Raw genomic sequence first — 70,215 nt, forward strand, 5'->3', positions numbered from 1 at the left:
GTCTGTGGGACGGGTTCCGGGGCCTCAAGGGTGGCGGATGGTGCTGCTGGTGCTGTGGTGAACCTCACAGGCGTCTGCAGGGGAAGTGGGGGACTCGCAGGCTTTGATGATGATGTGTGTGTGTGTGCGCCCTCAAGCAAAGGTCGTGACCTGAGACACACCGGGTTACCCAGGGTAACGGGTGTCCCTCAGGCCTGTGGCCTCTTGTGTGGGACACGCGTGGGGGGATGCAGGATGGAGCTGGCACAACCCTTTAAGTATTGAGGTCAGTGTGTCAGGCGGACATGTGTGTGTGTGTGTGTGTGTGTGTGTGTGTGTGTGTGTGTGTGTGTGTGTGTGTGTGTGTGTGTGTGTGTGTGTGTGTGTGTGTGTGTGTGTGTGTGTGTGTGTGTGTGTGTGTGTGGTTGTGTGTGTGTGTGTGTGTGTGTGTGTGTGTGTGTGTGTGTGTGTCAGGCGGACATGTGTGTGTGTGTGTGTGTGTGTGTGTGTGTGTGTGCGGTTGTATGTGGAATATCTGCTTGAATGAGCAGCCTATACTTTAGAGCAGCTGTAGCTATGGTCCAGTGGCGAGTGTAATAGGCTGGTTGAAGGCTGAAGGCTTCTGTCAGCAGGTGGACTTCTCCTGCGTGGTCTTGGCCCTGCATATGGACACTGGTTAGCTGTGATTGCTACGCTCCGTTAGAAATCAGGTTTATTATGCTAAGTGTGTTTGGTGGTGTCCATGTGATAGACAAAGGCCCTGCTGAAGGAACACTCCCACCCTCTCAGATGACTGTAAATTAGTATGTATTTAGCTGTGGTTCACAGTACTGTAAATTAGTATGTATTTAGCTGTGGTTCACGGTACTGTAAATTAGTATGTATTTAGCTGTGGTTCACAGTACTGTAAATTAGTATGTATTTAGCTGTGGTTCACAGTACTGTAAATTAGTATGTATTTAGCTGTGGTTCACAGTACTGTAAATTAGTATGTATTTAGCTGTGGTTCACAGTACTGGAGTATCCCATGTGTTTCAAACCTCCCTACAGACGCAGAGGCCTGAGCTCTGTGCTATGCTAATATGGCGCTTTATGTCAGGTCCTGAATGGTGACCTTGTGTTGTGTGGGTTGTGCTACTCCCCTCTCCCCTCTCTCAGGCTGTGTTGTGTAGCGAGTGTGATTGATGTGGGCCCACGCTTTTCAGCGGCCCGTCGCCTTCAGTGCGGAGCAGAGTTCATTAGCGGAGCTGGAGCCGTTGGCCCCGGCCGCCCTCCCGCCCGCCCGCCCGGCCGCCCGCCCGCCCGCCAGCCTGACATCAGGAGCGCCCGTCTCCCCCGCTGGTCACTGTAGTAACGGGAGCTTGGCCTTTCAGGCTCCGTACAGTTGCATAATGTTGCTGACAGAGCAGCATGCTGCCTGCACACTTATGCAACCTCCTCGTGTGTGTATGTGTACGATATGTGAGTGTGTATGTGTACGCATGTGTGAGTGTGTATGTGTACGCATGTGTGAGTGTGTATGTATCGGTCATTAAACCTGGAAGAGTACCTGAACCACCCTTGACACCAAACGTTCTACCAGACCTCCAGCCAGTACGGAAAGTGGTGCTGATATAAAGTAGGATCTGTTTGTGTAGGAGAGAAAAACGATGCAATGGAATGCCAAGGCCAAGTTGTGAGGATATTGGCTGGAGGGTTCATGAACTCTCCTAAAGCCAGACGCCAGCAATGAATAGAGCAACTATCAGATAACATACGGAAAAGAGACTTGGAGCAGGTCACTGTCTGTGTGTACATGTGAGTGTCTGACTGGGTGTGTGTGTGTCATTACACTTGTTCAACCTGTTTGCCCTCATTTGTTTGTCTGAAAGCCTTTAAAGCCTTTCCAGTTTCATGATCAAGTACCGTGTTGCTTTTTTTCTTTTGTTTGTTTTGTTATTGACCATCCCCTTTTTGCCCTCTCTCTCTCTCTCTCTCTCTCTCTCTCTCTCTCTCTCTCTCTCTCTCTGTCCCTCCCTTCCAGACGTGCCAAACTGCGGCTGTACCTGGAGCAGCTGAAGCAGCTCGTGCCTTTGGGTCCGGACAGCAGCAGACACACCACACTGAGCCTGCTCAAACGGGCCAAGATGCACATCAAGGTACAGCACCTCACTGACACACCACACACACACCGTCTCTGTTTGTCAGTAGTCTTGACAGCTACACAGTCAGCTGATTGGCTGTGTATTAGCGGATTAGCTTGTCTGTGAGCTAGTCAAGTCGGGGGTGGATCGAATGCTGGGCAGCGGTAGAGCAGTCGGCTTCCATGCAGCAGTTAGGAGCAGGAAGCGGCTCACTCGCTGTCAGGAAGTGCGTGTGTGTTGCACCGCTGTGGTGAGACTTGCAGATGCACGCTCGCAGGCCTGAGCTCATTCAAATCAACCATTTCCATTCCACAAACAGGATGACGACGCACCACAAAAAAAAGAGCAAATCCAATGGAGCTAAAAATGGAAAGAGCTTTGAAGAAGAGCCTGAGAGGGCAGAACCCAAACCAGGCCGTGAAACTGTCACACGGAAGCACGTTAGCACGTTAGCGATCTGTACAGTAAGCGCCTACGCCCTGGCCCAAAAAAGCCTAAAACACCAGATTTGCAGAGGCACCTGTGCGTACCCAGCGAGCGGGTTGCACCAGCTGTGTCTCTGTCTGACGCCACAGCGCACAGAGCAGGCAGAGGTCTGGGCATCCCTGGCACCCTTTTGTCACGCCAGCGGGCGGATGTACGCCCCCGATGAGCGTGGGCAGGGAGAGAAGTGCTGAGTGAGTGTGTGGTCACAGGAGCAGCGTCGCTGTGCCGCCCTGTTAACTCTTTGTTTCCTGTTTACGGCCTCTGCATGGCCAGCTCAGAGCTTAGAGCTCCTGGCTTTGGTTTCACTTGTGTGTCTGTGTGTCTGTGTGTCTGTGTGTCTGTCTGAGGAGGCTTTTTTCCACTGCAAGCCCGCACTAACCGCTGTCTGGTGTAGAAACAGCTAGAGAAAACAGATCTGTTGTTGAGGACAGCAGAAATGGTATGTCACTGTGACATTTGGAGACAGGCAGGCAGGTTAATGAAGTGTGTGTGTGTGTGTGTGTGTGTGTGTGGGTGTGTCTGCAGAAGCTGGAGGAGCAGGACAGGAAGGCCCTGAATGTGAAGGAGCAGCTGCAGAGAGAGCACCGCTACCTCAAACGGCGTCTGGAGCAGCTGTCTGTGCCGGGCGTAGAGCACCGCATCCGCACCGACAGCATGGGCTCCACCATCTCCACTGACTCTGAGCAAGGTGGGGAGATCTCTCTCTCTCTGTCTGTGTCTCTCTCTCTCTCTCTCTCTCTCTCTCTCCGACTCTGTTTCTCTCTCTCTCTCTCTCTCTCTCTCCGACTCTGTTTCTCTCTGTCTCTCTCTCTCTCTCTCTCCGACTCTGTTTCTCTCTGTCTCTCTCTCTCTCTCTCTCTCTCTCTCTCTCTCTCTCTCTCTGTCTGTGTCTCTCTCTCTCTCTCCGACTCTGTTTCTCTGTCTCTCTTTCTCTCTCTCTCTCTCTCTCTCTCTCTCTCTCCGACTCTGTTTCTCTCTGTCTCTGTCTCTCTCTCTCTCTCTCTCTCTCTCTCTCTGTCTCTGTCTCTGTCTGTCTCTCTCTCTCTCTCTGTCTCTGTTTCTCTCTCTCTCTCTCTCTCTCTCTCTCTCTCTGTCTCTGTTTCTCTCACCCACCACCTAACTTATTGCCACAGCCAACTGTGCTGCCAGCCTCTCTGTTCTAGACACATTTTCCAGGAGAGTTCATAGCATTAGCCAGACAAGTAGGATGAATCATGGGTCACAGAGGTTTTCTTACCATCTTTCTCTCTTTCTCTCTTTCTCTCTCTCTCTCTCCTCTTTGCTTCTGTCCGCTGCTCTCCCACTGCTCCTCACACGCAAACACTCCTCTGCTCACTCCTCTGCTCACTCCTCTGCTCACTCCTCTGCTCACTATCCTCTGCTCACTCCTCTGCTCACTCCTCTGCTCACTCCTCTGCTCACTCCTCTGCTCACTCTCCTCTGCTCACTCCTCTGCTCACTCCTCTGCTCACTCCTCTGCTCACTCCTCTGCTCACTCTCTCTGAGGCAGAAGGGGATGGGCAGAAGGGGATGGGCAGAAGGGGATGGGAAACAACAGGTGTTGTACATATCCTGCATTTGGTAGGTGTACATAATATATATACAGACATCTGGTGGTAAATACATGATACAAACAAGACCAGTTTAGTGGGTATACACTATGCTCAAAGGTTTACTGTTACAGGGGTAAGGGGAGTAGGAGCAGAGAAACATGTTGATGGTGGCGATGTTATATATTGTATATAAATGCTAGCATAGGGTATGAGGTAGAGTAAGTGTACGGCAGTGCGGTGGCGGTGGGTGCAATTGGCAGAGGGTTTCTACGGGTAGACCGGGTGGAGAGAGTACAGCAGCGTCCCATAGCGAAGATAGTCTGGATTAGGAGAGAAAGAAAAAGAACAGAGTGAGTGGGTAGAGTTTGGCTGTCCATATGCGTAGTTGAGGAGTAGTGGGGGTGAGGAGCAGTGTTTCCACATCCCTCAACAATTGGAACATGCTACAAGGGAGAGAGAACATTTTTGTTAGTAACAGTTTCAGAAACAGATAAGGAGATACCTTTGGGTAGTAGATTTACAGTAGGCAATATGGCCATTTTATCAGTATTATTATAAGCATTAGCAATGTGATATGAGAGGAGAGGGAGGGAGAGAGAGAGCGAGAGAGAGAGAGAGAGAGCTAGGTGTAAGGGAATATTATTTAATATATTATTTAGATTTTAGTCCAGTTTAGTTGATTAGTTGACCCTTGGCCAATGCCACTCACTCTGGTGCCAAGCTGCACCCAGAAGCAGCTAAAGCCCAGGGTAGAAGTGTGTGTGTGTGTGTGTGTGTGTGTGTGTGTGTGTGTGTGTGTGTGTGCGTGTGAGTTTGTGTGTGTGTTTGTGTGCATGCTCTGTTGTGGTGTGTGTGTGTGTGTGTGTGTGTGTGTGTGTGTGTGTGTGTTTGTGTGAATGCTCTGTTGTGGTGTGTGTGTGTGTGTGTGTGTGTGTGTGTGTGTGTGTGTGTGTGTTTCTGACTGCTGTGGAGGTCAGGTCTATAGGGGTCTCTATACAGCAGAGGCACATATCAGGACTGCTCTCCTCGTTCTCTGTCTGACTGATTGCATGGGGTTTGTTTACTAATCTTTGGCGTGGTAAACATCCCGCGCTGTTTACCACTCCAGAGGATTAGCAGAGGTAGCACAAAGACTGCTCTGTGTGTCCACAGTTAATGGCTGCTTAAGTCCTGGCCTAATCCGCCGACACAGAGGGCCCTCTCCGTGGCCCCAAGTTGGACACAAACAAACTTTTTCCCCGTGCATGTGGGTGTGTATGCGTGTGTGTGTGTGTGTGTGTGTGTGTGTGTGTGTGGGTGCGTGTGTATATGCGTGTGTGTGTGTGTGTGTGTGTGTGTGTTGTGTGTGTGTGTGTGTGGGTGTGTATGCGTGTGTGTGTGTGTGTGTGTGTGTTGTGTGTGTGTGTGTGTGTGTGTGGGTGCGTGTCTGTGTGTGTGTGGGTGTGTGTGTGTGTGTGTGTGTGTATGTGTGTGTGTGTGTGTGTGCGTGTGGGTGTGTGTGTGTGTGTGTGCATGTGGGTGTGTGTATGCGTGTGGGTGTGTGTATGTGTGTGTGTGTGTGTGCATGTGGGTGTGTGTATGCGTGCCCCCTGTGCAAGCGCACTAACCCATGAATCCATGCACTACACAGTGAGTGCACCTCCCCTGCCTGATTGGTCAGGCACGCTAGAATGTGCTACGTGTGTCCTAGGGGGTGCTTGAAGTGCTCAGTAAAGCGTAAGAGTGCACGTGGCCGTTAAAGAGCGGCGGTACGGCTAGCACAGCCAAACGCATGTTCTAAGAAGGTGCTTTCAGCTTATGAGGCCTTGTGGCTGCAACAGTAATGCTCTGTTAACATTGTGAAAGTGAGACAATGGACAGATCATGGCACGCTACAGAACTTAAAGAGAGAACAACAGCAGCAGTCACGTATGACCTGCACCGGTGTTCGAGCTCATTACTGTGCACCCAGCAAGCATTAGGATGTGTGTAGGGGTTTATTTACTTTAATTAGTGCCGATACCACAGAACGAAAAGATAACAAACAACAAAACATCCCCCTAGAGAAAGATAATGGACTCTCCCGCTGTTGCAGTCTGTGCACTGTGTTTGTGATTTGTTTTCTGTGTTTGTGATTTGTTTTCTGTGTGTGTGATTTGTTTTCAATGTCTTCTGTGTTTGCTAACCTCCTCGGTTCTATGTTTGCAGATGTGGACATCGAGGGCATGGAGTTCACCCCTGGCGAGGGCGAGGGCGAGGGCGAGGGGGACAGTGTGGACAGCGTGAGTGACGTGGAGGACCACTACAGCCTGCAGAGCAGCTCTAGCGACGGCAGCTATGTACATTCCCACAGACTCCAGCCTCACATCTGCTAGGGCCCTCCCTCCGCCACCGCCACCGCCACCGCCACCGCCTCCATCCACACGCCCACCAGCGACGGGGGCCCCGGCTCCAGGAAAGCAGCCTTTCTGCCTGCCCCCCCCCCCCCTCTCCCCCCCCCTCAATACACCCTTGATGACTTCCTCTCCCCGTCCACAAACCAGTCCTCCTCACAACCCCCCCCCCCCCCTCCCCATCTCCCTCTTCCTCTTCCTCTTCCTCTTCCTCTCCCTGCCCAGCCTACCTGTTGCTGCCACAGGCGCAGATATAGAGAGCGGAGTGGTTTTCAGTGCGGATGTTGGTGGCTTCGTGGCTGTGTGGCTTTGTACTACTTTGACTTGTCAACAAACGCGCTGAGTCTGTGTGGTGTATGTGTGTGTATGTGTATGTGTGTGTATGTGTATGTGTGTGTATGTGTGTGTGTGTGTGTGTACTGAGAAATGACAAGAGGCCGAGTGAGAATATATTTGAGACGGGCCGGAACCAGAGTGGGCACCGGTTGAACAGGAGTGGTCTAAAACTTGAGCTTAGCATGAGGCACACAGGGGCGTCACACTGGCAGATTCTGGTGAAAGGGGACGTGGGGAAGAGTTTGAAAGGAAAAGCACTTCCTGTTTCTTCAGCGTAATAAAACTAAGCATACGACCTCAATATCTTAAATATGTGTGTACCAGCCCAACATGTTTAAACCCATTCTTCCTCATGGGTTTGCCCACGTCTCTTAAGTCCCTGCGGTGCGGCCCGCTCCCATGGTGCACTACTGCTGCAGGGACGAACCACACTGTCCTCTGAACAGAGGTGACGCCTCGACCCCTCACACATGCCTTGACTGTCCAGCGACTAAGCTGGGTGCAGACCCAGAACTCTTCCATGACGTGTTTTTATTATAATTCTTTGCTCAGTAGCACAGTGATGTAGCAATAAAAACCGAAAGCTCGGCGCTTTCTCCAAACTTTTTGAGTCGATTTCTGGGGATGAGGAGGGGAGACACTAACAGAAGAGAGGCATTCACTAAGTCATCCCTCTCTTCTTCTCCTCCTCCTCTGCCTGTTCTCCTGCCGCTGCCCACGGTTAAACCACAGGGTGCTAAGACTGAAAGCACTGCACTCCCTGTCAGGTCTCCCACCTGTGTGTGTGTGTGTCTGTGTGTGTGTGTGTGTGTCTGTGTGTGTGTGTGCGCGCGCGTATGATTTATATGTGTTTTCTGTCAGCGTGGAGGTGACACGTCAAAGCTGTACTCAAAAGAAAAGAGGAGAAAAAGAACAGGAGGAGAAAAAGCCAGCTCTTACGACAATCACTCTCTGTGGAGGAGTGAAGAATATCCATGAAAATTACACTGTTTTTTTCTTTTGTTTTATTGACTCGACTCCTTTTTCAACCCATCTCTGTTAAATAATGACTCGACTTTCAGGAGCTTTTTTTTGGGCATTGCAAAAGCAGATCAATACATGGAGTGTATGTGCTGTACCTGTAGCAGTGGGTGAGCCGTGAGCAGGGACCAGTGCGCAGGGACCAGTGCGCAGTGTGCCTGCGGGGTGCTGTGCACTCACTTACCTGACCACAGGAGAGCCACTCACGCGTAGGCTTTTCTCTCCCCTCTGTCCGCTGCCAGTTGTAGAGCTTGGAACCCAATACTTCAAAACAGGACCAGTCCGTCACGGCAGGTCTGACCAAAAAAAAAAAAAAGACTAAAAGAAAAAGAAAATACCTGCATTTAAGAAAAGAAAAAAAAAAGCTATTGATCACTAAAAGTGATTTAGCACGTGTAGTCTATATTTCCTGTATTAAATTTTGTATTATATTTTCCTAAATGTTCCTAAAGAAAAGACAAAAAAGAAGAGTATATCTATATATATATATATATAGGAGAGAGAAGAGAGACAGGAGGCCAGGCTTGTCCAGGGGAGGGCTGGGGACCGCTGGGGTCCGCTGGTGTCCGCTGGGGACCGCTGGGGACCGCTGGTGACCGCTGGTGTCCTCTGGTGACCGCTGGTGTCCCTGGCTCTCCCGTTGTCATTCTGTGCCTTTGGTGAGCCTTGGTGACTGTTGTCATTTTGCCCCGTCCCTTCCCCTCCTCTCCCTCCCTCCCTCCCTCCCTCCATCCCTACTCAGGTCTTCACCCTGTCGGCACTCCCACTGCCCCCCCTAAACCAGTCCACCCCCCCACGCCTTCGGGGTACACATGAACAGGCCTGTCGTAATGCCTTGCCAAACAGTGCTGAGTGATGGGGACGTGGGTTCAAGGGTACATGAAGAACCAACAAAGAATTTCCCATCATTCCTGTGCCTCCATGCGACTGTCCCAGGTCCCTCCCGTCCCCCAGCCCATCGCCTGCCATGACGCCTCTCTGCCACCATGAGCACACAGTTGGCAGCTGTCAATATCCCTGGCCTCCATTTGGGATGACGACCCCCCCCCCCCCCTCTCTCCCCTGCGTAGCATTGCAGGCCTGAAACGTACTCTCCCCCCCCCCCCCCCCCCACCTCTCACTCTGTGGTTCTTGTTATTGCAACATTGCTTTGTGTTTGTTGTTCATTTCTTTCTTTTCATATTTGAAAAAAAAAAAAAATGGCTTGGAGGACACTGGGAGAAGAGCAACAAAATCGAATCAATAATGGCAGCTTGAGGTGTTCCCCTGCCTTCTCCTTGTGGCCTTCCCGGCCATAGTGTTAATGTGTGCCCCATGGGATCATGGGTAGAGATCCCCTCAGTTACGAGGCACAAAACAGCAATATGACCATCTTGTGCTTTCTGTAGAGGTAAGACTGGGGTGTGGAATGAAAATTGCTTCAATTCTGTGGTGCATTTTGTGACCAACTCTTTTGACATTTATTTTTCACATTTTTTTTTTAATCTCTCCACTCTCTCATACACTGAGGTAGAGAGCAAAGAGTGTTTTGTTCTTTTTGAAAAAGTTCAATTGTTTTTTTGTTTTTTTTTTTTGTTTCATGAAGAGTTTACATTCATGTTGAGGAAATACATGACTGTTGGTAGCAAAAATGTTTTTTTTTTCTTCAGTTTGTTGTTCAAAGAACAACTGAGTGACATGTTAAAAACGATCGAAAAAATCATAACTCTTGCACAGAACCTCCCGTTTGCGACGTTAAATTGGGACTTAACTGAATGGTATTTGTGGGCCAGATATGAGATTCTGTTTTGCAGCGGGCGTCATTTTTAAAGGTCACATGTGTCACTTTCAGTATTTGTGAGGAGTTAGCAGCTCAAGTGTGATACTACACACTTCTGGAAGACCACTGAATGCTAGATAGTGTCCATGAAAGTCCTTTGGGTGATGTGCCTTCGAAAAAAACTTCATGTAACAAGATTGTAAATTGTGACAGAGCCACAGCTTGTGTTGTCTTGAACTTGGGGGAGCTTCGGAATACTAACGATAGTGAGCTTGCACCCGTCACTGATTGATCACAACTGGAATCGCCTAGGCAGTCCAGGTCTGACACATCATCAATCCAGTCACAATGAAAAGGTGGAGGACAGGACAATGATATCAAGAAGGAAAAAGGATGATTCCTGTGGTGCTGCGTGATCATCAAACCCCTTTCTTCCAACCAACAGTCACCAACTGAGCCAGCCAGTGGGCTGTCAATCAAAACATGTCAGCTCTTGTAAGCGTAGAGAGGGCCGCTCAAAAGCCCTCAGCACTGAAATTCATCACGGTGTGTTACTTGTGTATGCGTGTGTTTGCATGGTTGGAGAGGCACAAAATGAACAACGTGACTGTGATTGAGGTTGTCTGCCTGTCTAGAAGAGCGCTGCCAGGAGACGCAGCCGGAGGAGAGCCAGGAGTGAGAGAGAGAGAGAGAGAGAGAGAGAGGGAGGGAGGGAGGGAGGGAGGGAGGGAGAGGGGTTGATGCAAGATGGCACTCCAGATGTAGAGCTGAGAGGAGAGGGGGCACACAGGGACATTCCTGCTGCTCCTCAGGTACTTTACAGATACTAGAAGAAAACAAAACACTTATTCCTGCCAAATAATTTGTCACTTTGATTCATCTGCACCCACTCTTAGAGTTGTTCGAGAGGGTGTCTCGTGTAATTCCATAATAGCTTTACATATAAATGTAGATTTCTATTTTAGTGGATGTATTCTCTTGTTTACCCCCACCCCACCCCAGTCTGTTCTCCCCACCCGGCAACTGTGCCAGTGTCAGATTAGAAAGGTTTCCTCCATGGTGGAATCTGGAGTGTCTTTCCTGAACTCTTGCTGTTGTCCTGTGTTGAGTAGAGAGAGAGAGAGAGAGAGAGAGAGCGGAGAGCCGTGTGTGAGTGTGAGAGGTCTGCTGCAACCCGTGGGACTCCTCTACGAGGGCAGGGCAGGGCAGGGCAGGGCAGGGCAGGGCAGGGCAGGGATGGAGTTGCTAGAGATTAAAGGGGCAGGGGAAGAAGAGGCAGGGTTCTTGCTGGGGGACTTGGCATTGTGGTCAGGCAAACACTGAGCAGGGAGTGTTCTGTGCCCGAGACCTGTGAATATGTTTCCTTTAGAAGATGTGTAATATGCATACAGAAGATGTGTTATATTATATAAGTTCTTTTTTGTGTACACATTAAGTACCTGGTGCTGGCTACATTTTCTAGCACACACTTGAAGGTATTGTGTATCCTTTCATTGTAATATAAGTAAATAAAAATGTTTTATACATATATGTCATTACTTGTCTCATGGTAACAGAAGTTCAGAATCATATCAAACTCATGCAATCACTGAATATATACATCTTTAATTAATATTAGTAAAATAGGGTAAATGTACAACAAAATGCATAGTGAACATTTCTAAAATGAAACATAATTTTATAATGCGAATTTATTCTACCACAGAATCTGGCAAACATTCCCACAACACATGATATTTTCCCCAAACACAGCCAGTAAACACTAATCCGCTGTGTCGTCTCAGCCCTCTCAACCAACTACACGCCCTCTGCTGTTCAGTAGCTGCAAAGACGTTTTGAAAGAACAACACACACAGGAGATGTACACTTTGATATTTTACTGCCATAAGTGGTTCTGAAAGAAACATTAAGTCAAATCAATTGCAAAGAGAGAACAAATATGCCAGTTCTTGACAAAATTGGCAAGCATTTGATTTAAGCAACACAATATGCCAGCCATAGTCCTTGCATAGTACAGATCACATAGTTAGATCGTGTCTTCATTCCCAATATTGGTAGTCTCCTTGCTCAAGTCCATGAATCCAAAGATGCACATTCCAGCTCTTCCAACACAAATGTCTTCAGGCGGGCACAGCACACTTTTGTGTAAACAGTTCTAGTCCGTTGTTTTCCACAGATTGTAGTGATTGTGACAAGACAATACTGAGAAAACAATGTATCGGATTATTATATCCAGCAGTTACTATAATTAACAACATCCTTCATGGATGGCAAATACATCATAAGGCAAACACAAATCATCATACACTAAAACATAAGACATAATAGTAATCTCTAACATATTATAATGCCTGTGGTGTGGAAGCAAATCTTGATCCACAATTAAATAATTACATACAGATCTAATATCCTAATATTCACAAAATCATTCTATAAAACCCAATGAAATCCATCTACATGGAATGCAGCCGTGTGCTTCAAAACACACTTCACACACCAACACTCATATTGGACTATTGTCCTTGTGTTTAAAAATAAACCCCCCTAAAACCGCATGCATCAAATTATTCTGGTTTTTGAAATGATGGAAAATATTCTAGTATACTACAAAACTAGTATACTATTCTAGTTATTCATAAGCAACTTCATTTTCTTTCTCTGTGCATTCCTCTACATTAAAATGGTTTTTGTGTGCGTCCTTGCGTCCAAAAAGAGTCTCGTGCCCTCCGTCTCTGAGCGTGAGAGAGGTAAGAAGCAGACGTGTGTCTGCACCACAGTGCAGTACCTGAGAGTCAGTGCTACGTCATTTAAAACAAGAGGGAACAAGAAGAGATCAAAAGATTGAGCGAGATAAATATAGACAGAAAGAGAGAGGGGATAGAGAGAAGAGAGAAACAGGCTTGATCCCATTAAGGCTCCGATCAGAGGGAAGGCACACCTGTTTGGTGTGTGTGTGTGTGTGTGTGTGTGTGTGTAGGTGCATGCACGTCTGTCTGTGTGTGTGTGTGTGTGTGTGTGTGTGTGTGTATGTGCGAGTGTGTGTGTGTGTGCGCGAGTGTGTGTGTGTGTGTATAGGTGCATGCACGTCTGTGTGTGTGTGTGTGTGTGTGTGTGTGTATAGGTGCATGCACGTCTGTCTGTGTGTGTGTGTGTGTGTGTGTATGTGCGAGTGTGTGTGTGTGTGCGAGTGTGTGTGTGTGTGTGTGTATAGGTGCATGCACGTCTGTGTGTGTGTGTGTGTGTGTGTGTGTGTGTGTGTGTGTGAGTGTGTGTGTGTAAAAGTGCATCCACGTGTGTCTGTACACTACAGGTCAGGTCCCTGTGAGCGGCGTGTCCCAGTCACACATACTGGCTGGGTTCCTGTGGAGTGGCTGCAGATGCCAGGCTCTTGGCTTTCTCTGTGGCAGCCAGAGCAGCACCCTTTGCCTTCACAGAGTCCCTGAGGAGCCAGTGGGGTGGCGCTCCTGTCCGAGAGGGGGAGAGAGAGAGGAAGAGAGAGAGAGAGGCAAAGGGAGAGGGGGAGAGAGAGAGGAAGAGAGAGAGAGAGGCAAAGGGAGAGGGGGAGAGAGAGAGGAATAGAGAGAGAGAGGCAAAGGGAGGGAGAGAGAGAGAGGGAGAGGGAGACAGAGAGAGAAAGGGAGAGAGAGAGAGGGGTGGGAGAGGGGGTTTGGGAGGGGGACAAAACAAGGCAGCATATGAAGATGGGGAGAATCATTCAGTACATTATTAACCACAATCCTGCCCCACTTGCACTTTAAAAGTCTACATTTTCTGTCATCTTTCTACATCCGTCAGGAAACTTATCCTAAAATAGATAACATGTTGCTTTTGCCATCAAAACAGTGTCTCTGGAGTTACAACAATTCAATTCTAAAAGCAGAACAAGAGTTTCTCCTCAGTATTTCTGTATTTGCATCAGCCATTTTAATACCAGAATGAAATCAATCATTCACTCCATTCTGAAATTTCATACAAATTGTTCCATTGATTGTCACAAGAATACTGAGAAATCACATTTTCATCCTGCCTTGAGAAACTACTAGCATTGCAAGTCTGGAGGCTGGATGACAAAAAGAACCCTACGGCACCTTTAAAAGGCCTGGTCAGACGGCCTGACTACCTTAGTAAATGAGTAAGATGAATTCCATGAGGCGACAGCATTGCATTTGACCTTTGGGTGCACATGCAGGGGTAACTCCAGGCGTCTGGTTTGGCTTTGATTACAGGGGGGGGCGGCTGGCATGCTGGCCTGTCATCATACATAGGCAGCCAGAGACGGCGCTGTCTGGGCAGGCCAGGCTTCTGGAGAGACCACTCCATGAGGAACGCCATGAATATTCATTTCATGAACCTCTGCAGCGTAACTGGGGGGGGGGGGGGGGAGGTGAGCGCTTGGATGCGTTGCACAACATGCAAAACTCATCCACCATCTGACAGATGAGCAGTGGGGCATCAGGAAGGGGCAGCAGCAACATCACAACGGAACAGAACTGATGAACAACTGAATCACACAACCAGGGAAACGTAAAACACTAAATCACATGACTAATGAATTAGTCAAATCAGTGTGGTGTTGCACTTCACGCGTCCACACTTCAACAGAACAAACGGGGGGTAAAGGGAGGGTCTGACACAGGCAACACAGGCAGGGCAGTGGACTCCACACAGAGGCCCAAGTGCCGTACTGGAGGGCAGAGGCATTCGGTGTGGGCTGGGGTCTATTTATGGTAGAGAGGGGGGGGTTTTGGTGCTGGCCGAGGCTGTGGGGTCAACGTGCTCCACTCCAAGCCCTGCACTCAGCAACCAGCACAGACACTTAAGGAGCTCGGGACACAGAGTTCTGGGCAAGGAGACAAGAAGAGAGGGATGCAGGTCACCAACAGTACAGAGTACAGAGTACAGAGTACAGGGGGCGGAGGGCGGAGGGCCAGTGCAAGAGGGGTGGAGGGGCGGGGAGGCTCCATTAAGTGTCCCCAGTTGATCTCTCTGCCAGAGGGACAGTGCAGGAGAGCAGAGTGCTGGGAAGGGGACTGTGAGGGGGGTCTGTTCAGGCTCAACTTCAGAAACATGTCACACCACTGGCGGCGCACATCACTCCAAAAACAAAGCTCTGGAACTTAAAACAGCCAACGCCTGTCGTGCGAGTAGAATTACTCAATGAGTATCTAATGCCTGGTCTTTCCCCCACCCCCCGCCCCAAACTCTCTCAACCTCGACCCTCCTCTCCAACACTGACCAGAGCAGCTGGAGCCGCGGGATCCTCAGGCGATGTTGTGTTAGCGGAGCCTCAGAGCAGGAGCAGGAGGCGCGAGGCGCGAGTGAAAGGGCCCCTCTCTCCTCTCTCCTCTCTCCTCTAAGCAGCGCCCCCACTCAGAGGGGTTTCCCTCCCCACCTCACCTCCCGTGCGTCTGAGGAGCTGCAGGGCATACGAGAGAGAGAGAGAGAGAGAAACCACACCCTCTTCCACTGGATGACAAAAACAGCATTAAGGATGAGCTGGTTGCCACGGACATGCACAGACTGGTGCGATGATCTGGGGAAGCACATCATCTCCGGACCTCAAAGGCCCATGAGAACAGATTAAGCCTTTGCAAAAGGAAAAGAAAAAAAAAAGAAAAAACTCCTTTGAAGATGGACTGAAATGCATAAATGCATACAAATAGTGTTTTTTGGGACATGAAGAGAGAATCCCAGTACTTGGGGAGGATTTCTCTGGTTTGCATCATCCCAGCAGTTCAGCAGAGCAGACACTTGGTGCAGACAGCGGTTATTCCCAGAGGGAGCCGCCTCAGCCTCAGCCTCAGCCTCAGCCCCATGCTCATGTTGCATGATGTGGGCAACAACACCATTAGCTGGGAAGCATGGGAGTCACATGATCAGCATGGGAGTCACATGATCCGCATGGGAGTCACATGATCAGCACGGCAGTCACATGATCAGCATGGCAGTCACATGATCAGCATGCTGAGGCTTACACGCTATAGTGTGTTCATGGCATGCCACTGCATCATAGAGGACTGAATCATATATCAGAATATATGTGATATATATCTGTGATACATTATGAGACATAATAATCAGAATATGTGTGCTATATATCTGTGATACATCATGAGACATCATAATATATTGATATTTATATACTCAGTGGCGGATCTAGGTATGGGCTTCTTTGGAATGGTGACCTCTATGCGACTGGTTTTCAATCGCTCATTTGCACAGTCACGTCAATGATATCATGTCACCGTGTGGATTGACCTTGTCAAAGCCCTGATTCTAGTTTGGGAGCGAAGAATGCTCGCATCAGAATCATGCACGCATCAGAAGTTTTGTGCAAAATCGTTAAGAATAATACAAAACCAGTCTGCACACCACCAAGACTAATTGGTTCAGTCTCGACTCTTGGTTGACGAGTGTTGGGGAATGTACTGATGCTCAAAGTGACAGATCAGTGGAAGTGATAATAATCTGTACTGTAATAATCAGGTTCTTATCTATCTGCTATTCTATTGGCTTATTTGTGTGAAGTGTGATTTGTTTGTGTGTTATTTGTTAGCAAAAGGGTAATAATAATAATTATTTTCTTTATTTGTATTATGTTTATATACTAGAATTTGTTCCTGGGAACTGGGGTCACCCAGGGTCACCACTCAAGCTAGAACTGCCACTGTTTAGACGGATAGGATTACTTGCAGCCATCTAAGCAATAATACACAGAAATGAAGTCATTGTCCCGGTGAAGAAGTGTCAAGCGTTGACCAACACGGCCTCCAGAAACACAGGAGGGTGACAATGGAGAGGTCAATGTGACGGCTCAAGCCATGCATGCAATGGAGGCGGTGTCAGTTCACTTAGATGAGTTTAGTCCATCTGTTCTGCTAAATGTGCTTCCTGCTTATTTCCACTGAGGCACGAACACAGTGTTTCCAAGAACATGGTACAGCTATGAGGAGTGGCATTACAGTTCATCACAAAACATGTTCTGGATGGGAACTAGGCAGTGGAACAAACTAATCGAGGGGTTCTATCTACAGCAACTCAAAAATAGCAGCTATTGTGTACCCACAGTGCACCCACAATAAGGTCTGGGACAATTCTACAACTGCAGCTACTGGAAGAGTTCTAGAACATTCTACCAAGCTACAAAAGGCTCTGGCATGCATTATGACCAGAATAGTGTCATACATGAGTACTTACCACCACTGTGAGCCTAAAGTTGAGTCCTATACTTTACCATATGTATGCAAGAGACCAAATTACACACAGACAGTGATAAGCAACACATCTCTAGACCACTCCTAAGAGCCATGCTAATGCTTAGAGTCCACAAATCTTCAAGGCCTGTCACATGACGGACACTACAGACTACCATTTTATCACTGTCTATGTGGCACACAGGCAAAGAGTCATCAGGCAGAGATTCATGGTCTCCGTGACAATGCAGCATCTTTTTAAAGGAGAGCAGCCGTCTCTGTTCTGAATCTTTCTTTAGAGCAGATGTGTGTAGGGCATATCAATTCAGCTACAAAAAAGGGAAATAGGCACATTGGCTTAAAAACCTCAGAGATATTTTTATTTCGCTGTCTGGTTCTTGTTCAAGCACTTTACAGCACTACACAATCATAGAGACCTGGACTACAGCTCAGAGTTACCAACTGACTGGTCACTGGGGGATGAGCCAATTCAACACTAATGGCTATTATTGTTACCAGTGGATTTCAATGAGTGCGAGATGAGTGAAGATATGATGCATACCCAGCACCTAAACCATCCCACAAGTTTGCCTACACGTTCCTATGGTTCAAAAGTAATGAGGACCGATGCCAGTGTGAGTGTGGTGGACATACCATGCTGGTTGGCCAACACATGTTCCAACCCCTTCATGGCCTTCACCTGGTTGCTCTTGAAGCGGGCCAGCCCAAACTCCTGTGAAATGACAACATTTGGATGCACAGGAAAAGAGGTATGACAAATAACAGCGTGGACAATATGTTTCAAAGACAAACAAACACACACAAACACAAACACACACACACACACACAAAATCAGCCTTAATACAGACAGCTCTTATTTCCCCCTTTTTTCGCTCTGACTTTCCCTCCTCCCTCCATCGCTCCAGGGCATTCAAGGCAGCCACACAGCACTAATCCGGAGTCTGTGTTTCTTCCCCTCTCCTGCTAAAGATGTACATCTCCCACTCTTGGCATCCAGAAACAAGCTCTCTTCCACCTGGCTCTGGCTGAGCTCAAACCTGACCCATAAACTACTCTATTCTCCTCCATAGATCTGGTCAATATTTGAAAAAAAAATTTAAAAAAAAAGATATAAAAATTATAGGAAGAAAAGTGCCTGCAACATCCAAAAGGGAGGAGATATTTGGCCACAGTGATGACATTATCCAGGCAAGTGTCAAAATCTTTGATGATGGAATGCTAATAGGTTTAACAGGAGGATATATCCAGGGCCATGTCATACCTGGCCAAACAGCAGTGAGCACTCACTGGAGCACAGACTGAGCACTCACAAGCAGGCGGGCGGTACACGCAATCACACTGAACTGCCGCGGCCGTGGGTGTGTTGTGCGTGGTGTGCGTGGTGTGGTACCTGAATGGGTCTGGAGAAGCCATAGATGCCAGAGGAGATCCACGCCTCCCGCTTGATCTCGGTGCAGTGCGGCCATTCCTCAGACTGCTGGAACACGCAGCGCTCCCGCACCGTCTGCACACAAGTGGGGCTTTAGAACCAAAGCTTTAGAAGCAGGACTTCAAAACGTGAATGCAACTTGGAGAGAAACTGAGACATGCCACAGAAGCATAATATATCGCCTGTGGTAGAGGCATTCCTAATCCAGTGACCGAACTTGTCGAACAGTGACCTGAGGGAAGGCCCACTTTTCCTGTCCACCGCCATATCTGACAGTCTGAATGAGAGAGGTCCGACAGAACCAGAAGAGCTTCTCTGACTGATGAGTCATAGCCAAGCCACTAATGATGGCTGTCTGGATGCAGTGTGCACTCTTCACTGCTCGGGTAGAACAGGGGCACACATGCTGCTTCTAGACAGCAAATCCTCTGTAACCACACCACTCTTGCACTTCTGGTTTGAAAAAAGATTCAGCTCCACCATGCATGACTGATTTGCAGGGCAGCTGACAGGACTTGTCAGTGGAGATTTCATGAATGTGAAATTGGTGATTCATGACTTATGACCATAGCATCTGGTGTGGTTTGGTATCAGAATGCAATACGCGTTAAATAACCAACAAAAACAAAAGTAAATATATACATTAATAAATAAACAAATAAATTAGAGCATCAGCACCAGAAACCATTTTCCTACTTGGCCCCGATAGTCTAAATCCTTAAGTTGGCCAACATTTTTGCATGCTGAGTAGCATAATTCTGCAGCTGTCTAGAGAGGAAAAAAAAACAACATAGAAACCTTCCAATTTATATACAATGGAAAACTTTGTGGTTTCCAAAATCTCCCAAATCAAGAAGTTTTCCTAAAACAGAGAAGTCTTTGTGGTTTGTGCCTGGATGCTGTTGCTAACCAGCACAAACAGGCCTGCTGGTAAACAGAGCTGGTGTGTGAGAGTGGATGAGGAAAGGCCTGCTGGGGGAAGGTGCCCTCTGACTCGTGATGTGGGTCACCGAGGGACAGCCACTCCACAACAGCCACCAACCCACAAACACATTGACCCCAAGGAAAAAAGACAAACAAAAAAAACGAAATCCAATTTAAAAAGGCTGAAAAAACAAAAGTTCAGTCAGTCATAGGTTGCACGAGTACTTTGTTAGAACACTTAGTTCTGCTTTTGACGTACATGGGGTCGGTATGAAATTGAGAAAGCAGAAATGAACTATCTTAAGAACTAAGAAGTACTCCAGAAACTGTTGTGCAAAAGTTGTTTGCAGGGTCTGTTTATGTGAGTGTATGAGAAATTGTAAACTGGTGGTTCAAATTTAGATGAGAGTGTGCATTAAAACCAGTGTGTGTGTAAACAACCTAGTCAGGCTTTTGAAATCACTTTGTTTCACTGCTAAAACCTAATAGTGCTTATAGTGCTTTTGCAAGTCATAATTCTTTCTTTATGTAGGCTTGTACAGGCCTTTACTGCAGTGTAAAGCCAACTAAGAACTGGCCTATCTAAAAATGTCTGTTGTTGTTTGCATGCAGGGTACAGCTAACAAGTAAAGGGGAGGGGGAGGGAGATGGACTTCTCTGCATGAGTCTACCTCAGTCTGCCCTCCCCTGCTCATCTCATCTCATCTCAGCCCCATGCACAGACTTTAGCACTTACATATTCTGCACTATCACTTTGCTCGTTGCACTTTCCAAACACACACACAAGCACAAGATCACTATCTTGCACTACCCATCCTCACAAGCACAAGAACATTATATTTGTTTTGCACTATCCACACCAGCAGCACAAGATCACTTTCCTCAACACTGTGAAAATCATTGCACTCTGTACAATAGGGTCAGACCCTTTCCTGTATCTGGAAACACTCTGTGTGAATATGTTCTCCCTATGTGTATGTATATGTGATTTATATATGTATGTCGGTGAGGTGTATAAGTGTATACGTGCGACACAAACGCTAGCACCCATGGGTTTTAGCCTCATCGCTCCCATGCCCGAGGTTGCGGGTTCGAATCAGGTGCGGGTCTGTGCTTGTCCACACAAGGCAGGTTACACATATAACAAATCTGCTGATGAAAGTGCAATATCTATGTATCTATGCATTTTATGGATTTGTTTTCTGAAGGTTACTGCAACGTAAACTGTATAACAGAATGTGAACATCAAGTCCCTGACACAAAAGAAAATCCAGCAACACTGCCTAAGTAATTTCTGCCACAACACCCCAAACCTCCCTCCCTCGCTCGTGCTCACTCACTCACTCACTCACTCACTCACTCACTCACTCACTCACTCACTCACTCACTCACTCCTTAAAATGCTGGCTGCCTACCATCAGTGTTGTGTGGTTGAGGTTACAAGTGTACGTGGTGAAGCTCTTGCTGACTGGGTCAACGACAGAGTCCTCCAGGATGTAAACACAGCGTGATAGGTTGGTGGGGAAGATGCTCTCTGCCCACCGCGGGAGCCGATTGGTCTTGGTGAAGAGACGGCGAGTGTGGAGCTGATGATCCGCCGTCACCTCCCGGAACACAACGTCCTCCGTGAGGACATGAGTGCTGAGGGGCAAACATATGCACAGATGTACACTCACAAATATGCACCTCATTGACTTTGATTGTTAAGATATGCTTTTGCTCTTTGCAATTGCCAATGGATGAGCATAACATATGTTTCGATGAATGTGCGAGTATTTACAATGAGTTACGCAATAACTAAGCTTACTAGCAGAAGGACAATTCAATTCAATGAAATTAACAATATTTTGAAAACAATTAGCACATAAGACCAATCATTCCATCACCCTAAGAAAACATAATTCAATTAAAGTAAAGTCTAGATAGACTATATAGTGTTTTAAACAGTAGATCAAACTTGATCTCTCCTCACATTCATACATGAAGGTTTTTTCGATTTCACGTCACACGGTCATCCAATCTCTGTATTTATTATGCATACAGCCCAGTGGTGTGTAATGAACAAGTTCCTGAGAACAACAGAACTACACTGTACTGTGGTAACTTACCTGAATGGATTGGGATACCTCTGCCAAAATGCAGAGGTAACATGGTCCCATGTACTTTTGATGTCTGTCTCATAAAAAAAATATTTCACCATTATCCCAACAGTCAAGGGGTTGTTTTGAATGTCTGTGGTCCACTTGTCCTATTCGTAGGTGAGCTTGTACCATAACGCCTGTGGGAGAGAACACCGTTTGAAGGCCTCAGTTACTATGTTACCACAACAGAATTTAGCTTTATTAATTTAGTTTGTTCGAAGACAAAGAATGAAAGGGGCAATATGCTTCAATTGACTAATTGTTTACATTAGGATACAGTTTGCTAAACATTTAATGACAAACCTGTCTAAACTCCAAAAAAAGAGAGACATCGTTATAGGTCCAATGCGGACTTTTAAAAACAGGAGTACTGGTGTACTGATTCTGCTGTCAATCTCCCCCTGATCCAATGGAACAACTAAATCCTTGTGATGTCGAGCTAGCTAGCTAGGCTTGAACGATTGACAATGAGCAAACTCCATCACAAAACTTCCAATTAAACATTATATCTAGCTAAAACGTTTAGGTACACCCTGGCGCAATTGGCTATAAGAACTTCCCAAAACGAAGTTTCATAGTTTGCCAATTACATAACTGTCTACCTCATCCCTCTGGTGACTTTACGTTAGTCAATCACATACTTTTCACCTTGACATTTGTAGCTAGCTTCATGAACTAGTCATTTTGACGTTACATGTCTGCCGTTGTTTGAATGGTAACTTCTGACAACAGAAGCTCATTGGAAATGTCATATTCTAGTGTTCGTCGGTATTTACAGTACGACATTATATCCTTCAAACATTTACAAAATATTGAATGAATGCTAATAGCTATTACAACTTCTGCTAACTATTCATGCCGCTCATAACGAGCTAGTTTAGATTAGCTAATAAGAAACCTTGAAGCCTGAAGTTAGCTTATAGCTATATGGTGTTCACTGGTTTATCATCATGCATTACATAACAATACACAGTAACGTTACATAATAATGTTACAACTTACCAAATTCATGTGGTCATAACCCATGTTTCCCCGATATTTAATTGTTATCTAGTATTCGTCATTTGTCGTTGGGTAGTTAGCTACATCTGCTGTAGCTGGCTAAACGATACTGGTTTATCGGTGGCCTACCTCATTGGAGAGATTGTTCAATGGTTTACGGTGGGGAGGAGTTCGACGCTAAGTGCTCATTGGCTGCAAAGACTATGTCGGTGGACTGATGGACTAAAATTCACTAAATGCAGACCATAGCATTTCTATACTGAACCTCGTCTACCACCTTGTGGAATTTCACTGGTGTCTGTGAAAACTCGGTGGTGTATGTTATAACTTCTATTCGATAATCATCATGCAGTTCGAAAGCAGGCTACAGGTCTGTTTTCCAATATCTCAACGTTTAGAAGGTCAATTCCCTGCAGGAATCTGACTATACAGTGGTTCCCAAACTTTTAATGGCAGGTCTCCCCTTTGACAATTGGCATTGTTGCCAATTTTGAACTGTTTAACATTTTCAGTTTCATTACAATCAGTCAACCATCAATCAGTTAAACTTTAATATGTTATCATTTGAACTTCTTTTATTATTTTATTTGAAGATTTAAAAAAATGTGTTAACTTCTCTCTAGGCCATCAGTCCATACAATGTTGATGTTAGGCGCATGTCCATTGCATTCATAACTAGACACACTTCATTTTTTTCCTGTAGTTAGTTGTTTAGGTTCAACCAACACCCCCCCTTGCTGTACACTCCACGCCACACCCTGGGGTGGGGGGGCCGCCCCATACTTTGGGAACCACTGATCTCGGCTAACTACAAACTCATCCCCAGTATATATGTAACCAACTGTCAGTGTCATGTGTCAGTGTTCTGTAAGCGGATGTCTGTGCAATGTAAACAAACTCATTTGCAAGAAAGGGACATAAACGGCCTGGAACACATTTGGAAGAGAACGGTATAAGCATAAAGAAATGTATTTCATAATTCATTCATTCTCATGACAGGCAGAGTGCACAAAGTAAATCCACACACTAAAATGTTCATCGGTCAAGTTTTCTACAAGTTTAGTAGCCTATGAACATTTTATAATGGCTCAATGATTAGATTCAACAGGGCCCAAAACATGCAGGGTTTTTATACTGGCCAGCAGTCTGCCCCATTACTATTGGTTCCATCTTTACTGAATTTCCGAACCTAGACTTGAAATAAACTGTGACGCAACACGCAATACAAACTTAGATGACCTCTATTCCACTACACTGGCAACAAGACCCAGATAAGACAACAAAACAAAACAAAAAAGAAAACGGTTTGGTTCTGTACTTATTCCTAGAGCAAGTTAATCAGACCACAGTCTCATAGTCCCATCTGCAGTCTCTGGGTTGTGTGAAAGACCAATAAGGCAGGATTGTAGGATCTCTGTCCTTTTTGTAGCAAGGCTCAGTAGTACTGAAGGGCAGATGTGGCGTACCAGTGTGGACCATATTCTCCATTGGGGAATGCACCTTCTCAAACATGCAGTAAGAAGAGACACACGCAGTGGCAACCAAGGCACTAGAAGAGTGGTATGGTCTTAGGTAGAGGAGCACCTCGTCCTTCTCAGCTTTACATGTTAGCCAGATGGACTCCCCTGTAGTTGTGGAAGATGATGAGTCTTCACCAGCCTGAAACTCTCCACATTTTCTTTCCAGTGTTGGTTCTTTAGGGATTGTGGACTGGTTTTGCCTCATTTGAGGCTTCTTCTTCCTCTTTTTACGGCGCCACTGTGCAGGACATTCCGTACAGCCGTTGGTTTTGTTGGCCAGGAAGATGGCTGCCACACCAGGGACGCAGATGGCAGGTCCGATGGCAATGAGAGGAACATTGCCGAGACTTTCACCCTTCAAGCCTGACACTGTAAACATGAAGCCGAAGAAAAGAAAGATGCTACACAAGGCTATCACTATACCTGTGCGTGGGTTTATGCCCTCCGTCATCGGGGGGATATACTTATAGACCCCCTTCTAAAGAAATTTCTGCATCTGATATTTATCAAAAGCCCCAATAAATTCTCCACAGAACAAAACAGAAGAACCAGAAGTAAGAACGTGAGTAATAATAGTTCACCTAAGAACTGGTATCTGCAATAGCCTACATTTGAATCTAAGATGTGCTTTAGTCTCCATTAATCGTTTGCTACCGCAGGAATGGTTGTGGTAATCCCAGTTTATGTCTAAAGGCGACGGTTGCTTTTATAGTGACAGATCCACATCCTGGAATATCCACACACAGAAACATGAGAAGGCATGCAGAGGCTTTCCTGGGAGTGTGCATGCTGTCACCGACTAAGTGTATGCACTGACTTTCACTTGCCAAAAAATGTGCATCGCAAATATACATCAGATGTATACTTTCAATACAAACTTAAAATTTTAAACTCAAAAGGACATGCCCAAATATCTAACTCAAATGTATAAATGCTCCAGTAACAACAAATAGTTTATTGGCTCTTAAAAATCAATTTCAATACATTTCTGCCTGTGTAAGTTGTACTCTGCCTCAAATAGTTCATTCATGCTTTACTGAAACTGACATTGGACACCCAATCCATCAGACTGGGTGTGGAGTCTTTAAGTCTTTGGCATAATGTAACAGATCTAAAACACTTCCGTCCATGCAGCCGGACAGAAGACACCTCGTGCCGCAAACTGCCGACAAATATAGAGAGGAGCATCTCTTTGGACCGACCATGGCCAAGGCAATGGTGATCCCCTTAAGATCCTAATTAAAGCCTTTGAAGAATTAAATATGGACCCTTGAATTGCAGGATTGGCCAGTGGTACCAGCTATATTCTTTCAGGTATTATTTACAATGAACCTCTGGCTGACCTTGTGTGGCAGAGAGACCATATCCTCAAAACTGCTACTGGCAGAAATGGTGCTCAGTTCTCCTTAGATTATTCTTGCACACACGCATCCATGAACGCAAAGTAATCTCCTATGATACTGGATACCCACATAGTTTCAGAAACAGCCCCTTGCTGTAAATCAGACATAAGTGTCACTGTGTGTTAATTTGCATGAGTTGAATCAGTTTGTTTCTACAAACAGATGAATGTTGGCACATTATTAAATCGTGATTGTCACCTCTTCTGTGGGAAAAGGAAACAAGATTGGATATTGATCTGACCATGTTAATATTTAATTTTAAGATGTTCTATAAAAAATGTCGTTGTATGTTATTTGTGCTCCTAATAGACATGGAGAAAAAATAGCCTAACTTGTTTAGAACTGCGCAAGTAAAGTATAAATAGTTCCCTCCCTATATCTTCACTATGACAGCAAGACATTTTGTACTTTGTCAACAACAACAACAAAAAACAGTTAATCTGGTAATTGACATGTTCTCTAGCTTGGTATTACCTGCCGTCGTCGGCATCTTTACACAACACAAAGCCATCCATTTCGCTGAGGCTATTGCCTTCCAATCCAATAGGCGTCACTCTAGCAAACTCACGAAGTTGTAATGAATTTGTTTACTTCAACAGTACACTCTTCCCTCTGTACGAGGTCGCTCCTTCAGTTTATGTCCTTAGATGTCATTGTGGTAAGGTTGACTGGTTTGATTTTAAATTTTGGTTATTTACTGACTGATCATGGTTGGCTACACGGCGGACGAGAAACTCCGCGTTGAGCAACTGACCAAACTAAGAAGGCAATGGCTGAAGGACCAGGAGCTTAGTCCTAGGGAACCTGTCGTTCAACCCAAACCACCCGGCGCCATCCAGAAATTCTGGACAGGTTTTTTGGAGCCTAAGAACTTGTGGAGACTTTATGTAAGTATAATATGTCTAACACGACAGGTATAAGTGAAACTAAAACTGTTCAATGTTGCTTGTAAACAACAGGACCGTCGTATTTTATGTAAAGGGAAGCTAACTGGTAAATAACGTAGCTAGCTAGCTAGCTAAAGTAACATTAGAGGCAAGTGAGCTAGCTCACGTCAGCGTCAACTTCAGGTTTTATATTGATGGTTAACTTAGACGTATCATTTATATGGCAAAACTGTCATAACACATAACGCCTGTTAGATGATTTACCAAAGATATTCATTGTCTTGGTTAACTAACCTTAATGTCATGATTCATGTTCATTTTTTGTCAGACTTTCAAAGCGTATAACGCTGGTGTTTTTGCCGTCACACGAGTGCTGATCCCTGCTTGGATTGTGCACTACTATGTCAAGTACCACGTTGCTGTAAGTAATTTAAGGATGGGCTATTTGTTTTGATCTCATTGCATCGTAATGGATTTAGCTAATATATAATCGCATAATCAATCTGTGATTGTGCAGCTTGTTGTACACCAAGTGCACTTTGATGAAAATATAAATTGTACCGTTAGCTCGTAGTTGAGATCTGGATATTCATCCATCTAACATACGTTTCATTTGGCTGCATCTTTAGAAACGTATGGTGTCAGAAAATGCATTTTATGCTTAATGTTGTTTTGTTTCATGTCTTTTCAGACACTGCCATATGGTATTGTTGCTTTAAAGCCCAGACTGTTTCCAGTAAGTACTCTGTTTGTGATGTTAAAAAGTTAGCATTACAATAATTAGATAGTGTCAAGATAGCAAGCATTGATTTCTTAATTTTGACATAACCATACAGAGTTAAATGAATGAGCCATAGAAACCTGTGATTGTGTCCTTAGTTATGGCTTTATGATATTTATTCCACCTGTTTCTTGGCGCCACTTCAGCTCCTAGGGCTTTTGAGATATTAACACCGCTCCAACTCTGACACGTCCGTCCTGATCCCGTGTAGTGCCCTTGTAAAATATGGTTGCAGTGCCCCCTTGTTTTTCCACCCCTTTTCCCCCATTGAAATGAGTGGGCCTTGCATAGTATACCTCTGACTATTATTGAGTTTATATTTCAAGTCATTTCTAAGTCCCTCAGTTGGTCAGGTATACAGTTATTGCCCTCCACTGTGCTGGACATCTTCCCCACAATTCATTTGAATTGCCTCTTTTGATGTATAACTATGTCTGTGAGGGTGGCTTAATGCAGAGGTGTTACACATGGTTAACATTCTGTGTGTGTGTATACACAGGGACTAATTCCATAGTGATCATAACCTCACATTTAATCTGTTTGTTTGGTGTTTTTTATTTTGCCCCATTTTAGGGTGACACTATCTTGGAGACTGGAGAAGTTGTTCCTTCTCTTCCTGAAGCTGAGGACCATGGACATCACTGAAAAACAGCTGTTGTGATCAAAACCTTGATTTGTCTTCATTGTGCAAATTTAATGTATATATATATATATATCAGTAAAGATATTCTAGTGAATCTTCCAGCGCATGGTAGTTTCAGTTATTTCCATTATGCAAAATGTTCCATTCCTTGCCAGTTCTCTCTATTGCATGAGCCAGCAGAATAGATCTCTTGATCCACTGTCCATTATTCCTGAAGGGTTTACACCTATTTTTTGTATTAAATAGTGTGTTGCGCTACATGGTACCCATCATTTTCTGTGAGCATCATGGCTTTTTAAAAAGAAAGAAGAGCCCTCCTTTCTAACACTGAAGCTCCTCCAGAAACAGAAAGCTGCTTTTGAGAATCTTTTCTCTTTAACTCTTTAGAAATATTTCCTTGTAAGTACTATTCTGAAGAAGCTCTCATATTGACCTAGGACATCTAGCCCTATATCTTTCCTCACCTTCACATCAAAAACTTTTTAAATGGTGTTAAAGTCTTTAAACTTATTTGTTTGTTCAAATGCAGTAATCTAAGTCAGCAATCAGATATCAGCTTTTAGGAGCACAGACTGCCCTGGTCTGTCATTGGTACTAACAGTGAATGTATCTCAATACTTGTCCTGTTCCTTTGTAAGGTAACAAATATATTTGAAAACATGTATTATGTAGGCATATATGAAGCCATAACGTGTTCAACATATCTGTGATTATCATTTAGTTTAGAATGGGACACTTAGTCAGCGGTATCAGGCATCACTCTTTGTGAGTACACATGACCTCAGAGAGAAATGTGGAGACACATTTGACACCCTTACATGCACCATATCTATCATGAGAAGTAACCTACCAACTCCTTTTCATTTATGTTGGCATCTTTGTTGGCTTCTGCTAACTGCTTTGCAGCTAATTTAAATTCCTTTTAAGAAGTTCACCAGATTGTTTTCACAGTTTTCTCTTAGGGCTCCCATACCATCTGCTTAAAGCAGCAACACTGCAAGAATGTGCTACTTTTGAGGTCGTTTTTTTTATAGGAAACTACTTTTGGTATCTTCAAATTCGTGTCGATGATATATGGTCATGTGGAGGAGAGAAATACGCCTGGCGTTCCCACTAGTAGTCCAAGGCATGTAGTTCTGTGGTCCGGGATAGAAAACCCCACAAAAAGCATTCACATCACAACATCGCTAACAAATCACCAAAAGACGCCAGTTAGAATATTGGCATGCTTTTATCGGTGGCAACTGGGCTGTTGGTGGTACTTGCAAGGTTAGACTAAAACTTCATAATGCTGCTTTAAGTTTAATATGTATGGTTTACCAATGCCACAGTTTTAAATCCATTGGAATATATCTATGACTTTTTTCTGTCAGAAGCTTCATAATAAAAAAAATGTCGTAGACTATAAATGAATATAATATATAATTAATTCCAGTTTGTTTATTACCAAACAGTTATGAGTTCTCCGACGCTATTTGGGACTTTCGCCGAAATTCGCCCTGTCAGGAATACGACCTTTATTATGAAATAATTTCTTGTCGCACCGGAATGATTTCTTACACAAGGCCAGCTTCCGCTTCTGTCTATTTCATCGGTCTCTGATTAAATTGGAAATAATATTGCTCTATGCAATCTAATTTGTTACTTTGCGATTAGTTGAGGGTAGTACGTGCTATGTTTTTTTGTTTTGTGTCTATAGTAGTTGGCACAGTACCGCGGATTAACTTTTACGTTAAACGCGGTATCATATAACGTTAGCTTTGTAGCACTGGCTGCTCAACTGGCAGCTTTAGTCGAAGGCTTGCTAGCTAGCCAAGCTGCATGGTTCCTTAGGTGGGTAACAAGCTAAGTTAGCTCTACTCTGAAATGTGTATCTAACCACGTAGGCATTTTGCGGTCCCCCAACCCTTTGTGTAGTATATATGGTCAGGCTTAAACATGGAGTGCTCACTGTCATGGAATTGATCACTAATGTTGAGCTAACGAAGTCAACATACATCCTCCTCCATTAGACGAGGGGGTCACCAGAAGGATCTCCTTCGAAGAACGGTCAATGTTTTCATGGATATGATTGCGTAAGTACACATATTTGATCTGTTTTGTTTGTTGAACGAGTTAATAGAACCATTATTTTGAATCCATCAGGTAACGTTACAGTGCTGATTATTTTGGTTATATTGCTAACCTACACTGACACCAATTGCTTGTTATTCGTGCGTCGTCACGGTGTTCATTGGTTAACAGTGATAAGATGAGACACTTGTATTATTCATACACTGATCATAATATCGGCACGATACAAGAATTTACAGTAATATAGTGAACAGAATGTATGTAACTTATCTAGATGTCTTAAGACCCAGACTACCGTGTAAGTGAGAGAGGCTAGGATGTGTACACTGGCTAATTATGACACTGCCTCTTCCTAAATGTTTTGATTTAGCCTACATGTTGAGACTGTGAATTCTTAAAAAAATATTAAAATGTAAGTATTAAGGGTTTAATACAAGATCAGTTTGTAAATAAAACTAGTTAATTCAATCCAGTCTCCACCACTCTGTGTCCTATTCATCACTTGTTTCCCTCAGTGACCTATCCATTCTTTCTACATCTCTTTGGCAGATAATGGCAACAACAAAGATGAAATTGCGGGTCCGAAAGAAGCCTGCTGCCAGCAGTATCACACAGACCATGTCTGCTGAGGCTTCACCAGACTCCAAATGTCCCATATGCCTGGACAAGTTCAAAAACATGGCCTATCTTGACCTATGCCCTCACAAGTTCTGTTTCCGTTGCATCCATGAGTGGTCCAAAAACAAGGCTGAGTGTCCCCTATGCAAGCAGCCATTCAACTCCATATTTCATAGCATAAAAGCAGAGAATGACTTTAAGAAATATGACCTTCGACCTGCTGAGAATGGCTCATTTGGTAACCTGGGAGCTCAGAGGTTCAGGTATCGCACTACACTGACTGGTGATCGGAGACGACCTCAGCGAAGGACGTCCCCGCCACCTGATAATGGCGTCATGTTTGAGAATCTGGCAGCACCTGCTTCCCCACGACAGGACCGGAGCCTTCATCGCATGATGATGAGACTGGCAGCCAGGCGAAGGGCTGAGAACGAGGGGAGGTCTATGCGAGCACTGCAGGAACAGGAAATGATCAAGTTCAGGCGTGCCCTCTACCGGAGAGGGGTGCGTGTTCGGACTGTGCGGGATAACGGTCGCACCCGGGACACGACAGCAGAGTTCTTCCAGAGGAACCCAGCTTGCCTTCACCGCCTGTTGCCTTGGCTGAAGCGAGAGCTGACCGTGCTGTATGGCGCTCACGGCTCCCTGGTCAATATTGTTCAACACATCATTATGTCCCAGATAACCAGGTACAACATGGAGGACGACACTATAGTCCAAGAACTTAGGCCTTTTCTTCAGGCACGTACTGAACATTTTGTGCACGAATTCATCAATTTTGCCCGCTCTCCTTACAACATGGAAGCTTATGATCAGCATAGTGTCTATGACTGTCCAGCTCCCTCTTCGGAGGAAAACAGCAGCTCAAACTCCTCTGTAATTGCCATCTCAGAGGATGAGGAGGACTCTGTGGGTTTGAACTCCAACCCTAACTCCATATCTGGCAGCACACTAAGCCAGACTCCATGGGATGATGAGACGCCAGGGCCTTCCTACTCCACAGAGCCCCAGACTGTGGCGGTTTCAGTGAGGGACTCAGACTCTGAGAGCAGCGTGGAGGAGGCCGATGGGACCGTGGCTACACAGGGAAACCCCCCAGTTAAAGCCGACACATCCAAACTGGAGAGGGACCGTGTCTCCTCTGGAGAGGACGACTGCCTTATTGTGGGGTACGTTAAGCCAATGGCTGAACGGACACCAGAGCTGGTCCAGCTTTCGTCTGACTCAGAGGAGTCTGTACAGGATGAAAGCATGTCGGCACCCAAACAGCCACAGCACATCCACTTTGGTACTGAGCCCAGCTCCCCGGCCTCTGTCAGCTCCTCATTGACTAAGCACAAGCCCACACAGAAGGAATCTCCAAGTCAGACTGATGGGAAAGAAAATGACAGGAACACGCCAGAAAAAGTGGGAGATCCTGGTTCGCATGAGGGGTCCCCATCATCAGACCAGCGCACTTTGCCAAGTCTGGTTATCAGCAGACTTAAAAGACCTGAGGATCGGGGTGACCGACGACACCGAGCCCGAGATCACACAAGGTCACAGTCAGGGTCTTGGTCTAGGTCCAGGAGTCGTGACCGGTCATCTCACAGCAGCAAAAGGCGCTCCCGGTCCCACAGTAGAGACCACTTTAGAGAGGGTAGCCACCCAGAAAGGAGACTTGACCGACAGGGGGGTGATCACTCAGGTCGTGGCCGAGAGGCAGCACCACATGCGTACACCTGGCACTCGTACAGCCACTACAGCTGTGAGAAGGACAGAAACCGAAAGCACTACTCAGAGAAGAGGTCGTCCTACACCAGCTATCACGTCAGCCCGGACCACCACTCCCACCCTCAGTTGCGCAGCCGGAGCCACAGTCAGGAGTCACGCCGGCGGGAAAGGAGACGCTCCCGAAGCCGCTCCAGCAGCGACTCGCGGTCCTCCCATAGGAAGTCAAAGCATGATAAGCCCGGGGGAAAGAGGAAATACAAAACACGACACCTGGTAGAACCCCAAGCTCCCAAGAATGGAGCATCCAAGCAACCGGAGTCTCCAGAGGATGGTGCAAAAGAGAAGAAATCAAGCAAAGAAAAGCACCGAAAAAAGTCAAGAGAGAGGTCCGTGAAGAGAAGTCCAAGTGTAGAAATAGTGTATGAGGGCAAGGCTGGAGATCAATCCAGGAGGCATCACAAGAAAAAGAAGAAGCATAAGAAGAAGAGCAAGAAACATCGGAGCAAGGATGGAACCAGTAGGCATTCACCTGTTGTGATCACTATAGACAGTGACAGCGATCATGCCACTAACACTAAAGACCTTATTTGCCCCATTGGCAGCAACAGTGATGGCGATGACCCCATCCCAAACCTTTCTCCTCCTGTGGACACCTCCAACAATCCTGTGGATAGCTGCTTGTTCGACTCCTGTGTGATACTGCAGCAGTGGGAACAGCAGTTTCCCACAGTCAGTCAAAATGTTGGAGCCAGTGTCACGCCTGATCCACCAGACCCTTTGACAGGTGAACCAGATCCACTGATAAATCAATCAGGTTCATTGGCTAATCAAACAGAGTACTTGACTGATCATCTAAATACCTTGACAGATCCACCAAACCTCCAAACTGATCCACCACCTCTGTTGACAAGTGAAGATTTATCTGCCAATAGGCCAGATGGCTTGACCGATAAATTACTTCACTTGATAGATCAGTCAAACCCCTTGTCTGATCCACAACGCCCGTCTAGAGGTGAACCAGGTCCTTTGACACATCAGCTAGAGCCATTGGTTGAACGGTCAAACCACGTCACTAATCAACAAAGTCTTGTCGCTGACCCATCAGATAAACAACAGCCGGTTGGTGGGGTGTGTGATGTGCCACTCAATGACTGTTAAAGTGTAGATGTCGGCCATTATGGTAGAGGACTCTTCAGAAGTAACCACAGACACAACATGTTTTGAGTAGTAATAGAAGCAGAGAGCAAACATCAAGATGGCACTTCACTCTACCCTTCCAGCAGAAAGATATGTTGTTCTGCCAAGTATTGTGTGCTATAGCCACCACTGTGTTCATTGGAGAGGAAAGACATTGTGTGCGGATGTTAAATGATAACAGTTTGTGACTTTCTCTGTTTGTGACTTTCTCCTCTCTTTTTTTTAAATTGTCAAGTATTGAGCTCTTTATGTTTGTATATTTCAAATGAAAAAGATTTTTTACACGCCTTTCATGCAGTTTAAGAATATCTTTGATCCACTCTCAGGGAAAATGGATTTGATGCTGTTAACTTGGCTTTTATAAATCCTCTTGAGACCAAACTCCCTGCTGCTCTTGGATTCTTGGATTTTATTGTGTCCGGTGATGACAGTATTTGACTCCTGCTTTGGAAGCTCGGAAGGTCTCTTTAAATCATTCTGTCAAATGTAAATCGCAATAAAAGGCCCGGGTCCACCCCTAGTGTAAATGTTTCTTTTTTTCAGCGGCATCTGAAGGGGTACTGGTAATTAAGCTATTGCACAATTTTTAAAGTGGTCACTGAAAGCAAGTGTGCATTTCACATGTAATTTTACTTCATCACATAAGCTTGCACCTAGATGAGCAAATGATTAGTGCTTATCTACATTCTTGACCCCAGTGAACAAGGCACGTATCTACACTGCAAGTTGGGTATAGTATGGGTATAAAAATTCTTCCTAATGAAGACTTTAAAAGCAAACTTGGATTGTCAAGATATTTTTTATTTATTTAGAAAACCAAGCTGTTACTCTGCAATGCTCTTGTGAAAACATTATACATGCATGGTCCTCTTGAGGCTGTGTATCTTCTAAATTAATATTTTGAATACAATTATGAAATGTTATCACCCCACCCACACCCAACATTGTTTTGAAGACTATTCCAAAAGCCATGGACCGCAGGCTATGAGGTATATGTGATAAATGTGATTATCAGACCGCTGGACATGTTTGCAGCCCAATAAGAAAGACTTCGAATGTAAAACGGCTCAATAGGTAGCGGCCAACATCATGTATCACTGTCTACTCTTAAATATGATGTCTAGGCAGTAGTGAGAGTTGTAATGATATGATAAAAAACCCATCACAAATGTCCTGACATGCAGAAGGGTCGAACTCTCTCTGAAGTCTCCGCCCTCTTCTGACGTGACAGGAAGGAAGTAGCTCGTACCGATCTGAAGTACAGGGGGGAAATTACCCGAAGAAAATATGGCACCTGGTTTGCAAATTAAGGTAACGTTATGTCCATTGTCATTACTAGTGTGGTTAAGGGAAATTTGCAACTGAATTGAACTTATTGCACAATTAAATGGGGAGCTTGCGACAGCGCAAAACAATGTTATTGTTTAAGTTCGTGGGCATTGCGTGGCTTATCTTAATTACTCTGGAAACTGGGCTGCACTTCTGACATCATGATTGCTGTAAAGTCCTTTTATGAAATGTACACCTGCGGTTCATGTCGACAGATCAACTGTAATACAAAACGATACAGTGTAGCATTAATCTAGTAGCCAAATGTCCTCAGGATTGTACATCGCACGTGTCTGGCACATTGATTCCCAACAGCACTAATGTATGTAGCTAGCTATTACAATCTCACAAGAGCAGCATTGTCTGTTAAGATGCCATAGCACACATGGCATCGCGCCCTATTTAGGATCCATTTTCACCAGTTGTAAGTAAGACAGACGATGATGACTTTTGAAAACCTTAAATCCCCGAAAGCATCAAACATTTTTGTAAACGATGAAACTGCCCATTTGTGATTAGTTAGGGCACCGAGGGCAGGTTAATGGAGTCCACCGATTGTTGCCTGACTAAGTCCATTTAAGTTACTCAGTGGACTCCTGCAGATTCAACTACACTGCTATGCAGTCTTCAACAGAAACACTGTTATGCATCGTTATTCATCACTACTTACACTAAGCACAAAATGAAGGTAATTGTGACTACTAATCATGGCTGCTGACTAGCGGAGCCAGGGCTAATCCTGTATTGAAAAATCCACAAATAGCTTAAAGTATAGCATGGACCAGTAGTTGGAGGAAGAAAACTGAAATGATGGAAAGTAAATAAAAACATTACCATTGCTTTCAAACAATAAGATGGACGTACTGGGGCAAGCTGGACTCTGTAGAGAAGTTAAGAAACATGATGGATTTAAAGATTCCTTGAGGCCAAATGTTTCCATTTCAGTGCTAATGATAATCTAATACCTGTCAGGAAAGGTCTTTTGTGCAGTAATGGAAAATTACTCAAGTAAATGTGTTTTTGAAAGCCATAACAAGAGGTTTATAGGCTGAATGGTTGATTACTGAGAAATATCTGGACACAGGGGACTTGTGACCTGGATCCCCCTGTGGACAGAGCAGCAGTCTTTGGCATTTTCTAATATATTGGCATGGAACAAGGTCTGGTAAGAAGGTACACCATACTCATAAAACTGCAGTAGATGAAATGAACTACATATTAACCTTCCTAGAGTTGTGGTGTTCGAAAGATGGACCTCTCCGGTCGTTTAGTCTTATGTCCTGTTCAGAATATCAGTGATATTTTTTGGTCTTATTGTGCGTTTGAACAATGTCACCCTCCAATGTGTGCTGCCATCATATCAGTGGTTAACTGGATAGGCATAGTTCTGTCATGTGTAATGGCTGTAGGTCTTAGACTGCCATAGTTCCTATGTGCACATATTGTGGACTGACCATAGAGCCTGCTGATTTGCCTGCTGATCTTACCCTTCATCTTTAGATTGGAATCATTGGAGGGTCAGGTCTTGATGACCCAGACATCTTGGAGGAAAGGACAGAGCGCTATGTGGACACACCCTTTGGGAAGGTTGGTTCTAAAAATCTCAGTCTATTTTGCATCTGTTGTGTGCGTAGTGTGCATGCATCTTGTGTACTGAAAGCCTTACATTGTATAAAGCTATTCATAGTCATTGACTGAAACACCTGGCATTTCCCTCTGTTTTCTCATACCAGCCTTCAGATGCACTGATTGTGGGCAAGATCAAAAATGTTGAATGTGTGCTACTTGCAAGGTAATGATGCATAGATGGAGTTATGTTTTCGAAGGACTTCTTGAAGTCCTTTTTTTTAAATCACAAAACTGAGATATTATGTGGGTATTTAGTGCCATCTTCTGGCCAAAGAGAGTTTCGCATGAAATCTTATATTCGCCACATTACTTTACCTCCCACAGGCATGGCAGACAGCACACCATAATGCCCACTAATGTGAACAACCAGGCCAACATCTGGGCTCTGAAGGAGGAGGGCTGCACCCACCTTCTCGTCACCACAGCCTGTGGTTCCTTAAGAGAGGAGATTCAGCCTGGTGACATTGTTCTTCTTGACCAATTCATTGACAGGTAAGACATTTCAAACTCGTATTCAAAATCCCCAGGTTGAGGGCAAAAAAATGTATGGAGAGCCCTAAACAACCAACTACTGGTCAAATGAAGTAATACAATGCTCATAAAGCCTAGTAGCCTAACCTATTTAGTGATGAGTTTATAGTCTAATTTGTACATAATATATATATATAATATGGTCATGGCCTACCATTTAGCCTATATTTTAAATGGGATAGCTAGCCTGATTATTAAAACAACAGATATGTGCCTAATATAAACCCATCCAAAGAATGGAACGATACATAGCCAATCATAAAGCCATATTTTATTCGGCCGGAATAGATCCATTTTGAACAAGCACTCGGATCAAATCAAATAAAAATATGTTTACTGATAAAATATTTGAACTGATTTAAGTTCAGATGTAGAAACAATGTCAAAGAAAAGCTCTGCAACTGCTGATTAGCATCAGTTTTTTTTATTTTATATTATTATTTAAAACAGCAGATTTTTTTTAAACCCATACCAGCATTATATTTACTACTATTTGAAGTAACTGTCACTTCTCTAAGTACCGTGTATCAGGCTCTGGGTCCAATAATATGGACAGGTAGTTCCATTCCAATTCCAAACATGACTAACCACATGCATGCCATCCATGCGTGCCACATATTTCTGTCTTGAACGAGTAGTGAGGCAGTAATGTGCTGATATTCATACTGACTCAAATGAAAACAAACATCACACTATACACTTTGAGGGTCATTAGGAGACGTGCAATATCTCACCTTCCCCATTTCCCTTGTTTCCAAAAATAAAGACAAATGTAAAACAGGGATCCCATAATGTCCAACGTGGAAAGACTGCGTTTCTATATGTACTTGAGTGTCTCAGTTCCAGCTATTGTGACAGACCAAATGCTCTTGGATGAAGTTGTTGTTATTGGATCAACACTTAATCTCTGCCAGGCAGGAAGGCTTTGTGGATGAAAATGTCAGCAATTTGGCTCAGACTTGACCTGTTTTGTAATGAGGATGTATACTTCATCTGATGGCAGATATCTGCGCTATAAATGTTGCTAAGTTGTTTTCAGTCAAAAGCAAACCACTGAACTCTGAGTTTTAAAAACACTTTTTTATGGGTGGACATGTTTAGTTTTCCGTTGACATTTCCATGGAGTGTAACCTGGCCACACAGTGTCTCATTACAAACACAGTCATGGACACCTCTCTCAGGGTACTTCTCGTTTCATTTGGGGAGGTTCTCTACCTGAGAGGCTCTCCCATGTACCAATGGAATCGCGCTTGTTACATTCATCAGAAAAGAGACATGACTAGCTAGCTAAATCTCCATTTCAGGACCAGAGAGGGGTGTGAGTCAAATCTCATTGGTCCAAATGAGAGAATGGAAAGGCATGTGTTCCTTGAAATGTTCAACCACTTCTCTATCTTATTTCTATGAAATCCTGGCTCTCATGTTGGAATTTGCTGATGTATGAAACCATGAATGATGATAATCTCCTGAGATCTCTCATAGACTACACCCTGTGGCTTCGCTATGGAATGCAATTTTAGTCCCTGAAGGAAAGCACTTCAGGTATTCTACAACGAAATGCCAAAAGAATCTAAAATACACCATAATAATTACTTCCAATTCCACATGAGTGAAGTGAAGTCAAAACCAAGAATGATGAAGATGAAATATTTTATCTTCAAATTTTCACAAACCACCACACTGTGATTTTCAATATCCTCCATGGAGATTACATATAGGAACAGATAACTATGGAGGAGCATGGAAAGTTGTTGGTACTACCATGTCTGAGTTCCTTGAGTTTAGGAGTTAATATTTCTGCTACAAAGCTTGAGTTATTGTTTATTTGTGTTTCATTACACTTCACAACAGTTTGCAGTGCAGACTATTTGTAGAATGCTTAAACTCAGAATATGTGCCATCAGTGGTAATTTGAACAGGGAACTGTAGATTTTTTCCAGAGGGTTCATGCCCCAGGCTATTTACATAGCTGCCCTGTGCAATTAGTCACCTCATACCTGTATGTCTTTTCAACCGGATGTAGTAGCATCATCTTAACATCTGAATGCCCTCAAGCCTGCTGTTGCTATTAGTTTCTACACCCCAACACATCCTTGTCATGTGATACCGGTTGTTATTCTGTAGCAATGGGTTCACAAGAGAAGAATCTATGGTATTCTACGAGCAAAGGTCATGCTCCTCTGCTATATTCGTTTGAGGTGTGGTGTGGGAGAATACCTTTTGACTTTTCGTTTCGTTTCTTTCTTTCCTAGTGTCCTTAATCTCAGTGTCACCCTCAAATATTGTCTAGTGTAAAATGACCAATAGTTTAACTAAGGCTAATATTTGGTCATTTGATAGATGGCAGGAGGATTGGGAACAAGGAGGAAGAGACCCTTGGATAGTTTGTTTCCCTTTTTACTGCCTCTCTCTAAATGCAAACCAATATTACTATATCAAGCTGCTTGAGATGCTTCCCTTCGAATGCCGTAGTATTACATACATGAATACAATGATTGTAAACATCTTGTTGGTAAAGACACATGCTTCTTTAGTCAATAATATCAGCTGATCCTACTCCCATTCCATTGCACCCACAATCCACATACCATGCCACAGATGCCTCCAAGGACAGCAGCACTAAATACCTAGGTTGCAATTTAATATAATTCCCGTCAGACTAGTAATGATTGCGCAGTTTCTTTACTTATGCGAGGGGTACAGCTTTCTCTGGGTAAATTGGAATTTGCCTGTCAAGGCATCTCATTGTGCTTGTTCCAGGATTGCCGAGCCCCTTATATGAGGAATGCTGGATTTGTTGTGTTGGTATGTTGTTTGGAATAGTCCAAGCCACTTTGCGGCTCTGGAACAGATGCTCTTGTTATAAGAGGAGTGGAGTTTGGAATGTTTATATGGATGTTGGTAAGACCTGGACATGACAACAACACGTTCATCAATGCAGCCAGCATGTGGCCGGTACTCGCCCAGCTTTGTCCTGCTGGGCCACATGCCGAGTGCAGTCAGGCTCGGATGGAGCAGTGGCCAAGGCCACATTTTCAGGACTTCTTTGGTTTTGTACCCTGGGGTTGGCAGCATAAATGTTCATTTAATTGTTAACTTGTTTTTTTATGTGAGTAAACTTGCAGTCTTTGGGGAAACTGATCATTGAAGGATTATGAGGCATTAAGGGTATGCAGTATCAAGTGCACAATGAATGACCCATTGAAAAGTTTGCACTTTTTCAAGTGTTGGTGTCCAAAGCCTAATATGTGATTACCATAGTTGTTTATATAGTAAGGTTTGGGGGAGGGGGGTCCCCATCCCTAATCTTGCTTAACACAACAATGCTTTGAAGTCCTTTATGTGAGCAGCCGCACCTTAGCACTTTGTGAAGTCCTCACAAAAACACATTATTCACAAATTAACAGACGCCTGAAAGACGCCTGCTTGTTGTCTGTCATTACCTAAGGATCCTTTTCTGTGGTTTAGCCCTTGAATAGCGTGCTAGTTACGTACAACCCAGACTTAGCTAGCTGCTCAGTGATGCTATGGCTTTGGAATTTTCCTGAGTTATAGTTGCCATGGAAATAAAACCATACTTTTTCTTCTCTGGAATGTACCTCCATTCTTTGTCCTCAAGAATTTGCTTCTCATGAGTTTTTTGGCTTGCGTATTGTGATTCTAATATGCTAGGAATTAAGCTCACGACTCTGGTGGCACGCTGGGTAGGTGAATGAAAACTAAGCAAAACTTTCACATATCATTAGTAACTCTTTCTCTCTTTATTTCTTTATTTCTTTTTAACTTTCTGCCTTTGACTACCATAGGACACAAACTTAGCTAAATGTTCTCATAAAAGTAGAAAGTAGTGTCTGAAAAATCCAACATCTGTGGAGCTATGATCTTAAATATTGTCCCTGAATGGTCTGTTTCAAGTGTTTGTGACATTTTTCTTAGGACCACAAAGAGATGTCAAACATTTTATGATGGCAGGCCGGCTAGTCCGCCAGGTGTGTGCCATATCCCCATGGCAGAGCCTTTCTGTCACCGAACCAGGGAGGTGAGTCGCCTCCAGCCTGTGAATGCTCCACAGTATTCCTGACTGTATTCCTGCTCCACAGTATTCCTGACTGTATTCCTGCACCACAGTATTCCTGACTGTAGTCCTGCACCACAGTATTCCTGACTGTAGTCCTGCTCCACAGTATTCCTGACTGCCGTCCTGCTCCACAGTATTCCTGACTGTAGTCCTGCACCACAGTATTCCTGACTGTAGTCCTGCACCACAGTATTCCTGACTGTATTCCTGCTCCACAGTATTCCTGACTGCCGTCCTGCTAACCCTGTGTAGTGTCATCTTTACTCCAGTGTTGCGAGGGAATTTTGTCCTCCTGCCCTCTGTTAGCCTTATTCTCTTATTCTCTCTAGAGTAGATTAAACAGTCATGTCAGTCATGTGAGATGTGTCCTGTTCGAATGAATATTGTGATGCATGAGACACTATGATGGCATGATCTCATGTGTTTTTGTATTCATTCATCCAAGAAAAAAATATTTAAAGAAAACTCCAAATCTTTATTTCAAACATAAGGCCCATCCCCTCGTCTCATTTCTCACAATGTCAGAGATTCACGCAAATGACGACAAAATGAAAGTGTCCCATCCCATACTCTTGGAATTGAACATGACCGCAACATAATTCACACACCCTCCCCATTTCTTTGTGCTGGTATGTGTTTATATTTCCCTCTCATCCGGTCACTCCCTCCTTCTGCCTATGTCTCTTGTGTGTGTGTGTGGGGCAGGTGCTCCTTGAGGTGGCCCGTACCCTCGGGGTGAAGTGCCACCCTCGGGGGACGATGATTACTATCGAGGGGCCGCGCTTCTCTTCACGGGCGGAAAGTCTCATGTTCCGGCAGTGGGGTGCCGATGTCATCAACATGACAACGGTTCCTGAGGTGGTGCTGGCCAAGGAGGCGGGCCTATGCTATGCTAGCATTGCCATGGCAACCGACTACGACTGCTGGAAGGAGCATGAGGAGGCGGTGAGTGGAGAAGAGTGTGTGTGTGTGTGTGTGTGTGTGTGTACCAAATTGGTAGATATTCCACCATGGCTGAGTTTTCTGCTTACTCTTCTTGGCAGGATTGCAGCATGTGAGCAGTCATTTCAGAAATGGGGGGGGGGGGGGGTGTTCTGCTGACTGGTTGATATGCCTGCTATTTTAGTCATTAACACTTGAGTTTGTAATTTACCGGTAATTTGCAATCAATTTGCACTACCAAGAATAGTTATAACCTAGTCATGGGGGTACTGCAACCGGTGTGTTATAGTTACAAGTAACACCAGAGACAGGAGATCCTGTTGAGATGCTTATCTGATGCTTATTTGAGCCACAAAAACCCACTTGGTTTTGCCCACATTTCATTACTTGCGGGGAAAAAAGGAACACATTTCCACTCTATTAAATACTTGTGTAAGTTACATACTCTTCTAGTTACATGTCTTTCAGCACATAGTGTGGTTTTTATGGCTTCCGATTAAGGAGCTGTTAGGCATCTGTGGGAGGTCGAACTTCCTCAGTGTTGGCCAAAACAATAAAAAAAAAAATTCTACCGAGAACTTCTTCCGAGTTCCTGCCGCTGACCTGAGATGCGCTGCCTTCCCACTCACCACATCCTTCCGCCCACCACCTCGCTCTCTGGGCTTGCTCTCGCATCCCCCTCCCCCCTCCCTCCCTCCCTCCCTCCCTCCCTCCCTTTTATTTCTTTATTTTCTCTCCCCCTCTCCCTGTCCTTCTATTTATTTCTCTCGCACTCTCTGGCCGTCTTTGCCTGCCAGCCTCCGGTGAATATCCTGCCAGCGGAGGCTGAGTCAGAAGCAGGTCTGAGTCACTCATTCACAGCTGTGGGGCTGCTTCACTCCACTCCAGTGGCTGACCCCCCCCCCCTCCCTCCCTCCCTCCCCCAGAGGAGGCTTGCTGACTGGCCCTGAAAAGCAAATTCTCCAAAAACTCAGAGGAACTTCACCTCCAAGCCACCTTGGCAATGGCTCCCTGCTTGTTTTTCACCAAGCAATCCGTTATGAGGAATTCAGAATTGCATTCATAAGACATACTTTAACCATATTCAGAAATAAATCTCATTGTGGGCCTATCAAAACTTGAATCCACATGAAGGATTGACCAAATGGAGGTGTGGTAATGAGATAAACTTACCCATTATTGTACTAAAGGCTTTTCCACCCCAACAATGACTAATAGTCAACTAATGCATAGTTTGGTGTCATCAGTGACCTGAGATGATTGTTTATCACACTGTTCTGTTAGTGTATGTGTCTCCAACAATGACTCAGATTAATCAAGACAAGAGCCGTACGGTTTGCCTAACAGTGGCTCAGTTGTCTGTGCTTGTTGATGATGTAAACACACAGACACACACACCCACACACAATGACCATGTTCAAATAGAAAGTGGAAATAAAAACGCAAACATGAAAAACAGGAATGGTAATGTATGTAACACGAGGATCATTCCTGTTTGAGCCTGATATTCACCTTCATCCGCTCTGATCGTGTACAGTTTTATCGTTAAAGTATTTCTGTGTTTTTAGGTCCATTTAGAATCCTAGAAATCAAATGAGTGTCTTGCTTAACTTAATCCAAAACTTGCATTACTTACACATCTTTTGTGTGTTTTTAGGTATGTGTTGACAATGTCTTGAAAACTATGAAAGAAAATGCAAATAAGGCCAGCAGTATCCTGCTCACAGCAATCCCCCAGATCTGCCAGATGGACTGGGACGTGACCCTAAAGGCCATGAGTGTAAGTGTGGTATCTTGACGTGACCCTAAAGGCCATGAGTGTAAGTGTGGTATCTTGAGAGTACCTCTGAGAGTGAAGTCAAGGCTATTCTCCGTGCTGCTGCCGCTGCCGCTGCCGCTGCTGCTGCTTCCGCCTCACACCCACTCTGTGGCGCATTACAGAAGGCCCTAGGCACTCACGACATGATTCATTACGTTGGTTCATGACTTAGTGAAGTCAAAAAAAAAAGGATACTTTCCTGAGCGTGCCTCCCATCGCCCTTCCTCCCTTTTGAGCTTAAAAAAATATTCATCATGTGCAATTATATACAGGAGTCATTGTGCTGAAGTGCTCAAGTACAGTGCTGCTTTTTAGGCATCAAACAGCTTACAGAAGAATAGAACATGTTAATTCAAGACAAAGACACATGGGGGGAAAAAATGTGCAAATACTTATAATGAACGGCTGTAGATGAGTCAAATCATAACATTGAAGACACTCTTACAATGACTGGAGAGACTTGTATTTATTATGGATAAATAATATGAACATATGACCAAATCCAACAACATATATATACATTTGTATCAACTCTTTTGCTTTACATTTTTCATCTGAGCTCTTGTCTCTTGATCATTTTGCAGGCAATGGTGCAGTCCTCTATCATGCTGCCCAAGCACTGAGAGAAGAAAGGCCCCTCCTGCTCCGGCTGTGGAGATCTACAGTACAGACTCGGCAGCCTGTCTTCAGTCTTGCATCATTGTTTTAAAAAGTACAAAGTGCCTGATCTGCATGTTTCTATGCATGTTTCATTCATTCTTTGTACAAAACCACATTCAGATGTTTCAGACAGAAAGTATGTGTTCATTTGTTCAATAATTTCCATTTTCTTTTTACATATTCAAAACTCGATTATGTATGCAATAGGTCAAAGTCTGACAAGAATTGAACATGTTTGTTTCAACCTTATTTCTTTCTTTACAGAATAATCATCAAAACAAACAAAAAACCTTATAAAATAACTTGTGGACCGGCTGCACAGTTGCACATTATGTTAAGAGTACAAGGACAAGGCCTTTCCAGATTGATGATGTACCGTCCATGTGACATAAATAGATGTCAATGATATCGGAGGATAAAAATTAGGTCAGTTCCAGGGTGAAACAGTTGCCGTTGAAACCTAGGGCAGTTCTAGAGTCACGTGTTTGAGACCGCTTCATGTAAAACGGCATCCTTCCTCCATTTTGAAGACTCATTCAGCTTTTTCATTCTTTAATCTTAAAAGAATTTTAAGAAAATTCAGTTGTATATGACTGAAATAATATTTGTAATGAAGTGCACCACCTGAAATATATGATAGATTGTTTGAAGGTGCTGTTTAGTCCAGATATCTCTGAATGTTGCCACATTCAAATTTTGAAAAGGAGGAAGTTGTAAGGCAGAAGTTGAAACCCAAATGGTGTGAATGAGATGCAGTTGTTAGTCGTCATGTTCCAATCCAAAGGTCTGATAGATCTCTGTATGCCTGCCTTTGCTTTACTTCTGAGCCTTACTTTGATGACGTACCACTGAGTTAATAAAACTTCACAATTCCCTGCCTTTATGTCTTCCTTAAACAAATGCATTTTTAGGTATATTGCAGTAAGAGGGTTTAGTATGGAATCCTTAATTAATTGAGAATTCCAAATAGTTTTGCATTAGAAATGCTTTGTATTACCATATATATATATATATATATGTGTGCACTTTGTATTACCATATATATTTTATTACCACTGTAAGGTGCTACAGTGCCTTTTTTGAAGATTGAAGACCTGTACACATTTGCACATAAACAGACAAAATGACTATATTTAAGGGGAAACGACAGTAGGTCTCCTAATTGTATCAGTGTTTGGTAAAATGATCATGGAAAATAATAACACAGGTTTGCTCTCATAAATCCCTTGGTATGGAGAAATATTATAAAAACACTGAAAACAAACACAGACCTCTGGGTGTCGTGTGTATGCAGCATTTTGGACATATGTTCGAGGTATTTGCGGTAGAGCCATGATCTGGTGTGAAATGATAAGAGCAGCCTGCAACATGGGCGGCACACGAGTTGATTTACAAACAGGTCGGAGTCAACCTCCCTTGCGTAAACAACATTATTGTGATCTTAACTCCTAAACTTCGATTAGAACATATTTGATTTTCCAAAATTATTAGCCATTCATCTGAACACGTCATGTGGAACATTCCAATTTCTTGAATTATTTAAATTCGGCTGCACGACATGGTCAAAATTGCAAGGAATATAATGTGTGCGGTTATTAACATCATCTACTAATTAATTCAATCCGCTAAAATAATCCATTTAATTTGATGGTTACGACTCTGTCATCTGTTCAGCGTTTTAACTTATTAGGCCTACGTGTTCAGCAATTAGTATATGGACCAAATCGAATGGCCAAATTCTGAATATCCATAAAGGACTTAATGTGCGTGCGGGTCTGGTGGTGTCTGTTTTTATTTGTACATTTATTTCTCAAAAAAATGTAATAACTTAGGCAAGATTTCAAAAGAAAGAAAATTATTATTATTAAGAAAATAGTACAAAGCTGTAATCCCCCACAAGCAACCCAATGCGCACACACACGCACATGGGCCCTACAAAATGCAGGCTACAATAATTTCTCAGACAAAAGAAACATATTTGTAGCCATTACTCCTCAGCAATGACATTTAGTAGCCTAAGCACTGTGCACCCGCATTTATGGCCCGAGTGGAAGGCAGTTCACATATTTCGATAATATCAATTAAGATTAAATTTGAGTTCTTGAATGTCATTTTTTTCCCTTCAATTTACCATTTTACTTAAATATCACGTTAAAATGAAAAACGTTCAAATTCAATCTATTGTCAAAATAGCACATTAGCCTAAAATAGTCACATAGAAGCACACCTAACCGTTGTCTGATAAACCCATAGTGCAAATGTCAAGGGAAAATAAAAAACGATTGTCTATGCCTATAACAGGCCTTAGTAGTCAATAAATTAGAAACGTAAATAAATAGCCTAAAGAATCCGTCAGATGCTCAGAAGAAAATCAACAACCTCCTGATGTCCATTCAACTGTGCCAAGTCGACAGGTCGGCAATTGTTATTATCGGTCGCTTGGGAATCAGCGTGGAACTCGACAAGGAGCCGGACCGTCTCCAAATAGCCTGTTCTTGCAGCGTCATGTAAGGGTGTAGTCCCGGTGGAACAATCTCGTACATTGGGGACCGCTCCATGCTCGAGCAGTAACCTTGCAACAGGTGTGCTACCCATCATCATCACCTGCAGGAGATCGTCGCATATTGAATAAATAATACCGTTAAGTTAAAGCGTCTATGGGCCAACAAAATGACCAATTCAATAAAGTAAATTATTCTGACATTTAGAAAATATGCTGCCCAATATTTGAAATAAATCATTTTATAAACCAGGCTATATAGGCCTATATGCTCGCCTACATGAACCTGTAGCTATATAGTCCAATATCTTCAGTTAATCTTTATTTATTTAGTCACTTGTATCCTAGTTTAAAATAGGCTATAACAAACAAATCACAATAAAACGTATTGACAATGCTAAACTCGAGGAGAAGATGCCTTTGAATGTGACAACGTCCAGACTCAATACACTAGGCAACACAAGGGGCTGTCGGAGGATCCTAAATACCTTACCCACATCTCCACAAGACACGAAATAAAAAAATAGGCCTTATCAAAAACAGTCTAATTCATAGCATAACCACCAAATAGGCCTAGCATATGGGCTAACACAATTCATAGCCTCCACTACTTAACGAAAACAGCTTTACTGTCTAGACAATAATAAAAGGCTAAACAGAAATAATAAACAGACATAGCCTTAATATAATTTTCAACCTATCACCCAAATGAACAGAATAGCCTATAGTCAGAATAGACAGATGTAACTTGTTAATGATATAGTTAGAAGCAATATTTTTTCCCCAGACTAGGCAAATGTATTAAACTGTTTTAACGCTGAAAATCAATTCCTGTGTTGTTTTCTTTCCCTAGTGTCCTTCAACTCAGTGTTACCCTCCTTATTGTCTAGTGAAAAATGTCCAATAGTTTACCAATAGTCAACTAAGGCTATTAGGTTGCATTTAGGTGACCATGAGAACAGTTGAAGTTATGACAAAAAACGAAACGCTACCTGTAAAGGTGTCCTTTGGAAGCCGTTTACTCCGTTGCCATTTACTCCACTTTGTAACAAATGTTTCACCCGTTCAGTGTTGCCAGTTGCAGCTGCTGATGTTAATTCTTCCTCCGGACGCATCGTAAAAACTAACTGCACACTGAGTTTTTCGGAACCGGCGGCTATATACTCCTTTTGACAGGTATGACCGCAAATGTCAAGGCACGAACATCGTAGGCTAAATTATTTTAAAACTAATGTGCAGACACGAAGTCCAAAATACTTGGGCTCTTCTTTGAGTTGAAGGAAAATAATCTGTCGCGGGTCATTATATCGGCACAAACTGCATATGGCCTTCACACGACATAATGAGATATCTGTTCAGACTTGCCTCTGTTTTGAATTGTGGAACGTCATAGAGCTTGCTGCAGTCGCATGTTCATTGCACATGCGCGTCTCTGTGTTCCAGGAAGTAGAGCAATGCTTGAAAAGAGAGTCCGCTGCTCATACTCCGTTGGACAGTAGCTTATTCGTCTTGGTCATCTTCGAACATACATGCGCCTTCATGTTTTCCTAAAAATCGCTAGATTGCAACTGTCAACTGCTTGTTTCCCCCGAGGATACGAATAATATGAGTCTTTATATATCGTAAAATGTTTTAGCCAGTTACGGTGTGACAGAAGGCCATTTTTTCATCCAGCCAACTAGAGATTCGTGGTATAGCTTTATTAAGCTTAATTGTGGTAGGGTGACAGTGTTGAACAAAAATCAGTAGTTATCGCAATTCAGATAAACTCTCCCTAAATTGTGTAAATATGACCGTTTGGCTCATGGAATGGCGAAGCATATGCTTGCCTGTGCTGAATTGATAATTGTGTTGTTGTCTTTTTGAACAGCTAGACCAGAGGCCATATAGTCAAGGGAGCAAGCAAAGATGTTGCTGTACTTTTGTCGAGTTAATGTCTGATTCCCATTCTCCCCAAAGTTTGTAGCTTGTCAATTGCAGGGCATTACAGAGAGAGACTGAAGACAGGGAAGTTTGGGGAATTCCACTGCCTGCATAGATGCTGTTGAGCAACTCCATAGAGACTGTCAGCACATGTCAACAGTGTATGGCTGGTCAATGTGGCATGTTTCAAGGTCATACAGAGTAGGTTTTTGAAGGTATGCACCAATGATGCTAAAGGATTAGAACCCACCAAACAGGGACTTAAAAGTGTAGTCTGTAGGGTTTTTTTTTTTTTACAAAAAAATGCTTGTTATGATGCAACTCTGAAGGCAATGTTTTCTCTGTTTTAAACCAGCAAAAAGTATCATTATGTACAGAAGCAGAATGAACAAATATCAAATACTATCCTTCTGACATATGTCATTATTGCAGGTAATAGACACGTTTCATTTTTCCACAACAAAATACACTAACACTATGTGCTTGAACTTAATTCTTGGAAACAGACTTGATTTTTTCATTTATTTTGCGTTGTCAGACTATGGGAAGTAAAGTTTTGGTTCTCCAGAGCATCACCATGTTAACTGTTCAGTTTTTGTTTCCTTTTAACTGCAGCATTACTTCCTAAAAAAAATGTAGAACCTCTGATCCTCTGACTTCTTGGTCAGTTGTCTTTCCTCATTCTTAATTTTCAGTAAGATGGTAAAAAGGATTACATCTCTACAGTAGGAATGTCCCACATATTTTTCACCTTTCCCACACAAACCCAGACACAGGCTACCTCTCTAGGGTTTACAATGCTGTCCTCAACATCCGTTACTGTCTTGAGGCAAAGCCTCAGTAAACATATCAAGCGCTTTTAATAGTGTTATCAATTGAAAAATGGTATTTGAATGCTTTTCACTCTAGTCAGATATGTGGTGTAGTTCTGCCTCAAATGAGGTATTCTGCATGTACAGTAACTGGAATGCAGGTTGGACAGAACACACTGCCTGTCTAAAAATATTTAACAGATGACCTTGAATATTCTCATATATAGTGTTTAAAGAGCTTAATTAGGATATTACATTCAAAACCCTTTTCACTATCAACAGAGAAATTATTTAATACCACTTTAAATGGTAGTAAGTGGTTCTGTGACCAGCAGTGTCAGAGGCCTTCATTATGGTAACATAAGTTCAACATGGGTTGGTCATTTTAATTGTCAATGAGAGCATCAGGCTTTTGTTAAATCATTGTATCAATCCTTGAACACCAGTTCACAGTACAGCATCACTTGATGCAGTCATGGGTGAAACATCGAATGGGGTATCAGAGCTTTGCGATGTACAAAAATCCAAACTTGTATCCGTAACTGTAACTACATGTTTAATACCAGGCCTTGTAACACAAACTATAGATGACATAGTGATACACGTCAGATGGGATTCTATTGAACCAATGATATGTGCTGCCTCTCACAACACCTGTACCACCCCCCCCCTAGCCAGTGACCCCTGCTGTCTCTCACAACACCTGTACCGCCCCCCCTGTAGCCAGTGAGCCCTGTTGCCACGGCTCCCGCGGCGCAGCTCACAGCTGTGTGTAATTACATGTCGCCTGACTCATGAATTCTGAGTGGAGTCAAGCAGCTGACACACCCCAGCCTGACTATTTTTAGTCTTCAGATTTCATCAGAGGACACAGCAGACAGGACAGCTCACTCACTGACAAAAGGGCCACCGCTACATACATTTAGCCTCTGTCATTTTTAGCAAAACATCTATTGCCAGTTATGGAATGCACCATCATGGTAATCCTGTTGTATTTGGCGTATTTGCACTTTATGATGAGTCTTAACTACTAACTGGACATCCTTGTTCTGCCACTGCCATGCTTTTACACTGGCTTGACTCTGTTCAGTGAATACATAGATATAGATTGTGGTGGCACATTGCATTGATGTAAAGATTGCGATGGCACAAGAAGACAATCCATGACAGCTCTACCTTGCAACTTCCAGGACTCAAAGAATGTGCTGCTAATGTCTTGGTGCCAGATACCACAAGAGATCCTCAGATGTTTTGTTGTAGAGTCCATGCCTGGGCAGGGTGGAGCATTTAGAGGGCAGCATATGAGTCAGACGGTCGAATGTACACGATGGCTGGTGTACATGTTTCAATAATCTACAGTATCTGATTCATCTATAAATTGAGTGTTTATTATCACTTTGCCAAAGTTGAGTCCTCTACTTTGCTTGTTGAACTGTTGAATTTATGACCTCATAAATTGACAATAAAATTGATATAGATATCCCCTCTGTTGCAAAGAGAGATAGTTTACTCTTTCACCAGTATGCATGTTGAGAGCATTATGTCTGAAGTGTTTCACTGAATAGAATCAATTTGGCCATCAGTCTTCTGTGATATAATGAGATATTTTCTCCTCCTTAAAATTGGAATTTTCCTGGAGCATGAAAATATCTGAACAGGTCGCATAATGGATCGTAACATAAATCCAAAACCGAAATACTTTATAAATAAATTAGATTTTACTGTTAATACTTGATATTTTTAATACTTGATAAATCTGAATAAATAGCCTAATATTACATATTTTAATTGTTTCACACATCAAAGAGACTATGTACTATGAATCATACAAATCTGTTTTGAAGACTGCCCCAGAAGTCTGTTCTAGCTGCACTTACAAAGACCAAGGGAACAGGATTCTTTTTTGTTAATATTGGGAACTGGACCCATTGAATAAAAAAAAAAAGCTCGAAGTTTAGCTAGCTATTTTAAGATTAACCGAAGTGGTGCGCTATGACCTCAGGGTGCCCTTAGTGTCCCTGACCAAATAAGACATTTGGACACCGGGGTAGTGTACTAAGGGGTAGAAATTGACTTCCCCTCATTCCACTGTATCTAAATTCAGCTGAACTTCCTTTGGTGTCTCTAAATAGATATATTGAGGACATTCTCTGATATATAATGAAATCAGGAGATCAAAATCGCTAGGTTTAAATATTTGTTTCTTATAATGTTGACCTTTCACTGATGTGGATTGGCAAAAGTCATTTTCAAATTCCTCTCTCATTCGCTGGTGGAATTGGCCCAAAAACTATTTAAAACTGGATTTAGAATCTCTATGTTGGGTCTGGGAAAGGCTGAATTTCATAATATGTAACTGTTAGACACATGCCTCTATATTTGGTCCAATCAGCAAAAGGAAATAGTTTTCTTAGTAGTCCCCAAACGATTTTTAATCAATGGAAATTGAATTACACATTTTGCAGAGTTTGTGTGTATACAAGTGGGTTTGTGCACTAAAGCATGGGTCACATAGAGGCCATCAAGTGATTCTGGGCTATTATGGCATATTTGGTATACTTCTGTATGCCCTGAATATCAAAGACAATAGGGAAATATGCATTTGTTCCCTGTGTTGCTAAATGAACATGAATGGTCTTTTTCAGGCACATATTAATGTGTGTTAAGTAGAGCATATCATGCTTCATATTTAAACTCCTCTTGACCCTGTTTTTTGTATCATATCCATAACCTTCTAAACACCAGACATACCTCCACACCACTTTGTAGGTCTGTAGCTGTAGCTTCCCATGCCCACCTATATCAATACACTATTTAGCTCAGTATCACAAGCAACAATAATAGTTCAGAACACTTTTTAGAATTTTTTGTAGTCATTTGTAATGTGTGTTTACATGGATATTACAATGGGAAACAGGAACGTGGTATGTATTTCTTAGTAGTGTCTCATCTTTTTGAGAGAGTTCCTTTGGTTATTTTATTAGTTTTATTAGCGTCTTCCAACTCAGGATATCAGGTGACAGTCAGAGCTTAGTTAGTCAGTTTTCAATTAACCAAACTATGACACGTGAGCAGCCACGCCCCCTTTTGGCTCTCAGAATACATTTTATAGTGTGTGTGTGTGTGTGCGTGCGTGCGTGTGTTTGGGGGGGGGGGGGGGATCCATATATGAGCTCTGGATAAGAATAAGCAGAAACACAATCTCACTCTGAAGCAAGGAAGTTCATATAATAACAGCTCAGTCCAATCTGTTGTAATGGATTAAAGCCCCATTACACAACAATTGGTATTTGGTATTTGGTATTGCTACTGAGCTCTCCCTAAAGTTGCACAGTGTAGCTCACTTTTACACCACTGTTGTAAATACATATGCTCTCGTGTTTTGAGATCCCCTAACGGACAGTGTACACGTGTATTTATTGACAAGCTGAAAGATATGGGTGACTCCATGTGCCATCACTTCAGTTCCCCCTTCAGGCAAACACAACTGTACAACACACTGAGATGCATTCCAAAACTTTATAGTGGCCTTTATAGTGCCTCAGCAATTTTGATACCAAAAGCTAGCTGTAGTTTGGACCCACACTAATTCCCCCACGTCATAATGCTGGTGACTCACTCTGATGTGTTTTTGAGCGTCCCAACCACTGATAAGGTATCAGTGAGCCTTGGAACATAGTCAGTAACTGCTGAAAATCTCTCCCTATGGCCTGTGTTCCACATCACATCCACCGGGAGAATGATCTGCCCAAACAGTACCTTACGGTGGCATGGACACTACTTCTATTGGCCATCAGGACATATGATACAACCCAGTTAGACTGGTTATACTCTACAAACGGTGACAACACTGACAGTAAGGTGCGATTAAACCGCTCGACCAGTGCATTACGCTTCGGATGATATGGGAATATTTGTGACTAATGTATACACAATAACTGCTACCCTTCCCTTAACAGGGCAAAATAGAAATGTCTCTCTTGGTGGGAATGAATGCTACGTGGGGCCCCAAACGGAAACACCCACTGAGCCACAGATTTAGCCTCGTCAGTCCACTTTGAAAAATAATAATTTCTTGGGGTCTTGGGTAGTGGTCCCCATATATCCACTGCTACACACTCAAAAGGTTGAGACTTGCCCTAGGAAGAAGCACAAAATTGCTTGACATCCTCAAACCATTCAGGCCAATAAAAGCGATCCCTCACTTAAGCCTGCAATTTCTGGATCCCTATGTGAACCCAAATCACACTCCTGTTACTATGTAACACGTCCTGTACCACCAGAACTATGCTATTAGGAAGCACCACTTAGCTGAGGAGTAGCTGAGGAGTAGGGGAGGAGTAGGGGAGGAGTAGGTGAGGAGTAGGGGAGGAGTAGGGGAGGAGTAGGGGAGGAGTAGCTGAGGAGTAGGGGAGGAGTAGGTGAGGAGTAGCTGAGGAGTAGGGGAGGAGTAGCTGAGGAGTAGCTGAGGAGTAGCTGAGGAGTAGCTGAGGCCGCATCAGAGTAGGCTGGTGGCATCCACACCAGCCGTTGACCCTGCACCTGGAGCTGGCCCCAAATTGCCTGATATTTTCTCAGCTTGGGGTGATCCTGCCAAAACTGATAATCAGGCTGAATTCCGGATCCTTCCTTTGTGCTTTGGTTAGCTCATCTCCCTGACCCAATCCTGGACCCCCTGTCTGCGTTTGAGCCTCTACCCTGGTGGAATACACACACCCATTTCTTTATCGTTATGGAAGACTGAGTGTGAGTGCAAATGTGTTCTATCCCATGTTGTTTGGAATGGGATTCGTATGTACGTTACTAACTTCCAGACGGAAAAAAGGCATTCCCATGTATAGACTGCACCTGAGTATTAACCGCAGGGCTACAGAGATGTTTACAAAATCAATGTATAAACCACGGTTTATAGTCGGCTTGTGCCCCTGTATTTACCAGGACATGAGCTTATTTGGGTAATCTCCAAACTCTTCATAAGGTCTAATGCAACGGCCATTTTAATTGCCTCCTCCAGAGTGTTTGGTTTCTGGCTACGGAGATGGACTCATAAATCGCCACAACCCACATGTTTGACAAAGTGATCTCTGGCAAACATGTCATGAGAGCTATTATCTGCCAAGGGGTAGGCTTTATAATAAGCCGGCGCAAAGCATTACCAGAGTCCTGAGCTGACTCGTTTGGGCTGCTCCTCCAGCAATGGGTGAAGCATGGCTGTTGCTTGGTGGTGGCGTATCTCTCTTGGTAGGACATGGTCCCACCACTGCCACCAATTCATTTGCCTATTGGCACGTTGGAGGAGGCTTCTGTAGCCTACAGGCAAAGCTGGAAAGAACCTATTGACGCCTACGTCGTTACTATAACAACCCATGCAAATAGGTGGGTATTTTCTGGACTTGCAAATAACAGTGCAGACAGTCGTCTCATAAGATCTGATTTGAGAAACAAGTCTGATATGCCTGCAGTTTAGACATAACATTGTTTTCAACCCAGCATTTTTTTTTAAGTGCCCTCTGCAGGTGCTCTACTTCGGGAAAGCAACCTGTTTGAAATGGATGATTGGCCATTCTTTCAAATATTCGTAGTTCAAGCATGTTCAATCACATATGACAAGGGATTTAACAAGCTTAACACGTTATATTCCCAGTTGGTGGGCACTGTAACACGAATTCCTCTTTGTGTTATCATTTAATGCAGATTTTCATTATGGTATAGTAGTCCATATAACTGGACACTGCGCAGACGTAACGCAATTTGGTCAAATTAAATCATACCCTCGGCTGAAATTATAAGAAACATCTGATAGGCTGCAGAGAATGTCCTTGTGAATTGCTTAACTTTTGCATGTGAATCGGATTTGTGAATCACGTGACATTTATTTATGAATTCTGAAACTATTCTAACTCCATAAGGGAAGGTTGGAATGGCCAACAGAGATTACTTGATTGCAAAACACAATTCCTTTGTAATTCCATCTAATGTATAGTCTACCCTAGACATTGAAAATAAACTAGTGTGTTTGGTCAATTATTTCTTTGTTGTTACAATGCTAATTGGCATTGTATTTAATACAGTTGGAAGGCCTGTGTATTTACCAGTGACGTACGGTGAGGTTCGTGGCTGGTGAGGCACTGACTTTTTCAGAGTCAAATTTACAAATACATAAACTAGTGCTGTCAGTTTAACGCGTTATTAACGGCGTTAACGCAAACGCATTTTAACGCCGTTAATTTTTTTATCGCGATTTAAAAAAAAAAAATCTTTTTTTTTTTAGATTAACGCTCTTTTTGGCCTCGCAAACTGTGTAGTAGGCTAACGTTACGGTTTGAGTGAATGGTGAGCGCGATACGGCGAAATGCTTCTGAATGGAAAGTTTACTTTTAAAAGTTTTGTTGTGCAAAAGAAGCGAGCTTCACTGTTGTCTGAAAATGTCAACAGGCAGCTGGCTGAAAGCAAAGAAGTAGTAGGCTTACCTTTTATTGGTAACCTAACTGTTACGGTTAATTGTTTCTGAAATAAGAGGCCTGACTGCTATGTTCCCAGCAAACTTGAAACAAATTAAATATTAAGCCATGGTTTAACTGCACTATAGGCTCAGTCCTTGTTTACCTGAAATGTGCACTTTCTAATTTTATTTTGTACCGCCCTGTTTGGCAATGTTGGTTTTCAATAAAATAAAACATTTGCATAAAGCAAGCCAATCCATTTTTCCATGTTGATAAGGGCATTAAAATAAAAATAAAATGATGGAAAAAATGAATAAATGAAGGGACATTTAGAATAGATACAAATTTGCGATTAATCGCGATTCATTTTGAGTTAACTATGACATAAATGCGATTAATCGCGATTAAATATTTTAATCGTTTGACAGCACTAACATAAACCCAATTTAGTAACGGCGCCTATTAACGCCCGAAACCTATTAATCGCCTCACGCAGGTACATGTTACTTAATATTGATTTCTATATCAACCAGGATAACGGATTTTAAACACCATACGCTCCTACCCAAAGGGGGTATTTAATTTGTATGTGTGCAAAAAAATGCAGTACAGCGTTATTTAGTGTACTAGACAGCGATTTATTTCTGTGTGTACAAACCCTCATGGAACGAACTGAACGAATTCGATTTCGCAACGAGAATTTGTGAGGGTCATAGCATAGATATATATAAAGACTAGATGTCTTGTCTGCGTTGCCGGCCAACGGAGTCGAACGTCCGCACATGGCGGCCATCTTGCCCCGGTCAGTTCGCTCACCCATAACATTGTGTTGGTATTGGTATGTACTTTTTAAATAACCATAACTTGCTCAATTTTCAACGGATTTACAAATGGTTTGGTTTCTTACAAACGTTATTCACGTGGTTATAATTCGGGATGCTTTTTGGATATTTTTAAGAAAATAACATAATTATTCATAAGTATGCAGTGTCATAACTACATCTCTGACGTTTATAACAAACCAACCCGTTTAAAAATCGGTTGAAAATTGAGCAAGTTATGGTTATTTAAAAAGTACATACCAATACCAACACAATGTTATGGGTGAGCGAACTGACCGGGGCAAGATGGCCGCCATGTGCGGACGTTCGACTCCGTTGGACGAGACATCTAGCCTTTATATATATCTATGGGTCATAGAGCTTTCCATAGACATATATACAGAAAGGCCGTTAATGGGTTCAACCTCCTGTATCAGCTAATTTTGCGTGTCGGTCTACACAACGGAAAAAAAAACTGAAAACACGTTTCAGTTGAAATCCAAACAAGTTACCAGTCCTAATCTGGACACCCACCGCTACTGAAATATGTAAGATTGATTGATTGAAAATTGAAGATTTTTCGATCTATAAATGTTTTTAATAGCTGGGGCGTTAATAGGCGCCTTTACGATAGATAGAGTATCTAAGATCACCATTCAATTGGCAGCTTTCACATTGACTACTGGTTGTTTTTCATATCAGCATTCTTTACTCACACATAGGTAAGGTGCATACAGTAGGCAGCTGCTAGCTTGTGATGAACTCATGTGTAAATATTATGCACTCATGAATATGAACTCCTGAATATGAACTCTTTCTTACGAAGTTGCACAAGCACCCTGAGGGTTTCTACCTTTTCCCATTATAATTTTAAGAGTTAAATCGAGGAGACTATAACATCAGCTAGATAACCAGCTATCATTTCATGCAAATTGAACTCTTCCGATTAACTCGTACGGTCATTAAGTGTCCTTAGCTAGCTAATTAGCTAACGTAGCAACAGGATAACCATTGCAACCAGGAAACACAACTTACCTACAATTTAAGTTCAATTTCTCAAAATCAGCTCACCAATAAAAAGCAGTCTTGGGTTCCAAGTTATCACAACCACTTGAGTGATGTTAAATGGCTTCACATAGACATAAAACAATCCCAAGAGAAATAATGGGAAATCAACGGAGCTGCCGCTGTAAGTTCAAAACCAAATTTATTCTTGAGGTTCCAAACATGTTCAAAGCAATTTGGCTTTGAATGTGAGAAGTCGATCGAGTTATCTTCTGTTCCCGTCGCTTGAAGCATATCTTTTAACTCCGGCATTGGTCTCCCATTATTAATCATTTCACCTTTGGACTGAAAGTCCAGTTTTGAGAACTGCTTCAGCTTAGCAATAAAATCTTCCATTTTCGCCGTCAAGTAGAAGTGTAGAAGAAGAGCAACGTTTCCCAGCATAACCCCGACAGGTGCGCTCTCGCACGCCCCCTTCATTGAGGCAGAGGTACTGTGTGCCTCACCTACATGATTTTTCAATGCGTTTTGAGCTCAGCTCAAAGGTTCTACGCATGCGCACGCATGCGCAAAACCCAGTTTGGAGCGATTGCGCAATCCTAGGTGAGGCACTGCCTCACTAGCTCCCGTAGACAATACATGGTGCCTAACCTGACCGCACGTCCCTTGTTTTCTCCCGTCTATTTGAATAGGACATGCGCAAATTCAGCGAATTCAGCGATTTTGATTATAAAAATGCTCGAAATGATTGGAATCATGCGGAAATTACACCCATACCACAGATTAGTAGAGAAATATCAATATTTATTTTATATATATATATATAATTTTTTTTTTACTTTCCAAGATGACATGTGAGGCTCTGCCTCACCTGCCTCATAGGACCGCACGTCCCTGGTATTTACCTTTACAATGATGTCCAACTTGTAAGGATCATGCATTTGTGGGATGAGCAGCACAGCTGATTATGCGGGTAGCGCCCAAGTAAACTTTGCCCAAATTCTCTGCCAATGCTAAACAGTGTATTCCCCTGTTGGTATTGACTCTTGTTTTGAGTTGTTTTGATTGCCAATGCTAAACAGTGTATTCCCCTGTTGATATTCACTCTTGTTTTGAGTTGTTTTGATTGGATGATTGAACTCTTGATCAGTAACAAGGAACAAACAAGACATATTGATAATTTTACACTTTATTCCTTTAATACACTGTCATGTGGAAGATCCATACACAGCTACAACAGCCTGGCACCTCCTCCTCATGCTGGTCACCAAGCTGGTCTCACGTTGCTGTGGGATGGCATTCCATTCCTCAACCAGGAGTTGTTGCAGGTCAGCCAGCGTGGTTCTGTTGGTCATTCTAACACGTACAGCACGCCGAAGCTGATCCCACAAGTGTTCAATTGGGTTGAGGTCTCGACTCATGGCAGGCCATTCCATTCTCTCTACTCCCACGTTCTGGAGGTAGTCTGTGACAACCCTAGCTCTGTGGGGTGGAGCGTTGTCATCTTGGAGGATGGAGTTAGGTCCCAGATTGTGGAGATATGGGATGGCCACTGGCTGTAGAATCTCATCCCGATATTTCACTGCATTGAGATGGCCTTTAATGATGACAAGCCTTGTTTTGCCAGTGATGGAGATACCGCCCCACGCCATGACACTGACTCCACCAAAAGCTGTTACTAGATCGTTGCAACAATCGGCATAGCTCTCATAGCATTCTCCTCGTCGTCTCCATACTTTGTTCCTGCCATCCAACTTCGGCAGACAGAACCTGGACTCATCACTGAACATGACATTCCCCTACATGTTCCGATTCCATTTTCGGTGTTGCTGACACCAGCGCAAACGGGCCTGACGGTGAAGGGCAGTTATTGCAGGCTTCCTGGTAGCCTTATAAGCTCGGAGATTGGCTGCGTGCAGTCTGTTCCTGACCGTTTGATCAGAGATTTGTATGCCATAACGTCCTGCAAACCTTGCCTGCAAATCTCTCGAAGACAGCCTACGGTTCCTCAGTACTGTACGGGTGATGAACCGGTCTTCTTGGGGTGTTGTCTTCCTGGGACGCCCACTTCGCGGTCTGTCTTTGACATCACCGGTTTGACAGAACTTGGCCTTCAGTTTGGAGATGGTACCAGGGCTGACTCCAAATAATGCTGCAACTTGGTTTTCAGGAACACCAGCTTCAACTTTCCCTATTGCAAGGGCCTTATCCAGATAAGACAATCGTGGCATGCCGATGCTTGGAGAAGACACCGAATGATCACTTTAGTTGTGTGACATGCATGTGTTATGTTCCTGTCCCTTTGAAGGCTTCAGCTCTCCACCTCCATAAGGAAGTGGTGAAATGACCAACAGAGATTACTTTCATCAAAAGTGTAGTCTAAACTAGACACTGAAAATATGGTCCTGTTCCGCTGGGGCTTTGAAAGCTTTTTTGTTTGTTCTGTTTTGCTTTTTTCCTCTCCCCTTCATGTTGTATCCTAGGACACGTTCCTATCTCTTGGGAGTATTGTTTGTGTATGTTTTGTATAAACTCATTGTTAAAAAAAACAAAAAAAACATTTGATTACGAAAAAAGAATAGAGGAGATAATTGTTTTCAGGGTGGATGTAGTAACCCAACCAAAACTGCGAAAGAAGTCTCTATATAAGAATAGAGCTCTTGCCTAATGCTTTGGTCTGGTTGAGCCCTGATGTGCCCAGAGGAAAATAGGGTGGTTTTTCCACCCTTGATCCACCTCATTGCATCATACACTCATGATATCATTTGGACACAAAGGGCCATTTGTGTGTGTGTCTGTCAGGCAGGAGAGTACCAACTGAGGCTGAAGCTGCTCGGGCTTCCTCCTCCTCCTCCTCCTCTTTTCAGTCAGAGTTCTCTGTGGTCACATGACCAGCAGACGTTCATGTGTGACTTCTCCAGGGCCCTGCCAGCTCTTCCTCTGTTTACAGTCCACATACAGCCCACACCTTCCTCACTCTATCCTGTCTGCCCACTGCTGAAAACAGTCAAATAGGCTTTGAGTCATTTAGTAGCGTGTGTGTGGTATTTAGCTAAATTTGAGTCAAACATAGATATGTGTCCATTTTACGACATTTTACAGTACAGTATACCAAAACTGGGTTGCATCTCCAAGAATTCTGTTTCACCATAGAGTACAGGAAGGGCAAGCTGAGCTTTGCTCCTGATGCTCTCTCCTGTGCAACCTTCTTCTTTGGCTGTGTGTATCACAAATCCAGACGAGGTTGTTCTGTTTTCCCTGTCAGATGATGATGTTTGGAAAGTGCCACAGAAAGACCCTGAAAGCCAGGGGCTGTACAGAATGGTGACTGAGCCAGAGACCACCCCTCATCAGTGTACATTAGGATATGCAGTTCTGGAGGATAAAGTGTATCGCAAAACTGAACATCCACAACATGGTACGTATTATCAAATCTTTGTCCCCAGGACTATGCGTGACAATGTACTCAATTAGGTCAATTAGGACCCTATAAAACACTGAAAAGAATGATGGATGTCTGGCCAGAGATGTGGAAGGATGTGGGAGACTATGTCCTGAACTGAACTGTTCCCACTGCTCAGGTAAGGTGTCACGATTTGGGACCTTCGGGGCCCTAGAGGCCGCCAGGCAAGAGACTCTATCCCTGTTGTGTTTGTACATGTGCTTCTGTTGACTTCCGGTGTCTGGTTTCCCTTAATTTTTTCACCTGTATTTATTCCTGGCCTTTTGTTCTGTTCTTTGCTGTGTCTTTGTCGTACTGTTTACTGTTTTTGTGTTTGTAGTTTTTCTAATCTCAAGTGTCCAAATGTCCTAGTCTCCAGTCTTCTAGTCACCAGTCACCTCCTGTTTTGCTGTTTTTGCCTGTCTTGTCTTTGAACTTCTGAGCTTTGTTTTTGGACTTTTGGGATTTCGTCTTTTGTTGGATACGAAATTAAAGACAACGTTTTTGCACTTGGGTCCTCCTAATTTGCTCAGTGAGTTAGTCTCTGAACCAGGATTCCAGTGGCCTAGGTTTGTTTCCCGACTCCGGCCCCTGACATAAGGTGCCAGTGCTGAGGCACTACGGTGTCTGCAGAAGGACATTTTTACTTGCTGGGGTGTCCCAGAGCATATTTTGTCAGACCGTGGGCCACAATAAAAGACCTCTGTGAACACTTTTTACACCTATTAGGCATATGTACTATATTCAAATGTGGGGTTATGCTTAGAATATATATATATTCAAACGCTTGTCTTATAAACACAACGCAACATTACCATCTGCACATTCAAGTAAATCACATTCTAAATAAACCTAATAAAAAAATTATAATAATATAAAAAATAATAGTAATAATTATTATATATATACACACACACAGGGCTGCTGCTGGCCATTTGGTTCCCCTAAGCGGAATTGCTTTTTAGTATAATTACTATGTTAACAACACAAAAACAAGTCACACAAATGTTAACACAAATAACTAAAGCAAACAAAAGGCTGAATAAATAAGAGAATATTTGTCTAGACTGTAAGGTACAGGCTAGACAAATATTCTCTTATTTATTCAGTTGAAATTGCAAACATGTTTTGCACATCCTTAGATTCTTTACTTACCGTGTATCTTTAATATATATATATATATATTATATATATATATTCAGTTTTGTGTATGGTTGGGACAAAGTTGAAGTGATGTGAACCTAATAGGCTACTACAAAATAATGTAATATTGCACTAAACGAAATAGAGCTGTTTCTTTGTTGAGTTTAGGAGTAGGCCTACTAAATGCTTCTAAATCCTGCTAAAAATGCTAAAGTTACATCTGAAGCAGGAGAAAGATATATTCAATGGACTGTAGGCCTATGTGTTAATCGGTCTTGGAATAAACCAGACAGACGCGAATATAGAAGCTGGCGTTAGCTTTTTGCCCCATAGATTAGGCTTCATTGAATCTAGCCAATACGATCTTAAACGTTCTAACATTAGCTAGTTAAACTTGGACGTTTCTTTCAATATCTTGATACAGTACTACGACGTGCACACCCCCATGTAGCCCATTTTCCCACTGATTTCCACTCAGACTATTGTTTTGGGACTGACTTCCATAGATGTCCATTGTCCAGTGCCGTGGCTCAATACAGCTGCGCCGTTGATTTAGCAATGAGGCGTCTGCGTAAATATTTTAGTATTTGTATGAATATTTGATATATACGAGTGAAAATTATTCTGAATTACAATTACTCCTATACGTACAATTTATTGGGAAAAAATGCTTGTGAAAAGTACATGAAACGGAGTGAACGAAGCGCGTTACTACCCACCTCTGATACCGGCCTAGGTAACAGTCTCGCTTCCTCTACCCGTCTCACCTGAAAGTTTCTGGTTCGCTTGTTGTTGCTGTGTTGTTCGGACGTTGTTGTTATTGTAGATATTGTGTACTCCAGACAGAGCGGCCTTTTGTTAGCTCTGTGATCACACTTCTACGTTGAGAACTGTCTTGTCGTTGTTCAGCAGGGGACATGGCAACGGAGTTTATATTAGAGTTCTCATCTTGCACTCTTAATTCTTTTGTTTGGTCTTACCGCTGCGGTTCATACCTAGAGTTGAGAACTTCGGCTGCCGGGGAGGATTACTTTCAGGTGGGTTTTTATTGGGATAATTGTTTTATTTCTTTGTCTATTCATATTTCAGTCCTATTTAGCCAAGGCTGCCTTTGTATGGTTATGAACTGAAGTAAATGTAAACTAGGGTTAAATGGATAGAAGACACCTTATATGTAAGTTAAAAGTGATACCTCTTTTGTGTCATTTGTAATTGTTTGTGTTTAAAAGTTATTCTAAAGTTCTAAACACAGGGGTTTGGCCTTGCTGCGTTACTGAACTGGCCTTCTGTTGTGCTTTTTAGGGTAATAATAAGCTGAATCTGCCTCAGTAACGCTGTTAATAAGAACTGAATTTAATTTAAAACTGAAGTCGAAACTGTAAATCTGAGAGTCTGAAGCTTGTGTTTTCCTTATGTTAATTTTGACTGATTGGAGTAGTCTTGAACTAAAAAACGGGTTATCTCCCCTCTTTTTTTGTTTTTACAGAGGATACCACACGCTTTAATCCAAACGGATTGTTCAAACACGAAGAGACTCTCTTGGACTTTTTGCTTTTGTTTGTTTGTTTGTTTGCTTTTTGCAAATATTAGTTTAGTTTCACAATTGTATTATATTCATAGTATGTTTAGTAAAGCTTTAATTCACTGGCTGTTATTAGCCTCCTTTGTGGTTTATGTGCATATTCTCAGGCTTGAAATATGTAAAGCATAAGCAATAGCATTATCGAAGGAGAGGTATTCTGATTAATTCATTAGGCATTCATGGGCTAAAGTAGAAATTCCAGTCTGATGAAACCTTATGGACACCTAGGCTACATGCATATTACCAGATGAACAGGCTATTCAAATAGCATGTCATTGCTTTAACCAGGTCTGTCTTCACAACAACATGGTTGAGTATACCTACTTTACACCTCAGGCTGTTATTACAGTGAAGAAAGTAGGCTATAGTGTCAAAGCTCGCCTAAAGCACACCTCCACAAGACCGCCGTGAAAATATACAAATAATAATAATATAGAGCACTTTTCAAAATCCATGTTGCAAAGTGCTTCACAGAGGTAGCAAGACAAAACAGATAGTCATTAAATCATAAAAAAGAAAATAGATAAAATCAATACAGTGGTACACCAATATACAGTAAAATATCTTTATATACTGTATGTGTGTTTGTGTATGTGTGTGTGTATATATATATACACACACACACACACAAACACATATATACTGTACATACACCAGCAAGAGGCAAACACCTCACCTATGGAACTTCGGTGACAGCTGGTCAAATGACATTATTTTGCCAAAGGCTGATGAAATAACAATGACATTACTTTACCAGCAACTTGTGCAATAGCGACTGTCAGCACAACATTCTGGCCAAAGTGATATTCACTAAATAGTGTTTCACAGTAATCTAAAGAGACAGCAATAATTTCTCACTTTTTGAAGCATGTTTTTACTAGAGCGTGCATCATTGTCAAATTCATTTTCATGGTATATGATCACGTGAAGGACAGATAATAATAAAAATAATAATAAAACTTTATTTATATAGCACCTTTCATGCAAAAGAATGCAGCTCAAAGTGCTTTACAGCAAATACATAATATGCACAAAGAAATTACATGCACATAAAAATAGACATCAAAGAAACATATATATGTCTATGTGCATGACTACCAAACTCTCCAGTCAGCATGAGCTGACCCCCCCCCCCCGCCACAGACACACACACACAAGCACACACTGCAGTACCTCACACACAGGTGTCAATCACCCACCAGAGAGGCAGGAGATTGACACCTGTCAATCAGAGAGAAGGGCTCATGAAGTGAAGGATACGGCTCTTGAAGTCTGTACAGCTTTTGACATGGACAGTCAGAACGCCCCGCGCCGCCCCGCGCCGCCAATACTAGGACCATATGGTAACGTGTGTGTTAAGCCTATTTCGACCGGTGACATTTACAGTCAGATAACAGATACAGATAACCACACTTGTTTCAACTTGCCGCCTAGGCTATGCATTATGCCCTTCTGTGGTCTGGGTTGAACCATCCCACGGAATTAAAATAAAAAGCTTTCACAGCTCAATTACATCGCCAAAAGTTAGCCTGCCAGCAAGCTTTTTATCAGTGCAGCTATGTCGCTGTTGGGGTATGTAAAGTTTTTGCTTTCCTTTTCAGTAGTTAGATTGCTAGTGTTTGACCAAAACTCCTTACATATAGTACTAATATTCATTTAACAAAACAGTTAGAAAAAGATAAATTGATAATGTATTAAACCTTTAAAATAGAACTGAGTTACAAAACACTTTTTTTGTTTTGGAGTTTTTGTTTGATCAGCATTTTAAACACTAAAACCAGTTCAACTCTGATGTAATCAGCCTAGAATCTTTCAGGTGAAAAATGGCTTGCATTGTTTTCCCAGACCATGACTCAATCTGCAGTGTCTCAGTTTTCCTGTGACTCAAACGCTAACTATGTTGGGGATGCACAGAGAAAGCTGATCTTCATGAGCAACCCATTGAAAAGGTTAGTGGGCAAAAGCTACGCTGCAAAATTATTTTCCGTTCGATCACTGCTTGGCCACGGCTCACTGTTGCCTCAACTGTGTGTGAGTGATGAGGGCATGGTTGTGTGTGATTGTGTGGGTGTTTGTGAGAGCGTGGGTGGCTGGCATCCTTCCCCGCCTCTGTTGGAGGATGCTTTCAAAAAGGGGTCCATTATATATCACAGGAAGAGGAGGAAATTAAATGATAGCAGCAAGGAGACAATTACAGCGGACCAGGAGCGAGAAGGAACAGGAACCAAACATTGCCTAAATCATAGCATGTTAACTAATCCATCCCTGGATTCTAGAATGTATTGAGGTACAGGTACAGATTCTTAATATGCCCTGGGCATGTGATCTATGATACTGGTGTCGTTTGCCCCTTATCTTCTGTTAACCACCTCAGAGGACTGACATTGTCATGTCATCAACATGAGACATTAAGCAGAATGTCTGCCATAATCGGTTGCTACGACGTTAAGTGACCTACAGCACATACAAACCTCTCCTAGTCAGCCTACATTGTATGCACTGTCTTGCACTATGTACTGTTATGTCGTAGCCTGGATGCCAGATGAACTTAGCCCCGCCCACAACATTTTAGGTCGGGAAGTTCGGTCTGGCATTGCTCCGTTGGGGGGAAACTATCTCCTCACAAAAAATCTGTGAGGCGATAGATAGACCAATCAAATTGTCAGGGCGGGCTTTATACGATGATGGACAGATGATCAACCGTAACGTAATCAACCACGTCACCAAAGAGCGTTTGGGTTGAATTAGTTTTCACAAAACATGGCTGCCGCTGGAGAGCTGAAATGTGGAGATTCGAGTCTGTTTTAGAAGACATTGACAGCACATTCATTTTGAAAGAGGAACAGAGAAACGCAATCAAGGCATTTGTCGATCGAAAAGATGTTTTTGCCGTCCTTCCTACAGGATCCGGTAAAAGTTCAATGTAGCAGCTGGCCCCGATGGTCTACGTTATGGTCATACTATGTTGCTCTGATTGGTTCTAGGTATATCCAATTGAGCGAAGATGCATTTTTTCCCCCTGGTTTGGTTGAAACACGCCCCATAATCACAGCCCAATGGAGCGGTATCAGACTCATATTCTGACTAGAATTATGAGTATGACATCGTCAGGCTAGTTATGTCGGCATTTGACAGAATCTAGCAGTCCTACATATTTGTGTGCATAGGTGTGAGCTTAACACAACACAAACATTTGTGTACTCTCCGTAACCTCCTGAGAACCAACCCATAGACTTGTGTTCTCTGTAGTTGACATTTGTTTTTCATGCATTTCTCCTTTCTCTTCATTTTTCTTGGTTCCCAGGAGGATATGTCTGAGGGGGGTTCAGGTGTGAAACAGAGGTGTGAACAACATCGTGGCTGTGCTGTGCTGTACTACACTACCCCTGTTGAACAACATCGTGGCTGTGCTGTGCTCTACACTACCCCTGTTAAACAACATCGTGGCTGTGCTGTGCTCTACACTACCCCTGTTAAACAACATCGTGGCTGTGCTGTGCTCTAGACTACCCCTGTTGAACAACATCGTGGCTGTGCTGTGCTGTGCTCTACACTACCCCTGTTGGACAACATCGTGGCTGTGCTGTGCTCTACACTACCCCTGTTAAACAACATCGTGGCTGTGCTGTGCTCTACACTACCCCTGTTAAACAACATCGTGGCTGTGCTGTGCTCTACACTTCCCCTGTTGGACAACATCGTGGCTGTGCTGTGCTCTACACTACCCCTGTTAAACAACATCGTGGCTGTGCTGTGCTCTACACTACCCCTGTTAAACAACATCGTGGCTGTGCTGTGCTGTGCTCTACACTAACCCTGTTGGACAACATCGTGGCTGTGCTGTGCTCTACACTACCCCTGTTAAACAACATCGTGGCTGTGCTGTGCTGTGCTCTACACTACCCCTGTTAAACAACATCGTGGCTGTGCTGTGCTGTGCTCTACACTACCCCTGTTAAACAACATCGTGGCTGTGCTGTGCTCTACACTACCCCTGTTAAACAACATCGTGGCTGTGCTGTGCTATGCTCTACACTACCCCTGTTGGACAACATCGTGGCTGTGCTGTGCTGTGCTCTACACTACCCCTGTTGGACAACATCGTGGCTGTGCTGTGCTCTACACTTCCCCTGTTGGACAACATCGTGGCTGTGCTGTGCTCTACTACACTACCCCTGTTAAACAACATCGTGGCTGTGCTGTGCTCTACTACACTACCCCTGTTGGACAACATCGTGGCTGTGCTGTGCTCTACACTACCCCTGTTGGACAACATCGCGGCTGTGCTGTGCTCTACACTACCCCTGTTAAACAACATCGTGGCTGTGCTGTGCTCTACACTACCCCTGTTAAACAACATCGTGGCTGTGCTGTGCTCTACACTACCCCTGTTAAACAACATCGTGGCTGTGCTGTGCTCTAGACTACCCCTGTTGAACAACATCGTGGCTGTGCTGTGCTGTGCTCTACACTACCCCTGTTGGACAACATCGTGGCTGTGCTGTGCTCTACACTACCCCTGTTAAACAACATCGTGGCTGTGCTGTGCTCTACACTACCCCTGTTAAACAACATCGTGGCTGTGCTGTGCTCTACACTACCCCTGTTAAACAACATCGTGGCTGTGCTGTGCTGTGCTCTACACTTCCCCTGTTGGACAACATCGTGGCTGTGCTGTGCTCTACACTACCCCTGTTAAACAACATCGTGGCTGTGCTGTGCTCTACACTACCCCTGTTAAACAACATCGTGGCTGTGCTGTGCAGTGCTCTACACTAACCCTGTTGGACAACATCGTGGCTGTGCTGTGCTCTACACTACCCCTGTTAAACAACATCGTGGCTGTGCTGTGCTGTGCTCTACACTACCCCTGTTAAACAACATCGTGGCTGTGCTGTGCTCTACACTACCCCTGTTAAACAACATCGTGGCTGTGCTGTGCTCTACACTAACCCTGTTAAACAACATCGTGGCTGTGCTGTGCTCTACACTACCCCTGTTAAACAACATCGTGGCTGTGCTGTGCTGTGCTCTACACTAACCCTGTTGGACAACATCGTGGCTGTGCTGTGCTCTACACTACCCCTGTTAAACAACATCGTGGCTGTGCTGTGCTGTGCTCTACACTACCCCTGTTAAACAACATCGTGGCTGTGCTGTGCTCTACACTACCCCTGTTAAACAACATCGTGGCTGTGCTGTGCTCTACACTACCCCTGTTAAACAACATCGTGGCTGTGCTGTGCTGTGCTCTACACTACCCCTGTTGGACAACATCGTGGCTGTGCTGTGCTGTGCTCTACACTACCCCTGTTGGACAACATCGTGGCTGTGTTGTGCTCTACACTTCCCCTGTTGGACAACATCGTGGCCCTGCTGTGCTCTACTACACTACCCCTGTTAAACAACATCGTGGCTGTGCTGTGCTCTACTACACTACCCCTGTTGGACAACATCGTGGCTGTGCTGTGCTCTACACTACCCCTGTTGGACAACATCGCGGCTGTGCTGTGCTCTACACTACCCCTGTTAAACAACATCGTGGCTGTGCTGTGCTCTACACTACCCCTGTTAAACAACATCGTGGCTGTGCTGTGCTCTACACTACCCCTGTTAAACAACATCGTGGCTGTGCTGTGCTGTGCTCTACACTACCCCTGTTGGACAACATCGTGGCTGTGCTGTGCTCTACACTACCCCTGTTAAACAACATTGTGGCTGTGCTGTGCTGTGCTCTACACTACCCCTGTTAAACAACATTGTGGCTGTGCTGTGCTCTACACTACCCCTGTTAAACAACATCGTGGCTGTGCTGTGCTCTACACTACCCCTGTTAAACAACATCGTGGCTGTGCTGTGCTGTGCTCTACACTACCCCTGTTGGACAACATCGTGGCTGTGCTGTGCTGTGCTCTACACTACCCCTGTTGGACAACATCGTGGCTGTGCTGTGCTCTACACTTCCCCTGTTGGACAACATCGTGGCTGTGCTGTGCTCTACTACACTACCCCTGTTAAACAACATCGTGGCTGTGCTGTGCTCTACTACACTACCCCTGTTGGACAACATCGTGGCTGTGCTGTGCTCTACACTACCCCTGTTGGACAACATCGCGGCTGTGCTGTGCTCTACACTACCCCTGTTAAACAACATCGTGGCTGTGCTGTGCTCTACACTACCCCTGTTAAACAACATCGTGGCTGTGCTGTGCTCTACACTACCCCTGTTAAACAACATCGTGGCTGTGCTGTGCTGTGCTCTACACTACCCCTGTTGGACAACATCGTGGCTGTGCTGTGCTGTGCTCTACACTACCCCTGTTGGACAACATCGTGGCTGTGCTGTGCTCTACACTACCCCTGTTAAACAACATCGTGGCTG

The 70,215-nt window shown here is 43.6% G+C and overlaps 7 protein-coding genes across 9 annotated transcripts in view; 4 read left to right on the plus strand and 3 right to left on the minus strand.

The window, feature by feature from the left end:
• mxd4 (MAX dimerization protein 4) overlaps positions 1-6,541 on the plus strand; it is a 27,374-nt gene extending 20,833 nt beyond the window's left edge. Inside the window, exons 4-6 of the mRNA XM_012831772.3 lie at positions 2,003-2,117; positions 3,114-3,276; positions 6,329-6,541. Of these exons, the coding sequence (XP_012687226.2) occupies positions 2,003-2,117; positions 3,114-3,276; positions 6,329-6,495 (445 nt within the window). The 3' untranslated portion in view covers positions 6,496-6,541. The remainder of the gene's footprint in view (positions 1-2,002; positions 2,118-3,113; positions 3,277-6,328) is intronic.
• Positions 6,542-12,850: 6,309 nt separating this feature from the next.
• On the minus strand, positions 12,851-22,514 carry LOC105904050 (PRELI domain-containing protein 1, mitochondrial-like). Of its 2 annotated transcripts, none has more exons than XM_012831880.3 (6): positions 22,340-22,510; positions 21,305-21,474; positions 20,612-20,837; positions 18,234-18,347; positions 17,476-17,554; positions 12,851-13,092 (listed from the first exon to the last, which is right to left on the minus strand). In XM_012831880.3, exons 2-6 carry the CDS (start codon positions 21,394-21,396, stop codon positions 12,968-12,970), a joined length of 636 nt encoding a protein of 211 aa, XP_012687334.2. In that variant the 5' UTR covers positions 21,397-21,474; positions 22,340-22,510; the 3' UTR covers positions 12,851-12,967. The 2 variants fall into 2 exon arrangements, with proteins under 2 accessions (XP_012687334.2, XP_031416028.1); XM_031560168.2 differs by lacking the exon at positions 12,851-13,092 and adding an exon at positions 14,110-16,851 and having other exon boundaries at positions 22,340-22,514.
• A 450-nt stretch (positions 22,515-22,964) lies between these two features.
• Positions 22,965-25,805, minus strand: LOC116218315 (transmembrane protein 215). The gene is made up of 2 exons (XM_031559333.2): positions 25,737-25,805; positions 22,965-24,228 (listed from the first exon to the last, which is right to left on the minus strand). The coding sequence occupies exons 1-2, from the start codon at positions 25,771-25,773 to the stop codon at positions 23,678-23,680; spliced, it is 588 nt and encodes a 195-aa protein (XP_031415193.1). The 5' UTR covers positions 25,774-25,805; the 3' UTR covers positions 22,965-23,677.
• A 44-nt stretch (positions 25,806-25,849) lies between these two features.
• On the plus strand, positions 25,850-27,672 carry ndufb6 (NADH:ubiquinone oxidoreductase subunit B). Its single transcript, XM_012831752.3, has 4 exons — positions 25,850-26,149; positions 26,478-26,570; positions 26,841-26,885; positions 27,504-27,672. The coding sequence occupies exons 1-4, from the start codon at positions 25,970-25,972 to the stop codon at positions 27,573-27,575; spliced, it is 390 nt and encodes a 129-aa protein (XP_012687206.1). The 5' UTR covers positions 25,850-25,969; the 3' UTR covers positions 27,576-27,672.
• Positions 27,673-29,095: 1,423 nt separating this feature from the next.
• Positions 29,096-33,688, plus strand: toporsa (topoisomerase I binding, arginine/serine-rich a). Its single transcript, XM_012831847.3, has 2 exons — positions 29,096-29,648; positions 30,196-33,688. Exon 2 carries the CDS (start codon positions 30,199-30,201, stop codon positions 33,133-33,135), a length of 2,937 nt encoding a protein of 978 aa, XP_012687301.1. The 5' UTR covers positions 29,096-29,648; positions 30,196-30,198; the 3' UTR covers positions 33,136-33,688.
• Positions 33,689-34,346: 658 nt separating this feature from the next.
• Positions 34,347-45,041, plus strand: LOC105904030 (methylthioadenosine phosphorylase). Of its 2 annotated transcripts, none has more exons than XM_031559332.2 (8): positions 34,347-34,485; positions 36,004-36,090; positions 36,237-36,295; positions 36,457-36,624; positions 40,600-40,702; positions 41,447-41,686; positions 43,341-43,503; positions 44,087-45,041. In XM_031559332.2, exons 1-7 carry the CDS (start codon positions 34,462-34,464, stop codon positions 43,479-43,481), a joined length of 822 nt encoding a protein of 273 aa, XP_031415192.1. In that variant the 5' UTR covers positions 34,347-34,461; the 3' UTR covers positions 43,482-43,503; positions 44,087-45,041. The 2 variants fall into 2 exon arrangements, with proteins under 2 accessions (XP_031415192.1, XP_012687305.1); XM_012831851.3 differs by having other exon boundaries at positions 34,349-34,485; positions 43,341-43,463.
• Positions 45,042-46,000: 959 nt separating this feature from the next.
• On the minus strand, positions 46,001-48,051 carry cdkn2a/b (cyclin-dependent kinase inhibitor 2A/B (p15, inhibits CDK4)). The gene is made up of 2 exons (XM_012831853.2): positions 47,655-48,051; positions 46,001-46,766 (listed from the first exon to the last, which is right to left on the minus strand). The coding sequence occupies exons 1-2, from the start codon at positions 47,775-47,777 to the stop codon at positions 46,515-46,517; spliced, it is 375 nt and encodes a 124-aa protein (XP_012687307.2). The 5' UTR covers positions 47,778-48,051; the 3' UTR covers positions 46,001-46,514.
• Between the last annotated feature and the right edge of the window lie 22,164 nt (positions 48,052-70,215).

This window comes from Clupea harengus, chromosome 22 (genome assembly GCF_900700415.2).
Source record: "Clupea harengus chromosome 22, Ch_v2.0.2, whole genome shotgun sequence".
NCBI classification, from domain to species: domain Eukaryota; kingdom Metazoa; phylum Chordata; class Actinopteri; order Clupeiformes; family Clupeidae; genus Clupea; species Clupea harengus.

Excerpts from the sequence above, each read along its gene's own strand:
- cdkn2a/b (XM_012831853.2), bottom strand. The coding sequence starts at position 47,777 with ATGCGTCCGGAGGAAGAATTAACATCAGCAGCTGCAACTGGCAACACT. Across the intron at positions 46,767-47,654 it reads TCCAAAGGACACCTTTACAG|GTGATGATGATGGGTAGCAC; the intron begins GTAGCGTTTCGT and ends GATCTCCTGCAG.
- ndufb6 (XM_012831752.3), top strand. The coding sequence starts at position 25,970 with ATGGTTGGCTACACGGCGGACGAGAAACTCCGCGTTGAGCAACTGACC. Across the intron at positions 26,571-26,840 it reads ATGTCAAGTACCACGTTGCT|ACACTGCCATATGGTATTGT; the intron begins GTAAGTAATTTA and ends ATGTCTTTTCAG. Across the intron at positions 26,886-27,503 it reads TAAAGCCCAGACTGTTTCCA|GGTGACACTATCTTGGAGAC; the intron begins GTAAGTACTCTG and ends GCCCCATTTTAG.
- LOC116218315 (XM_031559333.2), bottom strand. The coding sequence starts at position 25,773 with ATGGCTTTGTGTTGTGTAAAGATGCCGACGACGGCAG. Across the intron at positions 24,229-25,736 it reads AAAGATGCCGACGACGGCAG|TGTCAGGCTTGAAGGGTGAA; the intron begins GTAATACCAAGC and ends TCATGTTTACAG.
- LOC105904050 (XM_012831880.3), bottom strand. The coding sequence starts at position 21,396 with ATGGTGAAATATTTTTTTTATGAGACAGACATCAAAAGTACATGGGAC. Across the intron at positions 20,838-21,304 it reads AGGTATCCCAATCCATTCAG|CACTCATGTCCTCACGGAGG; the intron begins GTAAGTTACCAC and ends TTTGCCCCTCAG. Across the intron at positions 13,093-17,475 it reads TGTGTTGGCCAACCAGCATG|GAGCGCCACCCCACTGGCTC; the intron begins GTATGTCCACCA and ends CCTCTCGGACAG.
- LOC105904030 (XM_012831851.3), top strand. The coding sequence starts at position 34,462 with ATGGCACCTGGTTTGCAAATTAAG. Across the intron at positions 36,296-36,456 it reads GAATGTGTGCTACTTGCAAG|GCATGGCAGACAGCACACCA; the intron begins GTAATGATGCAT and ends TACCTCCCACAG. Across the intron at positions 43,464-44,086 it reads TGACCCTAAAGGCCATGAGT|GCAATGGTGCAGTCCTCTAT; the intron begins GTAAGTGTGGTA and ends ATCATTTTGCAG.
- toporsa (XM_012831847.3), top strand. The coding sequence starts at position 30,199 with ATGGCAACAACAAAGATGAAATTGCGGGTCCGAAAGAAGCCTGCTGCC.